General features: G+C 45.0%; 2 long non-coding RNA genes and 1 pseudogene across 2 annotated transcripts; 1 reads left to right on the top strand and 2 right to left on the bottom strand.

Moving 5' to 3' along the window:
• Positions 1-38,283: 38,283 nt before the first annotated feature.
• Positions 38,284-42,113, bottom strand: LOC150059775 (uncharacterized). Its single transcript, XR_016536408.1, has 3 exons — positions 41,863-42,113; positions 41,089-41,188; positions 38,284-38,415 (listed from the first exon to the last, which is right to left on the bottom strand). It is a non-coding gene; the product is annotated as an uncharacterized LOC150059775 (long non-coding RNA).
• Positions 42,114-42,857: 744 nt separating this feature from the next.
• Positions 42,858-45,552, bottom strand: LOC150059774 (uncharacterized). Its single transcript, XR_016536407.1, has 3 exons — positions 45,411-45,552; positions 43,640-43,687; positions 42,858-42,957 (listed from the first exon to the last, which is right to left on the bottom strand). It is a non-coding gene; the product is annotated as an uncharacterized LOC150059774 (long non-coding RNA).
• A 2,549-nt stretch (positions 45,553-48,101) lies between these two features.
• Positions 48,102-48,457, top strand: LOC150059773 (A-kinase-interacting protein 1 pseudogene; annotated as a pseudogene).
• Positions 48,458-72,089: the final 23,632 nt, after the last annotated feature.

Below are 72,089 nucleotides of genomic sequence, written 5' to 3'. Positions count from 1 at the left end.
ACTGTCCTTCATTTCTTCTGTGAGCCATCCTTGTAAGCACTGGGGATTTTTCAGGCTTTTGAATGCCTGTTATTTGGCCACACTTTCACCAATTCTCAGGAAAGAAAGAAAAAGAATAAGTCTAAAAGTAGCATCTGTGTTCCTGAGGGAAGGAGAGGCCTGCTCAGAAATGCTTAATGCTTTCCAAGTTTATTTCTAAAAGGCAGCATTTGGGCCATGGACCACTCAGCTCTGGGACTCACTTCTGGCTGCTTTCATGTTAAAAAGCTTCTTTGTCAAAACCCTTAGGCCCAGTGGTGATAACTGCTTCAGGAAATACTAGTGATAGCAAGATATATTTTCAATAACCCTTGACTTTTATTAGTTCAGCCAGTGCTGGCATAAAGGGTAAATGGACCCTTGATATTTTAAATGCTCCGTGTCCCCCTCCACATACTTCCCAGGTCAGCATTCTTTACTGATGACAATTCTGCTCTGGATCTTGTTTCACTGTCACAAGGAGAAGTGCCCACAACATTATCTAGCTTTGATTGTTATTTGGGGGGAGGGAAGCTGATGATCAGTAAGAGTTGCATGAGCTTTGTAGATGTTTCTTATTTTCATTATATCTGAAAATAAAGTAGCAGATTAATGAACCTCCAGTAGTGGATTCTGGATGGAGAATTTTTTTTTAGCCCAGCACAATTTCAAGTGATAAAAATTTAGATGCTAGAAGAATTTCAAAACACCATATAAACTTCTTAGAAGAGCTCTGCAGGGTGACTCAGTGCTGTAGATATTTCTTTGTAATTCTGTTACCTGTAAAATTTTTATGAGCCTATAACTTTTCAATACATTGGTGCTAGGGTGAAATCATTCAATGACAAATAGAACTTAGTAGATTCAGGAAAAGAACGCTATTATAAAAACTGGAAAGCGTAGGATTAAACAACAACCCTGAGTTCTAGATGAATTATTAAGATTCTGAACTGTTACTTAGTCATCTGTGAAAAAAGATATCCTGATTAGATGACCTCTGAATAACACTTACACTTGAAATTAATGCTCTTATTGATTTGTGCTGATCATAATTTTGTAAAATTCCTGAAATCCATTAAAGATGAAGTTAGTTGAAACTGTATAAAAATGAATATTTATGTGTTTCCAGATAGATTCCTTTATCTTGACATTAATGATATATATTTAATCCATTGCAAACAATTTTGAATAGTTTCTTCTGCTTTGTTTTTAGTTTTATGATAGAAGGTAATAAATAATTCAATACTGATTTTATTCTGTTGTCATTTTGATATTCTTTACCTGGCTTGATGAGAAAAATAAACCTCTTATGTGAATGGATGATGTGACCATCATCATGTTAGTTTAGAGACAAATTTGGTTGAGTGAATGATGTATTTAAGTTCTTTTTTTATTGTAATTAATAAAAGGGTTACATGATATTTGCCAGATAGAAGGTGCATTAATTCACATACATTGATACCCTTTCACATGTCTTGGTACCCATTACCCTCCCCCCACCCACCACCCACTCCCCGTATTGGTTTTCCCCCCTTGTATTTAAGTTCTTATGTGAACAAACATTGAGAGGAGAAAACTAGATCTGAGAACATCAACAGTAAAGCTTATATGAAATCAATCTCCATTGTAAAAATAGCAGTTTAATTTAGCAACAAAAGAATAAATGGCACATTATCCATGTTATCACAATTATAATAGAAGGTATTTGTTATATAAGCTTATTCTTTCTTTAAAATTTTCATAATTCAGTTGTATAATTACTCAGTCTTAGAAAATAGATTACTTTCAGTTTTTATAAAGAAAAATCAATAAATTCACACAAAAAACTTTCTGGCTAGAAGACTTCTTTTATTGCACCATTGTGTAAATGAAGTTAATGAGAACTAAGCAAATCTCTAAAAATGTACTTATTGGTCTAAACTTGCATCTAGTTATTTTTATTACTGATTTCAAAGTTTTTAAATTGGATTTACTTGAACATCAATATTATTCTGCATGACACTTTAATCCTTATGTTGCTGCAAATAGGAATATCATCTCTTGAGAGCTAATACTATTTCAATGTATATGCATACCAAAGTTTCTTTATATATTAATTTAAATATGAATAGTTAAGCTGTTGTCTTTTGTTAGTTATCATGAATGATGTTTCAGTAAAAAAACCACACACACACATTTGGAAGCAGACTTCTCTTTGACACATTAATTTTTAATCAACTTCACCAGTACAAGGGCTTGAACTCAGGATCTTTCGCTTCATTGGCTTGTTTGCCTTGCTCACCCTTCATGCTTGTCATACTGGATTGCTAATTGCTGGCATTCTACCCTCCAGATTGGCATTTTTTTCTACATAATTGGAGACAGAGTCTCTAGGAATTTTGGGTCCAGGATGGCTTTGAACCACTATGTTCCAGGTGTGAGCCTGTTGAGTAAACAGGACTACAAATGTAAGCCATTTCTTTCACAGTTATATTTTTTAATTTTTTTGACAGTTTTACACTTTCCCCCATAATGCCTGTGTTAACTTCCATTTCCTTCTCCAAGGTACAATGTTCTCTTTTCTCTACATTTTGGCCAGCACTTTCATCAGAAATTCTTACATAAGTGAGGTGATGATAACCACCTTTCCCTGATGATAAGCACCTTTCCATATACCTGTTATTTATTTGTATGATTTAACTAGAAAAAAATGTCTATTATATTACACTTCATTTCATTTTCAGGTATAAAGTCATATCAACCTGTAAAACAAGAAACATCTTTTGGACAAATATACTCCTAAAAACTGTATATAGTTATCTGAGAAAAATCTTATTTCCTCTATCATTCTCCATCTTTAATAAAATTACCCTCAAAAAAGATCAATTTGAAAATATTCACACATTATAAGAGTTAAAGTTTATGATTATTGTAGGTTTCAAAACTGATATCTGCGTTAGTGAAAGGCAAAAGATAAAGGTAAGCTAAGGTAAGATAACACACAGATCATCTTGGCAATGATGAAAGATTGTCTTATGGTTTAGTAACTCATTACTAGCCAATGACAAGCTTTGCCTAATGTGTAATTTTAAATAAGTAGGTAACTTAAACAAATTCAACAAAAATTTCCTGCTAGGTTGTCTGTGCTAAAGATACATATGAGTTAATTAACTGATAAGGCAAAATGAAAAACTATTATATTACTAGATAATAAGAATTTCACTGAGCAAATATATTGATATATTCATAAATAGCAAGAAAATGTATATGCAAGAACTCACACAGATTTCTTTTTTAATAATTTTTTATTGCATTTAATAGAAGGGTTACATTGTATTCACCAGACAGAAGTTGCATAACTTCACAAACATTGATACCCTTTTTCATGACATAGTCCCCATTTCCCTTCCACCCTCCCAACCGCTTATCTCGATTTCCCCCCTTCCCTATCCAATTTCAAATGACCAATTAAGAACATATAAAATATATCACATAACAAGGTGAAAAATTGTAACAATATGAGATAACCAAGGGATGGCAAAAGAGATGAGCAATAACATACTACATTAAGGACAACAGTCACTCGCTATATGGCTTTTGTTTCCTTATTCAGGAGTTTCATACATTTAGTGTCATACTATTTAGCCTAATGTCCCTAGATGTTGTTCTATTGTAAATCTCTGCTAGGAGAGCCTTTTTGATGAAAACTTTAAAACCCTGAAAAAGAAATTAAACCAGAACTGAGGAAATGGAAAAAACCTCCCATGCTCCTGGACTGGAAGAATCATTGTGAAAATGACGATCTTACCAAGGGCTATCTACAAAATCAATGCAATACCCATCAACATTCCAATAGCATTCTTCAAAAAAATAGAAGAGGCAATCCAAAATTTCATATGGAATAATAAAAGACCCCGTACAGCAAAAATACTTCTTAGAAGAAAGAACAGAGCAGGAGGAATTTCAATTCCAAACTTTAGACTCTATTACACGGCTATAATTCTCAAAACAGCTTGGTACTGGCACAAGAACAGGCCTGAAGACCAATGGAATAGAACTGAGGACTAGATATTAAACCACAGACCTATGGCCACCTAATATTTGACAAGGGAGCCAAAAAAATAGAATGGAAGAAAGACAGCCTCTTCAACAAGTTGTGCTGGCAGAACTGGTTAAACACCTGCAGAAAACTAAAGTTGGATCCTTCTTTGTCACCCTGCACCAGGATTAACTCCAAATGGATCAAAGACCTGGAGGTAAAAGCTGACACACTGAAAACTTTACAAGAAGGAATAGGAGATACACTAGGCCTCTTTGGCACAGGTTGAAACTTTCTCAATAAGGACAAAGAAACACAACAAATCAGAGAAAGGCTGGATAAGTAGAACTGCATTAAACTGCAGAGCTTCTGTATGGCAAAGGACATAGCTAGTAAATTAATTAGGAAGCCTACAGAACGGGAGAAGATCTTCACTAACCATACAACTGACAAAGGCCTTGTATCTAAAATATATCAACAGCTCAAAAAATTGAATCCTTCCAAAACTAATCTCCAAAGTAAGAACCATCCCATTAAAAGATGGGCCAAAGACTTAAAGAGAGTCTTCTCTGAGGAAGAAATAAGAATGGCCTATACATACATGAAGAAATGTTCAACATCTCTGGTCATAAAAGAAATGCAAATCAAAACAACTCTAAGATTCCACCTCACTCCAGTTAGAATGGCCAAATTCAAGAAAACTAATAACAATAGATGCTGGAGGGGATGTGGCCAGGAGGGATCACTACTACACTGTTGGTGGGAGTGCAAACTCATTCAACCACTATGGAAAGCAGTATGGCAGTGCCTCAAAAGACTAAACATAGAGCTCTCCTATGACCCAGCAATTCCACTACTTGGCATTTACCCAAATGTCCAGAAACAAGGACAGACTAAATCCACTAGCACAACGATGTTCATTGCAGCACTATTTACCATAGCAAAGATATGGAACCAACCCAGATGTCCCTCAGTTGATGAGGGGGTCGACAAGATGTGTTATTTATACACAATGGAATTCTATGCTGCTGTGAGAAAGAACGACATCACCCCATTTGTAACGAAATGGAAAGACTTAGAAAAATCATATTAAGTGAAGTAAGCCAGAATCAAAGGAACATAGGCCCAATAGTCTCCCTCATTTGTCATAATCAGTAGAAATCACACAGATTTCTTGAAAGTCATGGTGACTCATGCAAGTAAAAGGAGATAATTCCCACATATCTACTGGAGAAATTTTAAGAATAATTACTATCCTTTTAAAAATAAAAAAAAAACATGGTTTAAATTGTTTTCTCAACTACCCACAGTAAAAATCATAATAATTCTATATAACTTCTTCTGAAAAATAGGACTATGTTCTAAAGCATTTCAAAAAGACAGCATTTTCTTAATACCCAACTCAGAAAAAGATACCACAAAAAAGGATAATTGTAGTATACTATCTCTCAAGAATATAAACAAAAAACTGATATTACACAAGCCCTCAGTTCAATTATAACCTTCTCATTTACTTTCATAGTATGAAGCTATAACATATTGTCTCAATGTATGTTTTTTCACATTTTTATTGTAATTATTAGAAAGATTGCATTATATTCACCAGAGAGAGGGTGCATCACTTCACAAACACTGTTATCCTTTCTCATGTATTGGTCCCCATTTCCCTTCCCCGACCCATTCCCTTCATCTTGTTTTCCCCCTTCCCTATCTGATTTCAGATAACCAAATAAGCATATATACAATATATCAGATAACAAGGTAAAATACTGTAACAATATGAGATAGCCAATGGACAGCAAAAGAGATGAGAGTTAAAATAGTACATTAAGGATGACAATCATTCACTATATGGCTTTTCTTTCTATATTCTGGAGGTTGTTTCATTTAGTGCCATACTCTATGGCCTTATGTATGTAGGTTTTGCTTTGTTGTAAATCACTGCTAGCAGAGCCATAGGTTTCTACTGATTATGACAAATGAGGGAAACCATTGAGCCTATGTTCCTTTGAGTCTGGCTTACTTCAATTAATATGATTTTTTTTCTAAGTCTTTCCATTTAATTACAAATGGGGCAATGTTGTTCTTTCTGACAGCAGCATAGAATTCCATTTTGTATAAATACCACATCTTGTTGATCCACTCATCAACTGATGGGCATCTGGGTTGGTTCCATATATTTGCTATGGTTAGTCTCAAAGTATTTTAATGAATTCATTATTTAAGAGCCAGAGTTTGGTCTATTGGTAGACTGTTGGCCCAGCATGCACAAAGACCTGGGCTCGATTCCTCGGTACTACATACATAGAAAAAGCCAGAAGTGTTGCTGTGGTGCAAGTGATAGAGCTGTAGCCTTGAGAAAGCCCCAAAAGAGTGCTCAGGCTCTGTGTTCAAGCACCCAGGATATCTATCATATATATATGATAGATAGATTGTACCTATGATTAAATAAGATTTCAGTATATGTATGTGTTCAATTATACTGTAGGTCCAGAGTGATTTAAATATCACAGAGATTAGATTTTGGGTTTTTTGATCATAAAACTGTGTTCGGTGGTAGTGTTAGATTTGTCTGTAAGTGCACAAAAAGAGAGAGAGAAAGTGATAATACCAGTCTAAAATTGTGAACTTCTATTGTCTGGCCAGCTAAAGAGCTCTAGGTTGATTATATCTTAAAATTGTAATCTTGTGTGATATTAGTCTTGCTCCCATTTTCAAATGAGCAGAACAAGAAACTCAAGAAAAATGGCAAATCAAGGCATAGTATCTTCCATCCAAAACAAACAGGCAATAGAGCAGTTAATGGCAAACCGAAAGGAGAGTTCTCTAACTGCTACACGAATGCAATTGGTAAACATGATTAATTAAAAGTTTGAAAACAGGGCCAGGAGTTTGGCCTAGTGGTAGAGTGCTTGCCTAGCATGCATGAAGACCGGGTTCAATTCCTCGGTACCACCGGAAGTGGTGCTGAGTCTCAAGTGGTAGAGCGCTAGCCTCGAGAAAGTTCAAGGACAGGGTTCATGCCCTGAGCTCAAGCCCAGGACTGGCAAAAAAAAAAGTTTGAAAACATGCAAAATATACGTGAATGAGAGGAAGCCATAAAGAGGGATATACATGAACATGAGGAAGTCATAAAGGACATACGTGAATGTGAAGAAGTCAAGCAAAGAATAATGGATGAATTCATAGAATCCACAAAAAAAAAGTTACTGAATTCCAACAAATGTCCAATGAGAGTAAAGCTGCTGAGCTAAACACTCAAATGGAAATCAAGGAGTTAAAGAAGTCCATACACGATCTAAAACAAGAGAAACAAAGCATTAAAAATGACCAATAGGAAGCTAGGGAAATTAAGAACAAAGTAGAAAGTATTAATAGCAAGTTAGGCAATGCAGAAGAGAGAATCTCTGGGGTCAAAGATAACCTAGATATTATAGTGGAAGACCAGAAAATGAGTCAACCAAATCTAGGAAATATGAGAGATCTCTCAGGAACTCCAAGATACAAATAGGAAGTCTAATTTAAGGCTCTTCGGTATTCAGGAGGGTCTGGAGAGAGAGGTCAATGGAATTGACATTACTGCCAGTACAGATGGTTATCAGCACTCTTTATCATATTCAGTTGCCTCCATTCTTGTTTTTCCTGTATCATAAGGTCCACAGAATTCTACTGAGCTGAATACGTCTGCAGTCCCAGGCTCTTTCAGACCCATTCTGCTCTCTGCACTTCTCAGGAGCACATAGAGCATTTTCTAAAATAGGCCACATTTTATAGCATAAAACAAACCTGTACAGATTCAGGAACAATGAAAGTATTCCCTCCATTCTCTCAGACAACAGGGACAACAAATTGGAACTAAACACCAATCACCACCAATGCAAACCTTGTAACTGATGGAGACTGAACAACACATTGTTGAATCACCAATGGGTCATTAAAGACATCAGAACAGAAATTCAACAGTTTATGAAATTTAACAAAAGGAGCACACAAAATATCACCAGCTGCTTTGGAACAGAGCAAAGGCAGTTCTCACAGGAAAATGTATACTTCTGAGTGCCCACATTAACAAATTGGAATAATCCCAAACCAGCAAATTAATGGCACACCTTAAACTCTTGGAAAACAAGCAAAAAAACCAACCCCAATCCTAGTAGAAGGAAGAAAATTATTAAAATAAAAGCAGAATTAAATAAATTGGAGTCTAAAAAAAACTATACAAGGAATCAACAAAACAGGACTTGGTTCTTTGAAAAAATTAACCAAATTGACAGACCCTTTGAAATTATACCAAAAAAAGAAGGGAGCACACTCAAATGAACAAAAGCACGCATAACAATGGAAATAGCGCAACAGAGCATCATAAGGGAATAATTTTGAAACATTTATGCCAACAAATTTGAGAATCTAGAAGAGATGGATGAAATTCTAGTCAATATTAACATACTTAAACTGAACCAAGGAGACCTAATACAACAAAATACATCTATTTCAGGTACTGAAATAGAAATGACAATAAGAGACCTCCTAGCCAAGAAAACCCCAGGGCCAGATGGATTCACAGGTGAATTCTATAAAGTCTTCAAAGCAGAGCTCACACACTAATATGGCTTAAGCCCTTCAATGAAATTGAAAGCCAAGGATTTTTTTCCAAACTCACTCTACAAAGCCACCATAACCCTTATCCCAAAACCAGACAGGGATTCATCAAAGAAATAGGACTGTAGACGCATTTCGTTGATGAATATTGATGCAAAACTTCTCAACAAAATACTGACCACCATCTTTAGCAACTTAGCAAAAAAATTATACACTATGATCAAACAGGATTCCTCACAAGGTGCAAAGCTGGTTCAACATATGCAAGTCAATTAATATAATTCAACACATCAACAGGAACAAGGACAAGAATCACATGGTTGCCTCAACCATTTGACAAGATCCAAAATTCCTTTATGCTCAAAAATCTGGATAAACTAGGAATCCATGGAACATTCTTTACTATAATAAAAGCTGTGTATGACAAACCCATGGATAGCATTATACTTAATGATGAAAAGCTAAAGGCATTTCGCTTAAAATCAGGAATGAGAAAAGGATGCCCACTCTCTCCATTCCTCTTGAACATAGTATTAGAATTCCTAGCCAGAGCAATAAGGCAAGAAAAAAGCATAAAGGGGATCAAATAGGAAAAGAGGAAGTGAAACTGATTAAGTGAAGTAAGCCAGACTCAAAGGAACTTAGGCTCAGTGTTTCCCTCATTTGTCATAATCAGTAGTAACCTTGGGCTCTACTAGCAGAGATCTGCAATAGAGAAAAACCTTGATACATAAGGCCATATAGTATGAAGCTAATTGAAAAGACCTCCAGGATATTGAAACAAAAGCCATATAATGAATGATTGTTGTCCTTAATGTACTATGTTATCTCTCATCTCTTTTGCTGTCCCTTGGTTATCTCATATTGTTACAGTATCTCAATTTGTTATCTGATAGATTGGATTTATTTGTATTTGATTATTTGAAATTGGATAGGAAGGGGGGGAAATCAAGACGGGGGGGTGGAGGGGAGGGTAATGGGTACCAAGACATGTGAAAGGGTATCAATATATGTGAATTAATGCACCTTCTATCTGGCAAATATCATGTAACCCTTTTATTAATTAATAAAAAATATAAAAAAAAGAAACTGATGACATGATTCTGTATTCAAGGAACCCTATAGACTCCACTCCCAAGCTGCTTGAGCTGATTTGAATCTTTGGCAAGGTAGCAGGGTATAAAATTAACCCTCAAAAATCAACTGCCTTCCTATATGCCAACAGTGAGAGGAATAAGGTAACAATCAGGAAAGCAACTACTTTTGCAATAGCCTAAAAGAAAATAAAGTACCTAGGAATTAACCTAACTAAGAATGTAAAGGACGTTTTTGATGAAAACTTTAAACCCTGAAAAAGGAAATTAAAGCAGAACTCAAGAAATGGAAAAACCTCCCATGCTCCAGGACTGGAAGAATTAATATCGTGAAAATTGCAGTCTTGACAAGGGCTATCTACAAAATCAACGCAATACCCATTAATATCCCAATGTCATTCTTCAAAGAAATAGAAGAGGCAATCCAAAATTTCATATGGAAAAATAAAATACACCATATAGCAAAAACAATTCTTAGCAGAAAGAACAGAGCAGGAAGAATTTCAATACCAAACTTTAGACTCTATTACAGAGCTGTAATAAGCAAAACAACTTGGTACTGGTGCAAGAACAGGCCTGTGGACCAATGGAATAGAACTGAAGACGCAGAAATCAACCCACAGAACTATGGCCATCTAATCTTTGATAAGGTAGCCAAAAAATAGAATGGAAAAAAGACAGCCTGTTCAATAAATGGTGCTGGCAGAACTGGATAAGCACCTGCAGAAAGTTAAACTGGGATACTTCTACATCACACTCTACCAGGATTAACTCCACTTGGATCAAAGACCTTGAGGCAAAAGCAGATACACTGAAAACTTTACAAGAAGGAATAGGAGATACACTAGGTCTCCTTAGCACAGGTTGAATATTTCTTAATAAATACCCAGGAACACAGCAAATTAAAAAAGTTTGGACAAATGGGACTGCATTAAACTGCAGAGCTTCTGTATGGCAAAGGACAGACCTAGCAAGTTAAAGAGAAAGCCGACAAAATTGGAGATCTTCACTAATCACACAACAGACATAGTCCTCATATCTAAAATATATCAACAGCTAAATAAATTGAATCACTCCAAAATTAATATTCATAGAAACAAACATCCCAATAAAAGATGGGTTAATGACTTAAAGAGACTTCTCTGAAGAAGAAATAAGAATGGCCTATAGACACATGAAGAAATACTTGACATCTCTGGCAATAAAAGAAATGCAAATCAGAACAACTCTGAGATTCCACCTCACTCCAGTTAGAATGGCCAAAGTCAAGAAATCTATTAACAACAGATGCTGGAGGGGATGTGGCCAGGAGGGATCACTACTAGACTGTTGGTGGGAGTGTAAACTCGTTCAAATTCTATGGAAAGCAGTTTGGCAGTTCCTCAAAAGACTAATCATAGAGCTTTCCTATTACCCAGCAATTCCACTACTTGGCATTTAGCTAATCATCCAGAAACAAGGACATACTAAAGCTACAGCACAAAGGTGTTCAATGTAGCCCTATTTACCATAGCAAAGATATGGAACCAACCCAGATGCGCCTCAGTAGATGACTAGATTAAGAAAATGTAATATTTATACACAATGGAATTCTATGCTCCCATCAGAAAGAACAACATCACCCCATCTGTAAGGAAATGGAAAGAATTGGAAAAAATCCTATTAAGTGAAATAAGCCAGACTCAAGGGAACATAGGCTCAATGGTTTCCCTCATTTGTAATAATTAATACAAACCTTGGACTCTCCTAGCAGAGGATTACAATAACTCTAAACCTAGATACAAAAGACCATACAGGATATGGCTAAATGAAGGACGTCCAGGATACAGAAACAAGAGCAATCTGTATAAAGTATGATTGTTGTTCTCTATGTACTGTAATATTTCTTATCTCTTTTGTTGTCCCATGGTTATTCTCATATTGTCACAGTATCTTACCTTGTTATCTGGTATGTTGTATATATGTTTTACGTTTATTTGAAATAGGAAAGGGAAAGAGCGAAAACAAGATGATGGGAGGTGTTGGGGGAAGGAAAATGGGGACAAAAACATGAGAAGGGGTATCAATGTATATGAAGTAATACAACTTCTATCTGGTGAATATAACTCTAAACCTTGTATTAATTACAATAAAAAAGAACAAAAATGAAAGCAAAAAAAAGCATAGAAAGTACTAAGAAACAAAAATTATTTTCTCTTTGATTTAAAACTGTTTAAGAAATATTAAGCTAAAAAACAAAATCCCATCTATAGATGGAATCTATATAACAGCTGGAATCTACATAACAAAGCAGAAAAATATGATCCAATCACATTCACCTTTGGCATGATTTAGTAAAAGTTCTAATATGAAATATGTGGTAGAGGATTGATTGGCAATACAATAGAAATGGAAAAGATGTTTCTGAAAAATGCAAATAATCTTCTAGGAAATGAAGAGAATGTGATGTGTCATTTGGCTTTAAATTGAGAGTTCTTCCCTCTGAGGCCTGAGGCCAGAGTTTAGCCAGAAAAGAAATGGCTAGGTTCTAAGAAATCAACACTAAATGGGATATTACTCCAAGAAATCCAAGGAACAAAACAATAGGAGAAAAGAGAAAAGAACACGGTTTGACTGGAGCTCAGATGATAAACATATTGTATCTGTTTGCAAGACATAGGCAGGAACAATAGTCTGACTGTGGAACAATTGGTTTCTGTGCAGAAGAAACTAGACTTCCCAGGGTCACTCTCAGAGTCTTATGGAAGTACATTTTTCAACTGGTGAATCTTTAACATTTTTAAATGCATATATTTAATTACAAATATTTCATGGGTTCTGACCTGGTTGTAGATAGTTAATAATGACATTTTTGGAAATTGAGAAGTGATTTTACACTGAGAATTACCAGAAACAAAGTGGGAATAATGTGCCATAACATTGACCAGAAATCTGTACTTGGCTTGGGTGAGGGTTATGAGACCAGGATTTGTCTGTGGATGACATCTTTCGCACTCGTTCATATGAATGTAGACTTGAAAGCCCCAGGGAATGCTTTTTTTTCTGGGTTTTTTTTTTTGATAATACTAATTTCTCTGACAGTGAAACTTTCCTCAACTCAGGGAATGAGAAGAGTCAATGCATCAATAATTTGTATCATCAATGATTTTACAATGCTGTTTATAAAAATTCAACTTTGAAACAAAATTTTCATTTACACAAATCAAGACGCTGAGTTATATTCATTTGGGAGATAGCTTAAAGATTTGAAAATTATCTTTACTTGAGGTTACTAGGCTCATAAATAAATGTTTTAAAATCTATCCCATCTCTTGAAAAACTCAGATGGAAATCTTTCCCTTGATATTTTGAGAGAAGATGGGCAAATTACACGAAAGTATTAAAGAAAATTATTGAATTATTAAATAATATTATTGTTCAGTTTTTGCTTTGTACTTTATATGTTTATTCATTATATATTTATAGGGCATAAAAATTGTAGATAAATATTGTAATCCCCAATGAAAACACCATGAAACAAAAATCCACAAGACTAAAGCCAACATCAAGAAAAAAAGAATTAAAGTTAACACAAGCTGTTTTCTAATGAAAGGAATATCTGTCAAGAAAAAAAATAATAGAACAAAACCATGACATGAGAATAAACTTAAAGATCAATAAAATGAGTCAATAACAAAAATCCTAGCTAAGCCAAGCACAGCTTACTCAGGAGGCTGAGATCTGAGGACTGAGGTTCAAAGCCAGCCCAGGCACTAAAGACCATGAGACTCTTTTTTTTTTTTGAATAGACCATGAGACTCTTATCTCCAATTAATTTTCACTAGAAAATGGGAATTGGGGATGTGGTTAAACGGGGTAGGATGGTAGCCTTGAGGTGAAGAGCTCAGGAACAGTGCCCAGGCCCAGAGTACAAGTGCCATGACTCACAACACATAAAGAAAGAAAGGAAAAAAAATGAAAAAAACCTAGCTATTATAAAATTTAAAATGTTCCCTAAATTATTCATAATAAAGACAGTAGTCTTATGGAAAATAAAATATTACATGCATTTATTCATTTATTTATTGACAATCATAAATACATTTCCAGTGTTAATCTTTCAATCATGATTTTGAAAACATGAAGACGTATATGTCTATAACACCAAAATAAATGATACACAATTATTAGTGCATTTTACTGGGAAATTTACACTTTGACTAAAAATAAGAAGATGAAAAACCAATTATCTTATTTTCCATAATAGGAAACAGAAAGAAAAATGAAAAAACTTAGTAAAATGAGAAACAGAGCAAAACAGGAGAATAGAACATTTTGGCTTTTATGAGGTTAACAAAATAAGCAAAGATTTTTTTCATTATATCAAAGTTAAAAATAAAGATTGTGAATGACAGGAAACATACATTAGAAGTGGTCTTAGAAATGAAGAAATTAGGGATGTTAAAGGGACAAATAGTTGTAGATCCTACAGGCATTATAGACAGTAAGGCAATAACAAAAATTGTGCTCTGGTATTCAATTCAACAATTCTGACAAAATTGAAAATTAGATGAATATAATTAATGTCTCCCAAAACTACCACATTAGAAAATCTGCTGTTGCTTTAAAGAACTTAAATGCATATGAAAATATTTTTAAAGATTTTTATTAACACTGATATTTTACATTATATTTCAAATGTATAAAATATTTTAATAAAAACTTCTAAGTACAATTCATTTCCATAGAGTATTTCATTTATTCATGCATTCATTTTTTACTTTGAGTAATAATGGGGTTTGATCTCAGGGCTTGAGTGCTATTCCTAAGCATTTTTGCTCAAGAATAGCACTTTACCACTTGAGCCACAGCTATGTTTCTGACATTTCTGCATTTATATGAAGGAAAGTGTCTCACATTCCTATCCAGGCTGGCTTTGAACCACAATCCTTAGATTTCATCCCTTGAGTAGCTAGGATTACGACATTGAGCCAGTAGTGCCTGTCCTTGTAGTATGTTACTTTAAACTTCTAAAGAAATAATAATGCAAACCTCACAGACCCTTTTGAAAGAAATATGAGGAAAACTTACTTAATGTAGCCTGTTACAGACACATACTAAGATGAACAGGTCATACTCTTGATCTCCGAAAAATATATTCATAAACATTGAAATATTTAACAAAACATTACAAGTTACATGAAGCACCATACAAACTATTGTGAAAAAGAAGAACGTACTAGGAAAATGTTAGTTTAGGAAGTGATTCTTAACTTCATGAAATGAATATTAGTCCAATAATCAAATGCTATTTATTGAAAATTTAGACATCAAATATTTGACTAGATACATGGTGTGTGTGTGTGTGTGTGTGTGTGTGTGTGTGTGTGTGTGCATGTGTGTTGTATGCATGTGTTTGCAAATATATGTTGGTATTTCACTTACAATTTACAACTATGGTTAATCACTTGAGCCATGCTTGCAGTACCAATTTTTTCTGTTTAAATGGAGATAATACTATCTCAAATTCCTGAAAAGCTAAGATTACAGATATGAGCCACCAGTGCTTGGATTGCTCCTGGATGTCTTTTATTAATAAGTTTATCTATTGAATATGAATACACTTGCACAAAAGGATTGTTTCCAGTCAGGCAATGGTGGCTCACAACTATAATCCGAGATTCTCAGGAGGCTGAGATCTAAAGATCATAGTCTGAAGCCAGCCCAGGGAGGAAAGTCCTTAAGATTATTATCTCCAGTGAATCACTAAAAAACCAGAAGTAGAGCTTTTGCTCAAAATGGTAGAGAATTAGCCTTCAGCAAAAAAGCTCAGGGACAATGAGTTCAAGCCCTGTGACAAACAATGATAACAATAAAATTATTTCCGAAATTTTCTTCCATGCACATTTCAATTTGGCCTCTAAAAAGATAAAGTCACTTAAAATTATTATAAAAAAAACAATGAAATAGAAAATAATATGAATAATAATTATGGGGAGTTAGATAATTCTGAATAATATTGCTGTACAATAACAGAAAAAATATTTATGTAATGTTTTGGAAGAGAATGAACCTTAACTATGAATTTCATTTCTAAAATGATAACTCAGGAGAGTTTACATAGATGCAAGTATAAGAATAATTATTTCGAGATTTCTAATAATACTAATGGAACTAACCCTCTAATTATCTTGTAGTAGACAATGTGGAGGATCTTTGTCCATCAAAAGATTCTGTAAGGAGAAAGAAAGCCCACAGAAGATAGGAGATATTTGGAAATCATATACATGTTTTATGCCTTTGTAGAAGCTAGACATAAAGGACATACATGCTCATGGACATGCACATAAGTATCTGTATATATATATACACATATATGTGCATAGAATATGCTTCTGACAATAGAACTGTTAAGGTTGATGTGGGAGGGGGAGAAGGAAAACAATAATTACAGACCTCAGCCTACTGAGGAGAGCGAGTGATTGCGAAATACACTGCATAATATATTTCAATAATTTTTGAAATGTGTTGTATAACGATGGCATAAGGAATCTCAATGAGATCTGTTGGTCAAAAGAAGGCTGGAAGAGGAGAGAATGAAAGTTATAGTGAGGTTCATTGTGATTAAAATATTATCTATGTCTATCCGATGATATACCATAGTGAAACCTCTTTGAACAATTAATACACAGTGTAAGTGAAAAAAATGACAGGGATGAAAAATAGGCTCTGTTGGAGGCAGACAGAGGTGCCATCCAGAGTGTGGAGATAAGACAGAGGGCAATTGCGAATGAATATGGTCAGAAATTTTATTTGCATATATAAAAGTAAAACAAAAATCCTGTTGAAATTAATAGAAGAGGGAAGGCATAGGAGTGAAAGATAAGAGATGACAAAGTCAGTAACAATTTGATTGCAGAATACAATAATGCTAAGCAGAATCATTTACATCAGAAATGCCCCTGGAATTTTACAAAGGTTGCTTGGAGTAGACTCCATTTTAAGAATATAACAACCAACCCAGATGTCCCTCAATAGATGATTGGATCAACAAGATGTGGTATTTATACACAATGGAATTCTATGGTGCTGTCAGAAAGAACTTAATCGCCCCATTCGTAAGGAAATGGGAAGACTTGGAAAAAATCATATTAAGTGAAATAATCCAGATCCAAAGGAACATAGGCTCAATGGTTTCCCTCATTTGTAATAATTAATACAAACCTGGGACTCTCCTAGCAGAGGATTACAATAGCTCAAAATCTAGATACATAAGGCTATATAGGATGAGGCTAAATGAAAGGATCTTGTTTCCAGGATATGGAAACAAGAGCCATATGTGTGATTGTTGTTCTTAATCTACTATGTTATTTCTCATCTCTTTTGTTGTCACTTCATTATTCTCATACTGTTACAGTATCTTACCTTATTATCTAGTATGTTATATATATATATGTTTATTTGTTTATTTGATATCAGAAAGGGAAGGGGAGAAAACATGATGAGGGGAGGTGTTGGGGGGAGGGTAATGGGAACAAAAACATGAAAAGGGGTATCAATGTATTCACATACATTGCACCTTCTATCTGGTGAATACAACTGTAATCCTTCCATTAATTACAATTAAAAAAAGAAGTATAACAAGGGTGCAGACCTGGAGGAGCCACTTCAAGTGGCTTTGGATGAGCTGGGGCTGGAGGTGCAGTGGGTTTCATGTTCTCTGAATGATAAAAGTATAAACTGGAAAAGAATATCAACAGATCCTAATTTGCTCCATAAATACTTTGCACCATCGCATTTTCTTTTATAATATAAAAATATTCATTCTAAATCTGTTCACACCTGAAAAATAAAACCCATATGTTTTGTGGAGAAATGACGACCTAATGCATTTACATCTCAGCACTGCTTCCTCTGAGCTGAAATCATAAAGGCATCCAGGGACTCGATTTGAAGATTTCAATCAAAGCTTTCCATGTATAATGCTGAAATTCTCTTAAAACACTTTGAGTTTATGTACATGCATATCTGTATGTAATACTTAGATAGAGACCACTTATCTATGGATATTCTTTCAATGTTATGCCTATTTACATTAGATTTTTTTGGTTATACACAAGCAAAGAAAAATCAGACTGCACTTGTTATATTCATAATTAACTGAGATTTCCAGCTAGGATTTTTTAAAGTAAAAACGTGGTCAGTTTTCTAATGAAAAATAAATTAAATTATTTTTGCTGACCCTATGAGTTTTGCAGAAAAATCGCTACAAGTATTTTTTCATTTATGTTCACTAAAGTTTGCCTTAAGTTATAACCACAATTTGATTCATTAAAAGAACTACAGAAATAATTGCCTTAGTAGAAATATGACCTAGGCATATTTCTACATTTGGTATAGGAAGCCTTTAATACTGAAAGACTGATGAAGTAATTATGCAGCTTTGTAATCACAAACACTTCCAATTATTCAATAACACAAATCTTAGCTCAGAACTTCCATCACCAGTTCGTGGTAAAAAATATAAACTGGAAGGGTAATAATTGAAGGATATCTGTTTAACAGATTTTTTTCTTGTTCATACAAAAGTCAAATTATTCAATGCAAGAGTTGAACCTGACCCAAACCAGATTTCTGTTTATCTAACCGGCTTGGGAAGTCAACTAGAAGGACTCAGGAAATTTTTATTCACTTTATACTACACTTTTGACAATTTCCTAGGATCCAAACATGAAAAAACCCCAAATACCTACATTTGTGACAATAGTTCCACAGTGTTGGAATTTCAAGCAAAATAGTATTTTGACTCTGTAATATAAACATTATTATGGCATTCTTAGTAAATCAATTGAACTTGCTTAAGTTCTTTCTTAAATTAGAAAGGGCTTGTGGAAGGGGAAAAGATCCATGGAATGGAAGCTTTACCCTTGGCTTTTCATTGCTCAACCAGGAGAAAATAGCTACCAAATCCTCACATGGTTCAGAATGTCAGCCATAGATCACCCATGACAACTACTTAATGCTTTGTCTCACCAGGGACAATGTGCAACCTTCCATTGGAACTGAGGTGCTTTGTTCCATTCTAAAGCTGCCAACCATAGTTGTCTTTGTGGCCTTGCAGTAAGGTTTCTTTCCACTTTGTATTCACAGCTTCTTTCCTTTTCCACTAGTTTCCATGCTAAATCATCTCACCAGACTATTTATGACATGGTTGAATCTTCCCCAATTCTAATACCTTTCCTTGTTATGCCCAGAAAGCCACATACAGTATTTTGCCTCTGCTTTTGCCAAAAGAATACAAAGTAATGATGAAAAAGGCAAAGCAAAAAGTTGCATGTCTATCATCCAAGCTACTCATGGGGCTGAGAACTGGACTTCAGTACAAAGCTAGCTATGTTTTAGTACGATATGATATAGAAGCTGATCACAAGACTCATCCTACGACAGGGAGGATATAGGAAGAGTTTGATATTATTACAAAGAATAAATTTTATGCCACATTTTCATTTGGAGATGCATTTAAGACATTTTTAATGCACAAGTACAACAAAGCTATAGATGTTTATGTGAGAGATTCCCTCTACTAAGCCAGTGTCTTAAGAGGGAATAAAAACAGGTACTCTATAATAATATCCATCCTTTTTGTATTGTACTTTATTGTTGGGGTGATGTATAGAGGGGTTAAAATTACATATGTCAAATAATAGGTGCATTATTTTTATTGAAATTGTAATAGAAGAGTTACATTACATTCACCAGATATAAGGTGCATTACTTCACAAACATTGACACCCTTTCTCATGTCTTGGTCCCCATTTCCCTCCCCCCACCCCGTCCCTCATCTTGTTTTCCCCAAATAAACATGTATACAATATATCAGATAACAAGGTAAAATACCGAAACAATATGAGATGACCATATTCCAAATGAGAAACCATGTAGCCTATGTTCCTTTAGGTCTGCCTTACATCACTCAGTATGATCTTTTCCAAGTCTTTCCATTTTCTTATGAATGGGGTGATGTCATTTTTTATGATGGCAGCATAGAATTCCATTCTGTTTAAGTACCATATCTGGTTGATTGAATCATCTATTGAGGGGCATCTGGGTTGGTTCTATATCTTTGCTACGATAAATAGTTCTTCAATGAACATCATTGTGCTAGGGACTTTAGTATGTTCTTGTTCTGGACATTTGGGCAAATGCCAAAGAATGGGATTGCTGGGTCATAGGGGAGCTCCATGTTAATATTACTTTTTTGAGGAATACCCATACTGCTTTCCAGAATGGCTGAACAAGCTTTCACTCCCACCAACAGTGTAGTAGCGATCCCTCCTGGCTACATCCCCAACAGCATCTGTTGTTGTTAGATTTCTTGATGATGGTTATTCTAACTGGAGTGAGGTGGAATCTCAAAGTTGTTTTGATTTGCATTTCTTTTATGGCCAGAGATGTTGAGCATTTCTTCATGTGTCTATAGGACATTCTTATTTCCTCTTCAGAAAACTCTAGCCCACCTTTTAATGGGATGGATGTTTCCTTGAGAATTTGTTTTGAAGGTATTCAATTTTTTGAGCTGCAGATATATTTTAGATATGAGGACCTTGACTGTTGTATGGCTAATGAAGATCTTCTCCCACTCATTGTGCTTTCTATTCAATTTGCCACCTGTGTCCTTTGCATACAGAAGCTCTGCAATTTAATGCAGTCCCATTTATCCAATCTTTCATTAATTTGTTGTGATTCTGAATCTTTATTAATAAAGTTTTGACTTGTGCAAAGGAGACCTAGTGTACTTCCTATTTCTTCTTGTAAAGTTTTCAGGGTATCTGCTTTTACCTCAAGGTCTTTGATGCATTTGGAATTAATTCTGGTGTAGGGTGACATAGAAGGATCCAACTTTTGTTTTCTGCAGGTGTTTAACCAATTCTGCCAGGACCATTTGTTGAAAAGGCTCTTTTTCTTCCATGCTATTTTTTGGCTCACTTATCAAAGACTAGGTGGCCTTAAGATCTGTGGATTGATTTCTAAGTCTTCAGATCTAGAGCAATAAGGCAAGAAGCAAGTACAAAGGGGTTCCAAATAGAGAAAGAGAAAGTGAAACTTTTCCTCTTTGCAGATGATGTGATTCTGTATTTAAAGAACCCTATAGACTCCATTCCCAAGTTGCTAGAGCTGATTTGAAACTTTGGCAAAGAAGCAGAGCATAAAATTAACCCTCAAAAATCAATGGGTTTCCTGTATGCCAACAACAAGAAGAGAGAGGCAGAAACCAGTCGAGCACCTCTTTTGAAAATACTTAAGAATTAACTTAAGACATAAATGACCTTTATGATGACAACTTGAAAAACCTGGAAAAGGAACTTAAAGCAGAGCTGAGGAAGTGGAAAAGCCTCCCATGTTCCTAGATTGAAAGAAGTAACGTCGTGAAAATGGCAATCCTGCCATGGGCTATATACAAATTCAATGCATCTATGGAATGAGAAATTAGTGTTTTTAACTTTACCAGTTTGTATATAATAAAGTTCAAGTAATAAACTTAATTTGTTGATAGTCATACTTGCTACACTGATGGAAAAAATGATTTTCAGTCTCAAATGTTTCAAAAAAACTATAGAAAACTTTACTTTGAAAGTTATTTTTAAGAAAATATCTAAGTTATCTCATATTGTTACAGTATCTCACTCTGTTACCTGATATACCTGATATATTTGTATTTGATTATTTGAAATTGGATAGAGAAGGGGGGAAAACAAGTTGAAGGGTGGAGGTGGGGAGAGGGAAATGGGGAGCAAGACATATGAAAGGGTATCAATGTATGTGAATTAATGCACCTTCTACCTGGCAAATATCATGTAACCCTTCTATTAATTACAATAAAAAATATATGGAAAAAATCTGTGAATATAAAAGCTGGAATGGTTCCCAAACTTCTTTTTAAGTACAATCTAAGAAGAAAATAGGAAAGAAATCAATTAACCCAAATGTCTAGAATCACCTTTTTGTGAAAATATGAACTGGACTTCATTCCTTACCATAAATTATAGTAAACCATTATACAAAAGGGGGTATGACCAGTACTTTAATGAAATCACTGTACTTGCATCAGTACAAGAATTGTGGGAAAGTACAGCTGCTGCTACATTTGCTATGGACTTATCTTCTGATAAATCCATCCTAGAAGTAAAAATGCATTTCCTGCCTTTATCCTACCAAAGCCTGGACACCAGGATACTTTAGGATATCCACTGTCTCCATGGTTGACTGACCTGTGCAGCTGGCTTCCACAGCTGAGTATCAGAAGACAGTGCCATAGAACCTCACTACCCCAGGCAGAGCAATTCAGAACATGAATGATGGATGAAATTCATCTCAATACAACTTGTTTTCCCAGCATTATCAAGAAACCAAGGGAAAACATTCTAAACCAGTGTATATGTTTCCCCAGGGTTAGCTGTGTATTTGGGAATGAGAGATCAAGAGATGTTTCAAATTTCCACAACTGTAACATAGTTGGGGTTTGTATTCACAATAAACCTGCATTAAAAAGTAAACAACAAAAATAGAAAGAAAATATAAGTAAGAAACAAAAAAGGTAGAAGTTTTTGAAGTTTTGTTGAAATGCACTACTTCAGGGTGGTGCTTTTGCTGCAGCTATTTTGCAGAAATAAGTAGTTTGTGTGTGTGTGTGTGTGTGTGTGTGTGTGTGTGTGTGTGTTTCTAATCAATTATAAATGGAAAACCTAATTATCATTGAAGAAGTGTTTGGGGGAGGCGGCAAAATATTTCAAACAGTTGAATCACAAACAGAAAAAAATTAAAAGGTCTCTATGCAGGGAAGAAGTCATGGATCACTTGTATCAGACAAAGTCTGTGGTGTCTTGCAGCTTTAAAAATCAATTTGACAATGCATCATTCTAAACCTTGTGTAATTTCTGTATTAGATTGCATTTAAAAGGACATTCTGATTTTTGTTTCTGCAATTTAATAATTGCATAGTAATTCAAAATATTTATATGTTACAAAAATATTCACAAGAAAATAGGTTATCATAAAACAAAAACCAAAATTGTATACTGGTAATTCCAAATAACCTTCTTAGATTTATGCATTAACTACAGTTTTCTATAAAAGTATACAAATCACATTGCAGTAACTTCCAATTTGAGATAACATTACACATAATTTAAAAAACCTCTGAAAACCAAAGTTATTTTGAATTATGTACTGATTGTTGGAGAGAGAAAAAGAAAGGATGGGCATTTTGACATGGAAGCTCTTATCTATTACTTTGGAATGCAGAAGTATAAGCTCTGAATTTAGAAATCTGAACTATCCCTGTTATCTTCCTAACTCTATGACCCAAAGTGTTAGCAACTCAAATGTACTAGGGAATTTTAATGCATTATTCTACAGATTCTTTAAAGATTTTACAAAGACTCATGTCAGTCTATTTAAAATAGAATCAAAGAATCGTAGGAAACCTTGTTCTTTCTTTTATAAAAACATTCAGTATGAACTATTAAGAATGTTGGATTCTGTTCTTTACTCACAGAGGAATGGTAGGTTTGTAACACTGTCATTCTGGTCAAAGCAGACAAGAGCAGAGTCGACAGAAGAATTATGTCAGATTTTTGCCTCAATTTGTCTACACAATGTTACTGGTGAACTTGAGGGTTAGGCAACCGTCATCCCAGTCCTTGAATTACAAATATCTTGTATTTCATCCAGTATCGAATGCCCAATGTTTCCATGAGTATCCAAAATTCCAATCAATGTAAATGATTTCCTTATGGTCCTATAACTGTTCAGCAAAAAAATAAATAAAATTTTAATAAGCTTGGAATCCAGCTCCTAGGTCTCCTAACAAGGTACTTTACTACTACCAAAAGTTAAGAGATGGGCCTGGCATTTAGCTTATTGGTAGAGTGCTTGCCTAGCACGCACGAAGACCTGGCTTTGATTCCTTAGTATCACATACATAGGAAAAAGCCAGGAGTGCAACTGATGCTCAAGTGGAAGATCACTAGCCTTGAGAAAGTCCAAGGACAGTGCTCAGGCCCTAAGCTCAAGCCCAAAATTGGCAAAAAGAAAAAAAAGTTAAGAGCCCATTTTACTAAAAAGTGCCTCCTGCCCCCGTAACTTCCTTGTCATGTCTCCCTGTTCCCTACCCTTTGGAATTTCATTTGTTACCCTTGCAATTGGCCTCGTTTAATAAAGGGGGAGCTCATGTATCAGTCATACTATCACTCCCATCTGACATCCGAAGTTCATGAAAAGATACCCTGATTTGATAACACACATGCTTTCAACTTCCACGCAGCATTAACTCTGCCCTCTTCTTCACTTAGACTCCTAATTACCCAGTCCTTTTGGTTTAAAGTTGGTGATTCTTCCTAATCTTTCAATCCCCCCAAAATTCTGAGGAAAGTGCATGTAACACACTTAAACCTTAATGGCATGCCTGTTTGTTTTCTTGGACTTACACATTACTGAGTAGAATCTCTACTGAGGCCTCCTTGAACCAAACTTGTCTTTCTTCCCCCAAAGAGAAAGTTTCCAGGTCATGACACAGCAATGCGGGATATTCAGGCTTATGTATTCCTGAACTGTTCATAGCTTTTGCTGCCCTCTAGTAACCACTAGTAGCATGGCAGTAATTGAAGTATGAAAGTCATTATCATTGAATTGAGCTATTGGATAGGTTGTTCTGGCTTCATTCAAGTACAAGTACATGTGGTGTGACCAGTGGCACTGTTCTATGCTTTCCTGGCCAGAGATGTGCTTTAAAACTCAATTTTAAGGTTAGAGTTATAAATGTTAGCAGTGTTAACAACTACTTGTTATTACAGCATTTGGAAATCTGAGATGAGATCCACAAGTTCAAGGCAAGCCTACGCTATGTACCAGAGTGGGACACAAAGGAGACATTGTCTTAAAAACAAAGAGCTGGGGGCTGGGAGTTTTGCCTAATGGTAAGAGTGTTTGTCTAGCATACAAGAAGACCTGGGTTCGATTCTTAGTACCCCATACATAGAAAAAGCTAGACGTGATGATGTAGCTCAAGTGATACAGCTAGCCTTGAGTAAGCCCAAGGACCATGGTGAGTTCATGCTCCAGGACTGGAAAAAAAGAAAACGGAGGGAGGGGCTGATAAAGGGGTGTAACAATGCAGTCCTCACATGCAGTTTTTAATGTCTGAAATTCTAATTTTTCTAGGACAATTCTAATGACCATCAGTTCTTTTTTGGAGGGCGGGGGTCATGGAGCTTGAACTCTAGGCCTGGGCTCTGTTCCTGAGCTCTTCAGGTCAAAGCCACCACCTTACCCTGGTACTGGGTGTTGTCCCTGAGAGCTTCAGCTCAAGGCTACTGCCCTACCACAAGGCTATTGCTTTGAGCCACAGCCCCACTTCCATTTTCTAGTGGTTAATTGGAAATAAGGGTCTCATGGACTTGAGTGCATAGGATAGATTTGAACCAAGATCCTCAGATCTCAGCCTCCTGTGTAGCTAGGATTATAGGTGAGAGACATGTGCCCAGCTGACCATCAATTCTTTAAATCACCTATCTTCAAACTTAAAACTCAGGCAAAGACCAATTCGAAGGGAAGAGGGACCAAGCAAGCTAGTTTTTCCCAAATCAGAAATTAATTGAATATCTAGCAAACTGCCATTCAATACTAGATTCTGAAAACTCTTGAAAATTCCATTTTTGTGCAGATGCTGGAAACTCATGTGATGGGGCTGAAACCCTGAAGATCAGAGATGAACGTGACTCTAGGCAACTTTTGAGTGCTGAAGATCAAACACAGGACCTTGCACATACTTGGTACATATTCTATCGCTGAACTATATCTCCAACTCTGAAAAAATTATTTTCATTAAAGAATACTTTCAAAAAGATATTTTAATGGAATGCATGCTTCCAATTAGAACGCATTTTGTTATTAAGAACTTTATTGGGGAATCTTCTGAAATTGAATGAGTTGGAAGGAAGCAATCAATACTCACATGCTAATTGTGATGGTGTTCTAATGTCACATGGGAAAAAGTCCTTGTTTGGTGAAAAAAAATATGAAAGGCCTTCATCAATTTAACAAAATAAATCATGAAATCAAAAGTTTCTTATAATAACTTTGCATTTTGTTATGGAGACTAGAAACTACATGTTTAATAAGTAAATAAAAGAAAGCACAGGTCTACTGTCTTCTTTATTCTCTTCTCCATTTCTTGCAGATATTTATGTGCATTTGGTATATTGGCACTCTCTTTACCTGTTAGTGATCACAGTGTTTACAGATTTATATATTACTTTTATTGCAAAATTCTACCATTTGCAGCACTGTGTGTGATGCTCAATAACTCGGACCAATGGATCAACTCTGTATTCAGCTGAAGAAGGGCTATCAACAGAGGATCAAGCAGAGGTTGCCCTGTCAACAGGCAAGATAGCAGGGACAGGTGAAAAAATAATGCACTTAGCATAAAAATAGCATATATTGTTAAGCACATAAACATTAGATTTTTAAATATCTAATTCAACTTTAATAAGAAACAATGTATATGCCTGTAGAATATTTTTCCAAGTAGCCATTTTGTAATTTTACACATGTAACTTCATTGTCAACAACTACCATTAGAGTACAGTTGGAAACTAATGTTGACTTATATACCATATTGTTGGTATGAGATAGTCTCATACCAAATCTGAAGATGTGGCTTAGAATTCGCATTGCTATTATTTACAGGAAATTCATTCATATATACAAATTATATTATTTCTGTCTAAATTTGATTTGTACCAAAAAACATTTTATTTGCGTTTGCACACATTTTCTCTCACTAATTAAATAATTTCCCAACTCAACTTGAATTTGTCATCTCTGTTCCTAGATGAGAGAAACAACAAAATTGCATTATACTAATTTACATAGTAAGAATATGGGAATTATATTGCATATAAAGGACCAAATGTAAATATCAGTTTCAAGGAATGAAAAAGAATTTTGCAACAAAAGTAACCTAATGAATCCATATACCTTTATATTTAAAGCCCATTAATTATTGAAATAAATAAAAATGTTACATGGTTTGCTTTTGTTTTGAGTTAAAACAAAGATATCCTATTCTAGGCCTCTTCTAAACCCAGTATTATAAAACTGATGGTAGGTAAAACTAATTTTCTTACTTAAAGTTAGATGGAAAATGTTTGCAATTGTCTCAGATCTTCTTATTCAAACCCACTTGAGACAGGAAACCATACACTGAGGGCTGAGATGTGCAATGTCAGCTAATTATTCTGAAAAAAATATCCAAGAGGTTCAAACTGTGTCTAAAGTATCAACTATAGTATGTATGATAAATATAGCATATATTTATTTTTTTCAGGCAGGATCTCATTTTTGTTGCTTGGACTGGCCTCTAGCACATGATTTTCCTCCCTCTGTCTCATGAATAATGACATTATGGGCATGGGTGGCCAAGCCCTGTGAGTATAAAAAAATTTGCGTAAGTAGTTGTATTTGTAATAAGGATGAAACAAATATTGACATAGTCAAGACTGGGGTCTGAGATGAAGATCAGTAGAAGCGCACTTATGAAGCATGTGTAAAAATCTAAGTTCAAGTTGGCTTATGCCTGTAATCTGAGGATCATGATTCAAACCAGCCAGGACAGTAAACTCTGAGAGACTATTATGTTCAATTAACCACCAGAAAACCAGAAGTGACAATGTGGCAATGTGAGGCAGTAGCCTTAACTGAAGAGCTCAAGGACAGCACCCAAACCTGGAGTTCAAATCCCACAACCAAAATAAAAAAGTTCAGAGAGTACAGGAAAAAACTTCTGGTAGAAGGATTTCAAAGAAATACAAAATTTAGAACTGTTATATCAGGACAGGTGAGTGATACAGAAAGAGCTGTACTCTTTTACTACAAATTATACCAGATCAGTTGGGGTTGTTGTCCTATACATACAAGCTAGAAAAGTCTCCCTAAAGAAGGGAGAGTAGTAGCTTACAAACTACCTCTCTTAAATTTTTCTCACAAATTATATCCTACACTCACGCTAGATTAATCAAGTCCTAAATAAATGCAAAGGTATCATAAAATGTAATCTAATTATATATCGAAAAGAAAGACTCCATAGAAAAATTTCATGAAGTGTATTAATGACTACTATATTATACTCTAGCTTCACTACATGTCTAGCATTATAACTCAAAGCCATCCCACAGAGACAATTCAAAAGGAATATCATGAAAAATGGAGTACCTGGTCTTTACGTAATCTGACCATATCTTATATGTGATCACTACCAATCTAGGAGTCTAAGAATTTAAAAATAATCTTGTAAATATTTGTTGAGACAATCCAGTTGCCATCTTTCTAACAAATGCCAAGCAGGCATAGAGATGTCCTTGCCTACTATCTTTATGAGAAAGGCTGAGCAAGCCTGAAAATTATCCATCTTTCTATGTCCGATGTCCTGAATGACCTTAACATAAGAATATCCAAATATAGGCAAGGTGTGGTGGCTAACGCCTGTAATCCTACCTCAGGAGACTGAGATCTGAGTATCATTGTTCAAAGCCTGCCTAGATACTAAAGAAAGTGGGCACTAAAGTAAATTAGAGTCTTATCTCCAATTAATGACTAGAATATGGGAAGTAAGGCTATGGATTCAGAAGTGGGGCGGTAACCTTGAGCTGAAGAGCTCAGGTTCAGCACCCAAGCCCATAGTTCAAGCCCCATGGAACACACACACACACACACACACACACACACACACACACACAAATGAAAGAAAGAAAGACAAAAGAATGCCTGAACATGCTTCTCCCATAATTGCTTCTTAAACTATACAGTTAAAAGATAAATGTATTCATTATTGGGTGCTGGTAGCTCACACCTGTAACCCTAGCTACTCAGGAGGCTGAGATCTGAGGATTGCAGTTCAAAGCCAATCTAGGCACAAAAGTCCTTCAGATTCTTATGTCTAATTAACTACCAGAAAACCCATATGTTGCTGTGGTCAAAGTGTTAGAGTGCTACCCTTGACCTGAAGAGCTCAGGGACAGTGCCCAGGCCCAGAGTTTAAGTCCCACAGCAATCACTACCACCACCAATAATAACAACAAAAAACAGATAAATGTCCTCCTAAATTGAACATGCTTATGTAACCTATCCTAAAGTGCTTTCATATATGAGTTTACACAGATTCATCAAATAAAATTGCTGTACTTTTGTTCAAGGAAAATATTACCTTGAAAATAACTCATGTTGTCCTTTACTCTTGTAGGTGATAAATGTTGATCCACTCATTTATATCCTAGCCATTTTCACTTGATGTACATTTCCCTACAGCAAAATGCAAAGCTACTTACCCTTGGTTACCCTATTCTAGCTAATACCTCAGAAAGTCAAACAAGCAGCTTTGGAAGTTACAATCTAAAAATCTACTCTCATAAATAATAATCATGACTAACTTTCATTTTCAGTATTCAACAATATAACAACCAGAAGACATGCCCACCCCACTCCTTGCCCTTGTATGAATTTAAATACTTATTCTGGCAGTAGAATATTTGGCTGATATATATGATACCCTGATTTCATTCCATAGGTTCAAAAGGAAGTAAGTACTGCTTGCTTGCTATGAAAACATTAAGTGTTAATCTCCTTTCATAATAGTTAGACCAAGAAGTAGTGTAAGTGTCTGAATACAAATATTTCTATATAAAAATACCCTCTTTTCATTCATCTCAAATTTTTCTTATCATTGCATTTGCCAATGACCAATTTTTAAAGATATTTGGGGAAAAGCACTTTCAAACTGATTTCAATTTTTGTAAAATAAGTCATCCAAAAGAATTTCCTTTAAAATTTTCTTACATGAATATATAAGTAATGTTTAACATTATAATTATGACTGATGTTTTAAATGTACTATAAGTTAACTCTTTTTAATCAGGAATTCATATGGAAATTCCAAAGAAAAAAAAGGAATCAATCATGAGCGTAAGGTAGGCAAGTAAAATACTTATCTTCCAAGTGCTAGGCATTTAATTCAAAACCTTATAATACAAAATAAATGGATTGAAGGATTATGAAAATAAAATTAAAATTTTAATGAATTCAGCAATGTTCTACAAAGCCACTGAAGGAACCTGTCTACAAATGGAACGCTCTAATACTATAACCTTGAATGTCTACCTATAGGACTGTGAGGGAAAATCACTGTGTTCAAATGGCCTGGACACCATGGCAGCAGAGGCTTGCCAACACACCACACAAGAGAAGTTCCACAGTATAAAGATAGTTTGTATGTCTTCAAAGTAATCATTCCACCTATAGAAGGGAGGATACCTAAATGAACACAATCATGAACTAGAATGGAAATATCACAAGTTGCCAGTATCCAGAGATTCATAGGGAATACTTTTCAAAGTTTTATGCCAACACATTTTAGAATCTAGGTGAGATGTATGAATTTCTAGCCAATATTCACATATACAAACTGAACCATAAGATCTAATCCAACTAAACAGACCTATTTCAAGTAGAGAAATAGAAATGGCAGTAAGAGACCTCCCATCCTAACATAGCCCGGGTCTTGATGGACTCACTGTGGGATTCTATAAGGACTTCAAAGCAAAGCTCACACCAATACTCCTCAAACTCTACAATGAAATTGGAAGTGAAAGCTCCTTATCAAACTCATTCTATAAAACCAGCATAACCTTTATCCCAAAACCAGACAAGGACTAATAAAAGAAAGAAAACTATAGATCATTTCCTTGATGAACATTGGTGCAAAACTTCTCAACAAAATACTGGCCAATCGAATTCAACAACTCATCAAAAAATTATCTACTATGAACAAACAGGATTCATCACAGGGATGCAAAGCCGGTTTAATATACAAAAGTCAATCGATACAATTCATCACATTAACAGGAAAAAGGACAAAAACTGCAAGTCAAACAACATAATTCATCACATCAACTGGAACAAGGACAATAACCACATGATCATCTCAATAGATGGCGAAAAAATAAGCATTTGACAAGATCAAACACCCCTTTATGCTAAAAGCTCTGGAAAAACTAGGAATCTGTGGAGCTTTCCTCAGTATAATAAAGGCTGTATATGGCAAACCCACAGCTAGCATTATAGTTAATGGTAAAAAGCTAAAGCCATTTCCTCTAAAATCAGGAACAAGACAAGGATGCCCACTCTTTCCGCTCCTCTTCAAGATATTATTAACATTCCTAGCCACTGCAATAATAGAAGAAACAAACATAAAGGGGATCTAAATAGAGAAAGAGGCAGTGAAACTTGCCCTCTGTGCAGATGACATGATTCTATATTAAAAGAAGCATGTAGATTCCATTCCCACATTGCTTGACCCGATTTGAAACTTTGGCAAGCAGCAGGGTGTAAAATTAACCCTAAAAATCATACTAGGCACAGTGACCCACACCTCTGATCCTCCATACTCAGGAGGGTGAGATCTGAGGATCACAATTAAAAGCCAGCTGGGGCACTCAAAAACCTGAGACACTTATCACCAATTAATCACTAGAAAATGGGAAGTGGGGCTGTGTCTCCAGGGTTAGGACAGTAACCTTCAACTGAAAAGCTTAGGGACGGTGACCAGGCCAAGAGTTCAAGCCTCAAGAATGACAAAAAGAAAAAAATCAATGTCTTTCCATATGCCAACCAAAAGTGACAGGCAAAAATCAGGAAAGCAACTCCTTTTGCAATAGCATCAAAAAATGTAAATACTTAGGAATAAACTAAGGATGCAAAGGAACTTCATGATGAAAACTTTAAAAATCTGAAAAAAGAACTTAAAGCATGGCTGAGAAAGTGGAAAAGCTTCCCATACTCCTGAATTGGAATAATTAAAATTGTGAAAATGACATTCCTGCCAAGGACTATCTACAAATTCAATGCAATACTCAGCGCTGGAGGAATATCAATACCAAACTTTAGGCTCTATTACAGAGCTATAGTAATCAAAACACCTTGGTACTGGCACAAGAACAGGCCTAAGAACCAATGGAATGGAACTGAAGACCCAGAAACCAACCCGCAGACCTATGGTCTCCTAGTCTTTGCTAAGGGAGCCAAAATAATAGGATAGAAGAAAGAGAGCTTCCTCAAAAAATAGTGCTGGCAGAATTGGTTAAGCACCAGCAGAAAACTAAGGTTGGATCCTTCCATGTCACCCTACACCAGAATTAATTCCAAATACATCAAAGACTAAGATCAAAGCCCCAAAACGTGACAAGATGGAATAGGAGACACATTAGGCCTCCTTGGCACAGGTCAAAATATTTTAATGAAGACCTAGAAATACACCAAATTAAAGAAAGTTTGGATAAATGCAGAGCTTCTGTATGCAAAGGACATAGATAGCAAATTAAATAGAAAGCCCACTGAGTGGGAGAATGTCTTTACTAGCCATATAAAAAACAAAGGCCTTATATCTAAAATATACCTGCTGCTCAAAAATTGAATATCTCCAAAACAATCAAGGAAACAACCATGCTATTAAAAGTTGGGCTAAAGAGTTCAAGAGAGACCTCACTGAAGAGGAAATAAGAATGTCTATAGACACATGAAGAAATGCACAACATATCTGGATATAAAAAAATGCAAATCAAAACAACTTTGAGATTCTACCTCACTCCAGTTAGAATGGCCATGATCAAGAAATCTAATTACAACAGATGCTGTTGGGGATGTAGCCAGGAGTGATCATTACTACCCTGTTGGTGGGAGTGAAAAGTTGTTCAACCACTCTGGAAAGCAGTATGGGTATTCCTCAAAAGACTAAAAACCTATGACCCAGCAAGTCCTCTCCTTAGTATTTACCCAAATGTCAAGAGACAGGACATACTAAAATTATTAGCACAAGGATATTCATTGCAGCCAATAAATATGGAACTAACCCAGATCCTCCTCAGTAGAAGAACGGATCAAGATGATGTGGTACTCAGGCACAAGGGAATTCTATGCTGCCATCAGAAGGAAAGATATATTCCCATTTGTAAAGAAATGGAAAGACTTACTAAAAATCATATTAAGTGAAGTAAGCCAGATGCAAAAGAACAAGGCTCAATCAAGGATTCTCCTAGAAGAGGATCACAATAGCTTAAAAGCTATGTACATATACTCATATAGGATAAGCCTATACAAAATGAACTCCAGGATATGGAAACGAGAGGCTTGACTTTGTGACTGTTGTTCTTAATGTACTATATGCCATTATTTCTTTTCTCATTTATTCCCTTATGGTTAATCTTATGTGATTATTGTTACGTGGTGTACTGTATATACGTTTATTTGAAATAAGGAAGGGAAGAGAGAAACAATCTGATTGGGAGGGGTGGGAGGAGGGATAATGGGACAAAAACATGAATAAATGTATCAATGTCCAAGAAGTAATGCACCCACTACCTAAGGAATGTAACTGTAACCCCTCCATACATTATCTGACAATAAAAAAAAATGTTCATCTAAAGAATTTTCAACTCCCTCTTCAGCAATTGGCTCTATAGCCAAGAAAATCACCCTTTCTTCTGCTGGGGCAATCACATTGGCTTCTTATACTTACTTTCACCTCCCATTTTGGAGTTTCATGTTCACTACCTTCTCCTGCTAATAATTTCGATCTAGAGATAAGTAATGCAATTATGAATTGGCAAATTTTCTATTTACTCTAGTATATGAAGTTTAAATTTGATTATGTTACCAGTACTTATAAATATGATAAGCTTATGTATAAAATTTACTACCTGTACTTGCTTAATTCATTTTCATATTCTTCACTCTGCAACCCAAACCAGAGAGTGTTGTCCCCATGATGTGTCACCTTCTCTTTAGCAATATTCCCATTCATCAAGAAAGCCATAACTCTCGGCTGTGTGTTTGGCCTAATGGTAAGAGTGCTTGCCTAGCATGCACGAAGATGCAGATTCAATTTCTTAGTATCACATAGAGAAATCTGGAAGTGGTACTGTGGCTCTTGTGGTAGAGTTCTATTCTAGGGAAAGCCCAAGGATAGTGCTCATGCCCTGAGTTCAACCCCTGCACTGGCAAAAAAAAGAAAGCCATAATTTTCCTCTATGACTATATTATATTAAAATAATCTTCTGTGAAGTGGGTTACATCATGCCATCATTTTTCAATAAGTCTCTTCTCAGTCTCCTAGTTACTTTCTCTACAAACATTTCTACCTGTGGGAACTCATCACTCCTATCTGGGATTTTCTTCTTTGAAGTTTCTGCGCTCTAACCCCAAGTCATCTCAAATACCATTCTACCATATTATACATAATATATTGATATTTTTTCATTATTTCTGCACTCAAATCTTGAATGCAGGGTGCCAGGCACCTGTACAATACCATGTGCATAATGTGATAGTCTAATATGAATACTTAATAAATATAGCAAACTACCTATGAAGAATTTTTGCGTTTTCTTATTTTGTCTTTCTATGCCTTTATGATAAGAGTTGTTCTTTACCACTTCCATCTATTAAGTCTGACTTTTTTTTTATTTTTCAATGTATCTAAAGATCCACCTTTAGATTTATCACCATGTTCATTACCACCACCCCAGAACAGTTGACATGGTCTCAACAGAATTAGTGAAGTGATTAATTTTTGGCTTTAAATCTTGCTCTCTTTAATATACTCTCCAAAGTAACAATCTGATCATTTCGAAAGAACAAAAGGGGATGACATTTATTCCTTAATGACCATCTTTAAATTGTCACAGCAAAGTGCAACCTACAACACTAACATACCTGGCTCTTCCTTTTTCTCCCATTTCTTTTTTTACTATATTTCCTCATGATTATTCTAACCAGGTAGTCTTCACTGGGTTCCCCTTTTACTGTGCCCTTGGAATTGCTGACACTAAATGTTGGATAGGTAAAATAAATGCTCTTCTCTTGGCCAGCTCACAAGTATCCTCTTAACATTGAAATAAATTCAAGTACATATTACTCCATTCTTCCTTAAACATTTTTTGCATTTGTGAATCAGTTATTATTGAAATAGTTTGAAAAAAGGAAAATACTCTTTCAGACATAAGACTATAAAATCTCCCATGCATAATCTTCCATTCTCTATACGTAATTACCAAATAAATGCAAAGAACTCTAAAACCCCATACAAAGGTAAACTTATACAATAGACAGTCCCATGAATGACTCATTTTGGAAATTGTCAACCAAGGAAACCTATTTCATCCTTTATTTTTTATACATTAGGATGAGATGAAGTCTCCAAAGTGAAGCTATTCTAATGGAATTCCTGTTCTTTTAAGAAATGAAATCGGAGTGTTTTGTCTCGTCTCTCTCCCACTTCCCCATCATACTCTTTCTTCCAAAGAATTACAGTGAGTGTAGCCATCTGTGAGAAAGTTATCAGTCCTCCTAAAAAAAAATCACGATACCTACTCCTGAACTCAACCTTCAAAAATCAATGTGAAAATGTTCATTATTCAAAACATATAATCAGTGGTAGTTTCATGGCAGCACGACCTGATGACGACAGAGGAAGTTATCTTTAAAAAATAAAAATTTCCCTAATAAATGAAATGCAAGTTATTTTCCAACTTAACTGGGCTTTCTAGAATCAGTTGATCTTTTGTTTACCATTTACACTGAATTACCAAATAAAAACACATAAAATATCCAACAGCTGCCATTGTGAATATTCTTCATCTGCTACATGTAATCCATTTCTTACATTTTTTTGCTTTGTTTCATTTGAACTTACTACACAACTACTATTCCATGTCTTCCAAAAATGTTTCTAAAACTTTACTAATCACCATGCAATTAATAGGTCTTGTGTTCCTATTAATTACTTCTTAAATGAATCATTCATTTAGGAAGAAAGTTCTTCTTTGCATAACATAAACAAAAAGTGTAGGTGGGCAATGAAGCATGAAGATGAGTAAAAAATTAGGTAGTGGAATTTGTGTTACCTTCCCTCCAAGCTCATACCTCTACAACATATCTAAAAGTACATAAATCATGAGGAGATAAAATCTGAATGAGGAATTATTTTATTTCTTCCTCTATGATGCCTGACATTTTAGCATATCAGTTACATGAGTGAAATAATATGGAATTATCCTCCTGGATCCAAATTTCAGTTCTGCAATTTCTGTCTTAGGTAAGCAAGGGTAATTTATATAGCCTAATAGTTCGATTGTTTCCAAGTGTTAAAATAAGGAATGAAAACAGCCTACAGTTAATAAGAGGAAATCATAATACAGCATGTCATAGCAAATTAATAAAACCATAATAACATCCTAGCAAAAACATTAAGGCTCAAAATAGCTGACAAGCCTACGTGGAATACTCCAGCAAGAAAATCTTATGAATCACCCCAGGGAAGAAATAGAATGGAGGTAAGACAGTATTGGTTTGGATTCAATTATCTGTACTTTTCAGTACTTGAAATGATTATGGATAATATTTTTATATAGAAATAAATACAAGAGAATGAAGGTGGGGGAAATGTACAATAGGATTGGACTATATGAAACCATACTCTCTTCATCCAATCTATTAAAGAAACAAGAGGAAAACACATATTGGTTTTCCTTAAAATTCATTTGTCATAACTAGAATAATGGGTATTCAAGTTTCCTCATTTTCATTGCTTTCTAATCATCTATTCCCTTCTGCTGTATCAGGTTGTTTGTGTTTTAAAGAAAGAAATACTACAATTTCCCACTTGTTAAAAATGTGTAATTTCATTAATCATTTTCATAATTTCATTGTTATTTTCACACATACATATGCATTATAATTCAACATGTCTCATCACCCTCACTTTTCCCCTCCCTCTTCCCACTGGTTCCTTCAAACAGTCCTCTTTTATATTTATGTCACATTACTATGACTACTACACTGCTGGTGGGAATGTAAACAAGTTCAGCCACGCTGGAAAGCAGTGTGGAGTTTTCTTAAAGAACTGAAAATAGACCTTCCCTACGATCCCGCCATACCACTTCTGAGCATCTACCCTGAACATCATAACCCAAGATATGATAAGGACACCTTCTCAGCTATGTTCATCTCCACAATATTCATAATAGCTAGGCGATGGAAACAATCCAGATGCCCTACTGCAGATGAATGGATACAGAAAACGTGGTATATATACACAATGGAATTCTACATAGCCAACAGACAAGATAAAAAAATGGCATTTGCAGGGAAGTAGATGAATCTAGAGTGAATCATGCTGAGTGAGACAAGTCAACACCTAAAGAACAAAAGGTGCATGGTATCCTTAATATGTGCCTATTAAATCCAAAGAGTACAAGAGCGAGGACTCAATATCTGCATACCCAATGCTAAGGACATGGTAATGGAAATATAAACATAACTATATAGATAGAAAAACCTATGAAGCTATAGACATAATGTTTTATTTTCTAAAATTAATGTTTCTATAACATACAAACCCTTAGCCTAATTTTGATTTAGTTCTAAATACTAAGTCTCAGTGATTGTAAATAGAGATTCCCTTCTTCAACACTAGTTTGTTAAACCTGTCATTTAAAATATTATGTAAAAATCAACGTTAATAAAGTAAAAAAAGGATTTTCATTATTTCCTCAGATTTAATTAATTGCTACAACAAATCATAGAAAACCATAACAAGGTCCGATCAGCAAACACTGATATCTTTTATTATATAACCATGCAGGGAATATTTTAATTTCAAATCATATTGGATACAAACCCTGATACTTACTGGTATATATACATGTATAGTAATGATTTTCTTGTTATTCAAAACTTCTGTTGCAGTTACAACTATTCTCAAAATCATCATAAGCCTAACACTTAAGTGTTTACAAGACCTAAGTATAATAAGCACTGTTTCTTTTCTTAGCCTTTGTGCCCAAGGTGAGTGTTGTACAACTTTGTTTTCCAGTCCAATTTTGACTTTTGATATTTAATTTGTGACAAAAAGCTCAAGGACTTTTCTTCTTCCCAAGCTGGCTTTAAACCACTCAAAACTTAATCCTCAGACCGAAATCCCCTGAGCAGCTACTGTTATAGTCATGAGCCAATAATGTCTACCTCCAAACGTGAATCTAACTTTTAATCAACATCTCAAAGTGACTGCTGATGGGCTGGGAATTTGGATTAATGGTAGAGTGTTTGCCTACCACGCATGAAGGCCCAGGTTCGATTACTTGATACAAAGGAAAGAATCATAAAGTGGTGCTGAGGCTCAAGTGGTAGAGCTCTAGCCTTGAGAAAGTCCAAGGACAGTGCATAGGCCCTGAGCTCAACCTCAGGACTGGCAAAAAAAACCAAACAAACAGATTTCAAAGTGACTTTTAAACATGAACTGTATTTTAAAAGAGCAAAATAACAATATTGTGATTCTCAATATCTCGGGAAAAATTAAATACACAAAATTATGTTAAGAGCAATTTATTGATTCAAACATAACATGAAAATTCAAAAAGATTCTCAGTAACCAAGTGATATGGGGTTACATACATTGGATAAGTACATATGGGGACGAGAGAAAAGAAAGATGCTAGAAGATGGAGGGACAGAATATGGGCTGAAACTTCTTCCGTGCTGGCTCCTAGCAGATGCTCCTTTTGCTGCTTTTGGAAGTTCTGCTTTTTGGTCATCTGGAACCTAGTCAAGTGTTAAAGAACAATAAGAACAATTAGGAAGACAACTGACTGATAGAATTTTTTTTAAATCAGGTAATATGCACAGAATTGAACCCATCTACAATTCTATCTGAGAATGGGAGACTGATCTTAAGTTGGATTAAGGATGGGAACCATCTGGGGAAAAAGGTCAGAAGGACCCAACTCAGTACAAAAAGTGGCACAAGTACATATCAATCACTACAATTTATGTGAAAATTTTAATGGAAAAGGTATTGAGCATGCCATCCTAGACTAAACATGAGATCCTCAAAGACAGTTAAAGGGTGTGAAGAGGGGGAGGAGAGGGGGAAGGAAGAGGAAAAATATCCCTTTTATATCTAACTTTTTTGCTTTAAATAAGACTTGAAAAAGTACATTACATTTTAAAACCAAGTTCATTTGGGGATAAAAATACAATAAGAGATACCAACTAGAATGAATACAAACAAATACCTTAGACAGGAGATGGGAACATATAACTGGAGTCCAGAAATCTATCATGTCAACACTGAAAGTTGACAAATTCCTCTCTCCACAGGGGACCTAAAGGACATATGAAAATATGCAGAAGAGATTTTCAAAATGGCTTTGAAAGATAAGACATACAAAATATTCATGAGATATCACAGATATTGCATTGGGGCAGCAAAACAAAATTATGAAGAAATGGGGCCTAAACCCTTGGAAAGACCAGTTTAAGAATGACCTATTTTTATCTAATAAAATATAAACAATGAAATATAAAATGCTCAAAAATTGTATAATTTACAGCAAGGTGAAGGAGAATAGGTGGAGGAAAGAAAATGGCAATACAGCCATGTGTAGATAGGGACTGGCTCAAATATATCCAAAGGAATCCCCACACCCTAACTTTAACATACTGCTTCTATTTAGATTTGAGTTCCAAAGCAGAGTCGTTCTGTACGTATTTTATTCTAAAATCATTCTTCAAGATGACTTTAATATCAAATTGAAATGATCTGTAAGGAGAGAAGCACTATCTGTTACAATGAAACTAGCCAATTCAGGAAGAAAGTACTGCACACTACAGCACTAGCCAATTTTTCCCAAAATCAGGAGGCAATAAAAAGTGGTAGATCAGGAATTTTCATGGTAAAAGCAAAGACAAATCAAAGCCCAGCACTGGCAAGTGACATCCCCACCACTATCTTTTACAATACAGCCTCTGATCATCATCAACAACTCCAGGACAGCTGAGAAATTAAAAAATAATCGTTATCAAGAGATACTGGATTGCAGTAAAGCAAAAGCATTTGACATTCTGGTTTCTCTGAATCTATGGACTAGCTAAAGAACAAGAGACTAGTCACACATCAACTACCATAGTGCCAAAATATCCCTAACTGAAGGCAGATGTCTCCTTCACAGTCAAAATCTCATTCTGAAATCCCACACAAATAATACCCTGGGTAACATGTTGGCACACTCAAACCACTTTCCCAGTAACCTAGTAACCTACTACTTTCCAAAAGCTTGTTAATTTCAGGATATTCATTATTAACCTCAACAAACTAAAGTTTGAGGAAAAGAAATAAGTCTTCCTTATTTTTAAATTCTGCACTCTAATATGCAGTTTGATATGTTCAATGGTTGAATGTCTATTTGAAGGAACCATTAGTGATATACAATTACATGCATCTCTGTCCTCACAGCATTCACTGTGGAACACAATAGTTTTCTGTTGATATCAACTGTAAACAAGTTGTGCAGACTACATTCAAAATTACAATCCACTAGACTCAACCCGTATGTGCTATTCCCTAACCATTGCATTGGGTGTGTAATGTACTTAAGAATATGTGCATCGTAGAATATGTGCAATGCCCAGTACATTGCAATATTGAGTAGTGACATCCCCGTGAAGTAATCACTGCAGCCATCTTTTTCTAAGTGTGGCATTGTGACAATACCTATAAGACAGGAAAATTGGGCTAAAATAAGTAAATCATGAGATTGAAGCCAAAGTAAACTGCATAGTGAGATACTACAAATATCTATGACAGTTCATCTTCAGAATACAATGAATGATGCTCAGGTTCCTTTTTTTGAGGAAATAATTTACAAGAGAGCTCTAGCCTATCAAATTAAATATTTCTAGTTTTCATTATGTTTCCATAATTAAAGGGAGGAGTATGTATCTTACAAGGTAGATGGTCAGGACAATTATCAAATCACTTATCCTCTCCTAAATGGAAACAAAAGTAAGGGATATGCAGAAATGAATGAAAGTAAGAAAATGAAGATCAAAATTATATGAATAGTGAAAAAGATATAACCCCAAATAATTCCTATTAAACAAGTGTTCCAAGTCGAACTTACATGTTTCTCATCAAAGGATACGAATACACCCTTAGAAAATTAGAATACTGTTCACATGTCTCACTGTTATATTACACCACACCTGGCTATAAAAATACTTTTCATTGGGAATCAGCTCAATCCTACTCAAATCTTACTAGGTACAAATTCTCCACTGTTACTGTCTTCACTTATGAATCTAGAAAATATCCACATGAAAATCTAGCAGTATGATGCTGAATTATCCTAGAGTTAAACATATCATTTCTATGAAGAATGGGACATGCTTATTATCCCAAAATGCCTGAAAGAAGATTCCCAGGTAACATCTTACCATTTCTTTCTTTAGCAAAGAATGCTACCACATTGAGGATGCTGTCACATACGTATTTCCAAATCCTTTCCCTCCTTTATGCGCCTTTCTGACTGCTCATCTGCAAAAAGTAATAGAACATGTTTCTTTCAACCTGGAGCAAACAAGCAGGACATTTCCCCTATGCTATCAAAACTGGAATACAGCAAACATGTCAAGTAGCAATCTAGATCTCCCCAGGCCCAACAGACATCAAGGAGCAACACAAGCCTCTCACAACTCATTGAACCACACTGCTCATATTCAAGAATGATTTATTGTTACCTTCCACTTAACTTCGGTAATAGCAAGGAAATTTATTGACAAATTCAGGGATCCTCCTCAAATCCCTCTATCACACCTATATACAATTAAACAGTAAACAACACCAAAACAAACATATACATGATAGCAGTTACACACAGGAGAAAAAGATTTGAGAAAAGAAACTGACACATGCAGAAAATAAATTTATTTCTGAGTACTCAAATTTATCAAACTGCTACACACTTACTTATTCATTTACATATGCACACAATTAAGAGTCTGTAAGTACACATCGCTAACGTATTTAAAGTACATACACATATATGGTTTATATGTATTCATGAGCAACTTATCACAGTGAATTCTCATCTCTAATTTGAGGATGGCTGAGCTTTTCTGATAAAAGTCAATCTAAAAAATACCCATCCTCCCTAGAATTCCAATGATTAGCATGCAAAAATTCACTCTTAAATGTGTTATTTTCCTTACAACTAAAATAGGAAAGAGGGAGGCAACTAGCTCCAAAAGACAGGGCAAAGGATCAGGTGCTAGGTAATCCAGACTTGGAATTCTGGTTCTGGAAGCAAAATGAAAAGTATATAATCCTTACATTATGCAGAAATGTAGCCCGAGTTCTAAGTACATCCTATTCTGCATTCTTCCTTTCTTAAACAGTTTCCTGGACAATCCTCGGAAGGATGCAAAGTATCATTCTTTTCAATTGTCTCCAAACAATTCGATTATGCACCCAAATTGGAAAATAAAGATAGGCATCATAACAATTTCCATAAATATAGAGCAAAAAATTTATGCCTCATTTCTAAATACTACCTCATTGCCTGAACCTCCATTCGCTAGATGATTCTAACACCTCTGCATATGTGGAAATCCTCTCTTAAACTAACACAGTATTCAGCCTGTTTGAGAATATATTAAATACTATATTTTATAAGTAAGTAGCAAATGGTATCATACCACCTTTTAATCATGGATGACTAATGAAATGTTCATCAATCAAATTTTAACTACCAAGTTTGTACACATAAACAAATAAATAAACATAGAAGAAAATGGAAAAGGGGTTTAAACAGTTGTATATACAAAAGAAACATATCACAGGCCATTTACTACCTCTTTTTAAAAGGCTGGAACATCACAGGGATTAATTTTCTCAGAAACAGCCTCAATCAAGAATGTGCTATTTGTCTTGAATATCTAGTGAGTAGATTTGATGACACAGAGACTAGATGGTATGTAAAGCAAGCCATTTCTTAATTTAAGAGAAATCATTGCAGCTGTAACATGGTACATTTACTTAAGTCTTCTAGAAATACTAGGTCAACATCTCCCACCCTGACTGGGGATCCATAACCTTGGTGAATCTGATTACACAGATATTACAAACCTCATTGTGCATAAACAAGGGACTTTAAGCATACCCTAATTTCTAATGTAAACAAATGTTACTTCCCTGCTGTCACATGTTAAGCATTTCTGTGTCCTGGTTTTGCAGAATCTTCAGGGCTCCTCAGGGCAGAAACATCTTCCTTGTGACAGCAACATTCAATCTACATGCGCAATTACCTATGAAAGGAGCAGGAATTCCACAATAAGTAACTGTTAAAACAGATCTTTGGGGGTGTGGCTCAAGTAATAGGGGATTTTCCCATGAACTAAACATTCAACTCTAATGACCAGTAACAGAAAGGGAGAGTGGGAAGGAAAGAAAAACAAAATTCCCTAGAAAGAACACAACAGGAAATAAGGAAATATACAACTTACTTACACTGAGGGGAGTAATGGCAGAAGAGAAGACAGGGGGGAAATATTTCTGTGTACCTTTGAAGTTTAAAGCGTTAGGACAAAATGAATAGACATCCAATGAAAAGCAAGTAGACATCAACTGCATACCTCATACAAGCACACAAGCTTCCCAGGCAGAGGATATTTAATCTCTGCAGGAAGCAGGAAGATGCAGTAAGGTAATATTTGTCAGGCCAAATAGCATTTGCTGTCCCTTGGTTATCTCATATTGTTACAATATTTCACCTTGTTATCTGATATATTTTATATATGCTTAATTGGTTATTTGAAATTGGACAGGGAAATCAAAACGAGTGGAGGAAGGGGGAGAGGGAAATGGGGACCATGTCATGAGAAAGGGTATCAATGTTTGTGAAGTAATGCACCTTCCTATCCAGTGAATATAATGTAACCTTTCTATTATTACAATAAAAAATATATGGAAAAAAAGAACAAAACTAACCAGTCCATGGATCTCACAACAGCTCAGTAGTCATAAGCAGTGATGAATCTGAGAAAAACCACATACAATGTTTATGCAATGAGTTTCTACAAGGAAACAATTTGAAAACATATTAAATTCTACTTTGGTTTTCTATTAGTGAGTAGACATAAAGTACGGTTAGTAGAGTAAGAACAAATAAGGAGTGTATAAAGTTTATAAATCTCACATTTTAATTTTTTAATAATTTTTATTGTGATTAATAGAAGGGTTACATTATATTCACCAGATAGAAGGTGCATTACTTCACAAACATTGATACCCTTTCTCATAACATGGTCCCCATTTCCATCCAACCCTCCCCCCACTTGTCTTGATTTTCCCCCTTCCCTATCCAATTTCAAATAACCAATAAAGCACATATAAAACATATCAGATAACAGGGTGAAATATTGTAACAATATGAGATAACCAAAGGATTGCAAAAGAGATGAGCGATAACATAATACATTAAGGACAACAATCACTCATTATATGGCTTTTGTTTCCTTATCCAGGAGGTCTTACATTTAGTGTCATACTATTTGGCCTAATGTCTCTAGATTTTGTTCTACTGTAAATCTTTGCTAGGAGACCCCAAGATTTGTACTGATTATGACAAATGAGGGAGACTATTGGGCCTATGTTCCATTGAGTCTGGATTACTTCACTTAATATGATTTTCTCTAAGGTTTTCCATTTCCTTATAAATAGGGTGATGTCATTCTTTCTGACCGCAGCATAGAATTCCATTGTGTATAAATACCACATCTTGTTGATCCACTCATCAACTGAGGGACATAGGGTTGTTTCCATATCTTTGCTATGGTAAATAGTGCTGCAATGAACATCATTGTGCTAGTGGATTTAGTATGCCCTTCTTTCTGGATGGTTGGATAAATGCCAAGTAGTGGAATTGCTGGGTCATAGGGGAGCTCTATGTTTAGTCTTTTGAGGAACTGCCATACTGCTTTCCATAGTGGTTGAATGAGTTTGGACTCCCATGAAAAGTATAGTAGTGATCCCTCCTGGCCACATCCCCTCCAGCATCTGTTGTTATTAGTTTTCTTCATCCTGGCCATTTGAACTGGAGTGAGGTGGAATCTTAGGAATAGGAGACACACTAGGCCTCCTTGGCACAGGTCGAAACTTTCTCAATTAGGAAAACACAAAAAATCAGAGAAAGGCTCGATAACTGGGACTGCATTAAACTGCAGAGCTTCTGTATGGCAAATGACATAGATAGGAAGCCTACAGAATGGGAGAAGATCCTCACTAACCATACAATGAACAAAGGCCTCATACCTAAAATATATCAACAGCTTAAAAATTGAATCACTCCAAAACTCATCTCCAAAGAAACAACCATCCCATTAAAAGATGGACCAAAGACTTAAAGAGAGTCTTCTCTGAAGAAGAAACAAAAATGGCCTATAGACACATGAAAAATGCTCAACATCTCTGGTCATAAAAGAAATGCAAATCAAATCTCACATTTTTAATATCATAATTTTAAATACATACCATTTGTAGATTTCAAAATTTCCATACAAATCACAATTAAGTTTTTTAATGTTAGGACACCCATCACTTTATCACTAAATATACTGACAAAAATATACTATTGAAGAAAAGGAAGATTCAAATGTTGCATTAATTACACTGAAGTAAAATAAAATAAAATTCCTTTCAAATAAATTCATTGAATCTGAAAAAAAAACAATTTGTCCAGTAATTCCCTAAAAAAACATACCTCAGCAGGTCTGCCTCCTTTCGGGAATGAAATGTTTACTTATGAAGCTCAGGGATCAAAGACAGATATCCATCAGGATCTATTTATTGTGGTTGAGAGGAGGAAAGTTATGATAAAGAACTAGATATAACAGGAAGATGGAAAAACGAAGAAACTGAGCTTGTCAGCCCACTAACAAATTCAGAACAGGATACAGACATCTGCAGACACTCAAAGATATCTTTTGCTGTCTTCTAAAGTACCCCAGCATTATACAAACAACCAGGTATTAGAACCATGCAGGGAATGGGTCCTAGTGCTTCAAATATACTACAGGGTTAGGGAGGTAGAGAAGTCCAGTCTTCTAAATTATAATGAGGAATAAATAAGCAAAACGAAACATCAACAAGGACATAAGGTAGAATCCTTAAAAGGGGATCTAGTGGTTACCTTCTTATTTCCCAAGATCTCTGACAAGTCAAGAGTAAAATGGGTACAGTAAGATAAACACAGGTGGGAATCAAAAAATCAGGAAACTTAGCATCTAATCATACCACTGGAAAATAGGAGGGTCTTGATTACTACAAAAAAAAAACAGAGAAGTATACGTGAAATTTTAGAACAATCAAAACAACTTCGTCAAATAGCCTGCAAGAAAATTACTTTTATGGCAAACCATATTTATATACAAACTCGTATGGGCACTACATGATCTGCGAGGAATTCTGCTCAGGAAGTAGAATAACATAAACACACACCATCTAAGATAAAATTCACTTTAGAACTATACAAATTACAAAATGACTGAAGAGATGGTGCAATAACCTCCTTAAGTTACTTCTCCTTCCACAAGCAAAGGTCTATTGAGCTTTATTACATGGTGTCGTTAAAACTTGGGCATGGACACACAACAGTATACTATAGACTGACTTGACACTTTGAAGAATTACTTTCATTCAAATACACATATCATTTCAGTAAGGGGAAAACACCACAGGACTTGGAAACATGCTATGACATTGACAAGGAATGCAACTGATCATTAACAATTAGTAGTATTTTTTTAAACATTTTCTGCCCAATTACACATAGTCCACCAAAGTCAAAAAAGTTTCATGTACTTACAAACAAACTTATAAAAAATACTCCCCAAAATTTTCCAGGAATACCATTCTAGATACTCTTCATTGGCTTCAATTGTATTAGTCTAATGAAGATAACAAATTAAAATATTTAACATAACAATGAAAGAAAATATTTTTAAAATCATTCCTGTTGAAGAAATTATAACAGGCAAAACAACAAGGAGAGTACTCAGGTCACATGAAAAAGATAGATGCTACAAAATTTTCATTTGGTAGGATGGGACACTCACTTGAAGAGAGGTCAGGAGTTACAGAATCAATACTAAGTAAAAAATTTTCCTGCTTGAAAAATATGCTGGCAGCAGAACTGTCAATGACATATACAATACACACAACACAAAATGTACAAACCTTGTAAAATAAAAAGGAATCTTAATAAAAATATTAACGCTATTAGTCCCATTCAGTTTTGTCCAAAAATCATTTGTTCATAGAAAAATGTTAGAATTCAAAAGCAGGTTTTTAAATACAAACACCCACTTAAAATGAAGCCATCAGTGACTCTGTATAATATATTTCCATTATACTCAAAAACAGCAAAAAAAACCACTTGTGCAGAATACATCAATAATTAAATTAGCTTTAACATGACACTCAACTGAGTCAGCAATATGGTAATATAAGAATGATGTAAATATCTTCATTAGGTATAAAATTAAATAAAGGAAATATGAAAGAAGAAGCTTTTCATAAATTGAGCCATGCTAATGAGGTTTAAAAAAAATAACAGTATGACATGACATACACAAAATACTTAATAGATGTGAGGAATTAAGACAGCAAGTCCAACTGCAAGCTTCAAAGATGAATAAAAGAACTGCAGTAGTTTCCAGGCTAGGAGTTGTTTATAGAATCTAAAAACTGTTGGCGATCACATCACCATTAATAACTTTTACTTCAACAATACATCTTTCTTCAGATTCAATTGATAATATACATCATCAAGGTAAAAATTACATAATTCCAAAATGTGTGTGTGTGTGGAGGGGAAATTGTTACCCTCACAAAATCCTCATTTTTTAGGGATGAAAATATAGAAACTAATGGCCCAAATCCCAGGTACTATTCAAGAAGTCTGTATCTATTCCATGGCTTAGCAGCATCCTAAGAATATGACAGATAAAGTCACCAACAGCCTGCAAGGAAACAGTCGACATTATACTATATGAGTAACACTACATCAGACCAGAAAGAATTTAGCAATGTACTTTAAAGCAATACAGAAGAAAACAAAATCAGGAACAGAAAAGGATTTTTACAAAAAATGAATAAACAAAGCCAGTGCAGGTCACAGAGAGGTCAAGATTTAGGAATTCGTTTTTTTAATTTTTAAGGTGATCCAGAGCTTGTTATTACAAGATTATGGACCATGAAATTACAAAGGCCAGGATATTAGGTCCAGAAATTGAATACCATGTATATGAGGCTGATTCACGAGTACTCAATATATGAGATAAAGGTATGTCTGTAAGAAAAAATGAAATGGTGTTTGGGGAAATCAGGTATAGATAAAGTGGGATACTGAGGACGCCGGAGGCATTCGCGAAGCGGAGCTGGCCGAAGAGAAGAAAGGCAACCATCCCTTAGTGCTTCCTTCAGAACAATGGCTGAATTCATGGACTATGCTTCACGTCAGTGTGGGAAATATTATTCATCTAAGACAGAGGAAGGAGGGGCAACACATGTTTTCCGTTATCACAGAGGGAAGTTGGAGCTGCACCTGTGCACAGATTTACACCATGGTCAGGCTGAGGACATCTCTAAGGACCTCTACATAGAAGTATATCCAGGTATCTATTCTGTCACTGTGGGCTCAAATGCCTTAACCAAGAAGACTCATGTGGTAGCAGTTGATTCAGGACAAAGTGTGGACTTGATCCTCCCTGTGTGATGCTGCCATCCACATCATACTTTTTTTTTAAACAAAACAACAAGAGTAAATCCACCATATGATTCTCATCATGATGACATATGAGGCCTGCTTTTAGGGCTGACTGTGGAGGGTCAGCCTTCCTGGGACTTGGAGTCTGTTTTGGTGCCCATTTTCACCTGAGAGTGTAGGGTTCCCCTATCCACATTTGCCTGGAAGCAATAATGTAATAATGCTGTCTGAAGACTTTTTACTGCTGGCTTTCCAAGTAAAGGCTAATTATGATAATAAAAGGACAAATTTGGAAACAGAATTTATTTTTATTAGTATATAAAACAAAACACAGAAGTTGGGAATGTGTCCTAGTGGTAGACCTTGCCTAGCATGCATTAAGCCCTGAGTTTGACTCCTCAGTACCACATACACAGAAAAAGCAAGAAGTGGTACTATGGCTTAAATGGTGGAGCACTAGCCTGAGAGAGCTCAAGGACAGTACCCAGGCCTTGAGTTCAAGCCCCAGGACTGAAAAAAAAGTGACCCAGCTGTTTCTGAAAGATTACCGAGAGGCTAAAGACACATGTGCCAAAGCCTCATCAGGCCACCTGCTCCTGGGCCCCTCCTCTGCTCCATCTTCCAGGAGGCCTTAATGGAGTGAAGACACTGCTGCTTCCTGTGACCTGTGCTCTATGCTCTGCTTCCCTCCACTAAAGGTCTTGTCAGCCTCTCTTTGTAATCCCTCCTCAGGTATTTACCATTATTATCATTTAACTTCTTGTAATAAAAATAATGCAGAAATTCTTTAAAAAAGTGGGATTCTTCCAATTAATAAAACTATAGTAAAATGAGAAGATGAGTAAATTACACACAAAAGCAGGAAAACCAGTGTTTTCAAAGACTAACAGATGGAGGTTAAACACTTATTTCTTCAATAGTATAATGACCTTTAAAGAGGGACAAGAAAACCCTTAAAAGAGGGAACAAACAAGTATAGTCAAAACTTCAATCTCTCTTGTGTTCAGTAGTGGGCATAGGCCATAAAACAAGGACAGGACAGGAAGAACAAATGCATTTTTATGAAATAGTACAACTTTAGCTCAATAGTAAGAAAATACTAAACTCAATACTAAACAAAGGAACTCAGTGGGATTTGAGGAAATAGGTGCAAAAAGGTGGAAATTCACATAGAGACAATGATGGAACAGGATGCAAAAAAAAAGGCCAAAGAGAGAGGAACAGAAACAGTGTAAGGAAATACATCCAGCAATTTTAAAACAAAAAAGCTTTTAGAAATATGGGAAGACATATGGAGGAATGGGCAGTCAAAGAAATCAAGGCCTAATTATACCAACCTACAAGGTAGACATAACTTCATACCAAAGATAGGGAGATGCTGTCAAAAGAGATGAGAAGAAGGGACAAGCAAACACATTTCAGAGTCCAGTAAAACAAAGTATATGAAGGAGTACACTGGAAAAAAGGTGAATACAATAAAAGCACTTAAATTAAGCAACTTGGAAGGAAAGAACCCTGATGGGAATAAAAATCAGCAACGAGGCAAAAGACAGAGAAAGAGCAGAGGAAAAGAAAGAAGTCTACGTAACAGGGATACCAGATGAATCTATGGTAATGCAAATAAAGGCCAACAGAAAGAGAAAACAAACCAGAAACACAAAAAATGAAAACCAACAAAACAAAAAAACAGAAGTAAAAATTATAAAGTAAGCAAAAAACATAGAACGGAATAGACCAAAAGCCACATACAAAAGCACTCAAAGAGGAAGAAGATGAACCAAAGAGAATAAGCAAGGAAAAACCTAAGTGTAAGAGAAAAAAGACAACGAAAGGATGTAGCATGCAATATAGACATATTCTATGACAGAATAAGGACCCAAACAAATAAGGCAAGACTGATCATAGTTTAAGGAGAAAAGTAGACACAACAATAAAGTAGGGTCAAAAAACTGAAAATACATTGAAAAAAGTGACCATTGAAAGGGATAAAAAGAAACATAAGGCATGCTTTAGTCCCAATGCAAAAAGGAAGGGGTAGAGAAGAAGAAATATGCCAGTTAAAAGTGAACATAGAACAACAACAGGAAACAGAAAAGGGATGTTTAACATAGGGAAAAATACAGGAGAGTAAAAAGTATACAGACTACAGAAAGAAGTGAGAAAGAGATCAGAGTTTGGCCAATGATAGGAATTACATAGAATGAACAAAGACCCAGGTTGAATTTCTCAGTAAAGTACAGATAGAAAAGGATGATATGGTAATATGCCACACAGGTAGAATACAGGTGCTGTGGAAAGCCCAAGTACAGAGATCAGACTGTGAGGTGAAGACACAAAATACATTAAAAAAAAACAACAACACTAACAACAACAAAGAAATAAATAAAACAGGAAGAACAGCAAAATGCAAAGGTGAAGTACATAAATACGTTGATGGAGAAATTAAGGCAATAAAAAAGTGGTCATGTTGCAGAGCTAGAGAAGACATCTAAATGGCCAGATGGATGAGGACACAATTTACAGAAAAAATGAAGGAGCACAGAGGGGCAAGAAGGGGGATGAGGAGAGCCCACAAAAGGAGGTGATGCAAGAAGCAGGAAAGAGTCATGATGGAAGGAAAAGAGGACAGACCAGGGGGCAAGGAAGCTGCCCACAAAAAACGCACAACTCCACGAAGACCAGGCCAGGCTGTCTGGCCAAGGACAAACATTCAGGATGGGGTATTGGCCTGACTCAGAGTAAGGTGATGGAAGAAGGCATCAACTGGGTCAAGCGATTGATGTTGGGTGGCAAGATGGCCAATGGACACGAGTGAGCTTCGGCAGTCACAGAGCAGGCCATGAAGACCTGGCACAAGATTGTGACCTAAAAGCCCGAAACAGGAATGGGGGTTGGAGCCAGTCCCGCCATTGAGAGGCAGGGAGGGGACACGGGGGATGAGCAGAGGGAGGAAGGATGTCAGGGGAAGGACAGCAGGTAGGAGGGGATACAAGAAGGGGCAGGGGGTGGAGGGACAGTACGACACAGGAGAGCAGGAGGCAGGAATGGGACAGAGGATGTTGGCACAAGCAGAGTTCCCCGGAAGGCTAATGGCCAGCAACAAAGGGCAGGCAGGGTGACCGAGGCCAGGACAGCCCTTCGGGATGGGGTCCTTGCGTGGGGCAGGAGGGAAACTGGATAGAACCCAGGCAAAGAGGCGACAAAAGAAGAAATAGAGAGGCAAGAGGGAAGGAAGAGAGGACGGCACAAGGAGCCAGGTGGGCGGGCCAGCCACAGCCAAGGCCCTGAAGGGCGGGCAGCGCTTTCTGACCGAGGACACCCTTTCGGGACAGGGTCCTGGCCTGTCCCAGGGTTGGGTGCCAAGGTGGGGCCGCAGGGGAGGGGCAGGAGTGGAAAGGACGGCCCAAGAAATGACAGCAGAGACAGACGGGTTTGGTGCAAGCGGGGTACACTGGAAGGCCACCCAGCAGGTGACAAAGGCAACCAGGGTGACCTGGGGCAGGACATCCCGTCAGGACAGGGATCAGGCCCTTGTGTGGGGCAGGAGGGACACTGAGGAGGACCCAAGCAAGAGGACGCAAAAAGCAGGTACGAGGCGTTAGGAAGAGAGGAAGGCGCTAGGACGCAGGGAAGTGGCCCGAGCACTGCCCCCAGGCCGGGAATGCCATGCCAGGATGTCTGGCCAAGGACATCCTTTGAGACGGGGTCCAGGCCTTTACGTGGGACAGGAGAGACAGTGGAAAGAACCTTCGTGAGGAGGCAATGCAACGGTCAGGAGAGAGGCAAGAGGGAAGGAAGAGAGGAGGATGCAAGGAGGGAGGGTGGCTGCCAGGCCCGAGCCTAAGTGCTGAAGGATGGGACAGGCTGTCTGGGCCAGGCCAGGACAGCCCTTCAGAATGGGGTCCTGGCCCACCCATGGGGCAGGAGGGACAGCGGGGAAAACCCGCGCAAGGAGGCGACGCAAGAAGAAGATGCGAGAATTCAAGGAAAGAAGACAGGACGGCGCAAGGATGCAAGGAGGACACCCGGGCACTGCCCACGGCCAAAAAGTCCAGGCCGGGCTGTCTGGCCAAGGACACCCTTTCGGGATGGGGTCCTGGACTGACTCAGGATAAGGGGATGTGTTCGGCACAACTGTGGGGTCAGTGACCGCCTGTGAGGTTAGTGACTGTGACTGTGGGGTCAGTGACCTTGGACCCACACAATTGTGTACACAAGGAAGTAGTTCTTATCATGATTGCTTTAAGCAATGTCAATCAGTTATTCTCATGATAACTTTAAGCAATGTCAATCACATCTTATCAAGATGACTTTGGGCAATGTTTATAGCTTCTCATTTATCCTATTTCTGACATGATTAGTATTTTGTATGAATGTAGCCTTTGGCAGTTCCCTAGTTTTAAGAAGAGTATTTAAGGTGGGAACTTGAGCTCACAACCTACTTGGGCTGTAGTTCTCCTGAACCCCATCTGTTTGTCTCTCTTATATTTGTGCCAACTCCCAGCCCCCTATTTGAGGAATCCGAATCTGCGAAACCTGGTTTCCTGCCGGCTGGCTCCAGCAGGGATGGAAGAGGGCATTACCTGGATCAAACTGTTAATGTGCGGGTGGCAAGACAGGCAATGGAGGTGAGTGAGTTTCCACAACCACAGAGCTCGCCATGAAGACCTGGCACAAGGCTGTGACCAAAGGGCCCCAAGCCGGGATGGGGATATTGGCGAGCCCCGCCATTGAGTGGCAGGGAGGGGGAGCGAGGGACTGGGCAGGGGGAGGAAGGAGGTCAGGGGAAAGAGAAGGAAGGGAGGAAAAGCAGGGGAGGGGTAGGGGGTCGGAGGGACGGCAGGACACAGAAGAGCAGGAGGCAGGTTTGGGGGGGAGGATGTCGGCACAAAGAGAGGTCCCAGGAAGGCCAAGGGCAGGCCACAGAGGACGGGCAGGGTGACCTGGGCCAAGACAGCCCTTCGGGACAGGGTCCTGGCCTTTGCGTGAGGCAGGAGGGACAATAGAGAGAACCGGTGCAAGGAGGCGACTCAAGGACTCACGAGAGAGCAAGAGGGAAGGAAGAGAAGACAGCACAAGGAGGGAGGGTGGATGCCAGGCCTGAGTCGAGGCACTGAAGGCTGGGCCAGGCTGTCTGGTCCAGGCTAGGCCAGGACACCCCTTCAGAATAGGGTCCTGGCCTCTCACGGGATTGGGGGCCTGGTGGGAAGCACCAGGGGAGGGAGCAGGAGAAAGGGATGGGGCACAAGATGTCCACGCAAGCAGAGTTCCCCAGAGGGCCTCAGGGCCAGGCACAGGGACCTGGGGCAGGACAACCCTTCGGGATGGGGTCCTGGCCCTTGCCTGGGGCAGGAGGAACAGTGCAGAGAACCCGCGCAAGGAGGCGACGAAAAGATGCAGTAGAGAGGCAAGAGGGAAGGAGGAGAGGAAGGCGCAAGGACGCAGGGGGGTCGCCAGGGGACTGTCCACGGCCATGAAGGCCAGGGGGACTCTCTGGGCCAGGCCAGGCCAGGACACCCTTTCGGGATGGGGTCCTGGCCTCTCATGGAACTGGGGGGCTAGGGGGGAAGCACGGAGGGGGGCGGAGGGAGCAGGAGGCAGGGTTGTGGCAGAGGATGTCGCTGGAAGCAGAGTCTGGCCAAGCACGACCTTTCGTGATGGGGTCCTGGACTAACTCAAGCCAAGGAGAAGGAAGAGGGCATCACCGGGGTCAAGATGTTGATGTGCGGGTGGCAAGATGGCCAGTGGAGGCGAGTGAGCCTCCGCAGCCACAGAGCAGGCCATGAAGACCTGGCACAAGGCTGTGACCAAAAGCCCCAAACCGGGATGGGGGTCCTGGCCAGGCCCGCCTTTGGGTAACAGGGAGGGGGTGCGAGGGACTGGGCAGGGAAAGGAAGGATGTCAGGGAAAGGGCAGCAGGTAGGGAGGGAAGGCAGGGGAAGGCCAGGGGTTAGGAGGGAGGGAAGGACACAAGAGAGCGGGAGGCAGGGTCAGCGGAAGCAGAGTTCAACGGAAGGCCACCGGGCCGCCCACAGAGGCAAGGCATGGGGACCTGGGCCAGAAAAGCCCTTCGGGACGGGGTCATGGGCCTTGCGTGGGCAGGAGGGACAGTGCAGGGAACCCGCACAAGGAGACGACACAAAGACGCACAAGAGAGGCAAGAGGAAGGAAGACAGGACAGCGCGAGGACGCAGGGGGGTCGCCCGGGCACTGCCCTCGGCCATGAAGGCCGGGACGGGATGGCTGGGCCAGGCCAGGCCAGGACACCCTTTCGGGATGGGGTCCTGGCCTCTCACAGGATTGGGAGCCTGGGGGGAAGCATGGGGGGGCGGAGGGAGCAGGAGGCAGGGTTGGGGTAGAGGATTTCGGTGCGAGAGGAGTTCCCCTGAAGGCCACCGGGACAGCTACAGAGGCCGGGGATGTGGACTTGGGCCAGGACAGCCCTTCGGGAGGGGGTCCTGGCCCTTGCGTGGGGCAGGAGGGACAGTGCAGAGAACCCGCGCAAGTAGGCGACGCAAAGACGCACGAGAGAGGCATGAGGAAAGGGAGGACAGCAGAAGGACGCAGGGGGGTTCACCCGGGCATTGCCCACGGCCTTGAAGGCCGGGACGGGATGTCTGGGACAGGCCAGGCCAGGAACCCCTTTCAGGACGGGGTCCTGGCCTCTCACGGGATTGAAGGGTTGGAGGGAAACACGGGTGGGGGGGCAGAGGGAGCAGGAGGCAGAGCTGTGGTAGAGGATGTCAGCGCAAGCAGAGTCTGGCCAAGGATGCCCTTTCGGGATGGGGTCCTGGAGTGACTCAAGCCAAGGGGACGGACGAGTGCATCACCGGGGTCAATCTGTTGATGTGCGGGTGGCAAGATGGCCAGTGGAGGCGAGTGAGCCTCCGCAGCCACAGAGCAGGCCATAAAGACCTGGCACAAGGCTGTGACCAAAAGCCCCAAACCGGGATGGAGGTCCTGGATAGTCCCGCCTTTGGGGGGCAGGGAGGGGGTGCGAGGGACTGGGCAGGGACAGGAAGGATGTCAGGGAAGGGCAGCAGGTAGGGAGGGGAGGCCGGGGAGGGGCAGGGGGTTAGGAGGGAGGGCAGGACCCAAGAGAGCAGGAGGCAGGGTCAGCACAAGCAGAGTTCCCCGGATTGCCACCGGGCCGGTCACAGAGGCCGGGCACGGGGACCTGGGCCAGGACAGCCCTTCGGGACGGGGTCCTGGCCCTTGCGTGGGGCAGGAGGGACAGTGCAGAGAACCCGCGCAAGGAGGCGATGCAAAGATGCACGTGAGAGGCAAGAGGGAAGGAAGCGAGGACGGCGCAAGGACTCAGGGGGGAGGCCTGGGCGCTGCCCTCGGCGATGAAGGCCGGGCCGGGCTTTCCGGGCCAGGACAGGCCTGGACACCCTTTCGGGACGGGGTCCTGGACTCTCACTGGATTCAGGTTGGGGGGATACACGGGGAGAGGCGGAGGGAGCAGTAGGCAGGGCTGGGGTAGAGGATGTGAGCGTGAGAGGAGTTCCCCTGGAGGCCACCGGGCGGCCACAGAGGCCGGGCACGGGGACCTGGGCCAGGACAGCCCTTCGGGACGGGGTCCTGGCCCTTGCGTGGGGCAGGAGGGACAGTGCAGAGAACCCGCGCGAGGAGGCGACGCAAAGACGCACGAGAGAGGCAAGAGGGAAGGAAGAGAGGACGGCGCAAGGACGCAGGGGGGTGGCCCGGGCACGGCCCTCGGCCATGAAGGCCGGGCCGGGCTGTTTGGGCCAGCCCAGGCCAGGACACCCTTTCGGGACGGGGTCCTGGCCTCTCACTGGATTGGGGGGTTGCGGGGAAACACAGGGGGAGGCGGAGGGAGCAGGAGGCAGGGCAGGGCAGGGCAGGGCAGGGCAGGGCAGGGGTAGGGCAGGGCAGGGCAGGGCAGGGCAGGGGTAGGGCAGGGCAGGGCAGGGCAGGGTTAGAGGATGTCGGCGCGAGAGGAGTTCCCCTGGAGGCCACCGGCCGGCCACACAGGCCGGGCACCGGGACCTGGGCCAGGACAGCCCTTCGGGACGGGGTCCTGGCCCTTGCGTGGGGCAGGAGGGACAGTGCAGAGAACCCGCGCAAGGAGGCGACGCAAAGACGCACGAGAGAGGCAAGAGGGAAGGAAGAGAGGACGGCGCAAGGACGCAGGGGGGTGGCCCGGGCACGGCCCTCGGCCATGAAGGCCGGGCCGGGCTGTTTGGGCCAGCCCAGGCCAGGACACCCTTTCGGGACGGGGTCCTGGCCTCTCACTGGATTGGGCGGTTGCGTGGAAACACAAGGGGAGGCGGAGGGAGCAGGAGGCAGGGAAGGGCAGGGCAGGGCAGGGCAGGGCAGGGGTAGGGCAGGGCAGGGCAGGGCAGGGCAGGGGTAGAGGATGTCGGCGCGAGAGGAGTTCCCCTGGAGGCCACCGGCCGGCCACACAGGCCGGGCACCGGGACCTGGGCCAGGACAGCCCTTCGGGACGGGGTCCTGGCCCTTGCGTGGGGCAGGAGGGACAGTGCAGAGAACCCGCGCAAGGAGGCGACGCAAAGACGCACGAGAGAGGCAAGAGGGAAGGAAGAGAGGACGGCGCAAGGACGCAGGGGGGTGGCCCGGGCACGGCCCTCGGCCATGAAGGCCGGGCCGGGCTGTTTGGGCCAGCCCAGGCCAGGACACCCTTTCGGGACGGGGTCCTGGCCTCTCACTGGATTGGGGGGTTGCGGGGAAGCACAGGGGGAGGCGGAGGGTAGGGCAGGGCAGGGCAGGGCAGGGGTAGGGGTAGAGGATGTCGGCACAAGCAGAGTCTGGCCAAGGACGCCCTTTCGGGATGGGGTCCTGGACTGACTCAAGCCAAGGGGACAGACGAGGGCATCACCGGGGTCAAGCTTTTGATGTGCGGGTGGCAAGATGGCCAGTGGAGGCGAGTGAGCCTCCGCAGCCACAGAGCAGGCCATGAAGACCTGGCACAAGGCTGTGACCAAAAGCCCCAAACCGGGATCGGGGTCCTGGCCAGTCCCGCCTTTGGGTGGAAGGGAGGGGGTGCGAGGGACTGGGCAGGGACAGGAAGGATGTCAGGGGAAGGGCAGCAGGTAGTGAGGGGAGGCCGGGGAGGGGCAGGGGGTTAGGAGGGAGGGAAGGACACAAGAGAGCGGGAGGCAGGGTCAGCGCAAGCAGAGTTCCCAGGAAGGCCACCGGTCGGGCCACAGAGGCCGGGCACGGGGACCTGGGCCAGGACAGCCCTTCGGGACGGGGTCCTGGCCTCTCACTGGATTGGGGGGTTGCGGGGAAACACAGGGGGAGGCGGAGAGTAGGGCAGGGCAGGGCAGGGCAGGGGTAGGGCAGGGTAGGGCAGGGCAGGGCAGGGGTAGAGGATGTCGGCGCGAGAGGAGTTCCCCTGGAGGCCACCGGCCGGCCACAGAGGCCGGGCACGGGGACCTGGGCCAGGACAGCCCTTCGGGACGGGGTCCTGGCCCTTGCGTGGGGCAGGAGGGACAGTGCAGAGAACCCGCGCGAGGAGGCGACGCAAAGACGCACGAGAGAGGCAAGAGGGAAGGAAGAGAGGACGGCGCAAGGACGCAGGGGGGTGGCCCGGGCACGGCCCTCGGCCATGAAGGCCGGGCCGGGCTGTTTGGGCCAGCCCAGGCCAGGACACCCTTTCGGGACGGGGTCCTGGCCTCTCACTGGATTGGGGGGTTGCGGGGAAACACAGGGGGAGGCGGAGGGAGCAGGAGGCAGGGCAGGGCAGGGCAGGGCAGGGCAGGGCAGGGCAGGGCAGGGGTAGGGCAGGGCAGGGCAGGGCAGGGCAGGGGTAGGGCAGGGCAGGGCAGGGCAGGGTTAGAGGATGTCGGCGCGAGAGGAGTTCCCCTGGAGGCCACCGGCCGGCCACACAGGCCGGGCACCGGGACCTGGGCCAGGACAGCCCTTCGGGACGGGGTCCTGGCCCTTGCGTGGGGCAGGAGGGACAGTGCAGAGAACCCGCGCAAGGAGGCGACGCAAAGACGCACGAGAGAGGCAAGAGGGAAGGAAGAGAGGACGGCGCAAGGACGCAGGGGGGTGGCCCGGGCACGGCCCTCGGCCATGAAGGCCGGGCCGGGCTGTTTGGGCCAGCCCAGGCCAGGACACCCTTTCGGGACGGGGTCCTGGCCTCTCACTGGATTGGGCGGTTGCGTGGAAACACAAGGGGAGGCGGAGGGAGCAGGAGGCAGGGAAGGGCAGGGCAGGGCAGGGCAGGGCAGGGGTAGGGCAGGGTAGGGCAGGGCAGGGCAGGGGTAGAGGATGTCGGCGCGAGAGGAGTTCCCCTGGAGGCCACCGGCCGGCCACAGAGGCCGGGCACCGGGACCTGGGCCAGGACAGCCCTTCGGGACGGGGTCCTGGCCCTTGCGTGGGGCAGGAGGGACAGTGCAGAGAACCCGCGCAAGGAGGCGACGCAAAGACGCACGAGAGAGGCAAGAGGGAAGGAAGAGAGGACGGCGCAAGGACGCAGGGGGGTGGCCCGGGCACGGCCCTCGGCCATGAAGGCCGGGCCGGGCTGTTTGGGCCAGCCCAGGCCAGGACACCCTTTCGGGACGGGGTCCTGGCCTCTCACTGGATTGGGGGGTTGCGGGGAAGCACAGGGGGAGGCGGAGGGTAGGGCAGGGCAGGGCAGGGCAGGGGTAGGGGTAGAGGATGTCGGCACAAGCAGAGTCTGGCCAAGGACGCCCTTTCGGGATGGGGTCCTGGACTGACTCAAGCCAAGGGGACAGACGAGGGCATCACCGGGGTCAAGCTTTTGATGTGCGGGTGGCAAGATGGCCAGTGGAGGCGAGTGAGCCTCCGCAGCCACAGAGCAGGCCATGAAGACCTGGCACAAGGCTGTGACCAAAAGCCCCAAACCGGGATCGGGGTCCTGGCCAGTCCCGCCTTTGGGTGGAAGGGAGGGGGTGCGAGGGACTGGGCAGGGACAGGAAGGATGTCAGGGGAAGGGCAGCAGGTAGTGAGGGGAGGCCGGGGAGGGGCAGGGGGTTAGGAGGGAGGGAAGGACACAAGAGAGCGGGAGGCAGGGTCAGCGCAAGCAGAGTTCCCAGGAAGGCCACCGGTCGGGCCACAGAGGCCGGGCACGGGGACCTGGGCCAGGACAGCCCTTCGGGACGGGGTCCTGGCCTCTCACTGGATTGGGGGGTTGGGGGGAAACACAGGGGGAGGCGGAGAGTAGGGCAGGGCAGGGCAGGGCAGGGGTAGGGCAGGGCAGGGCAGGGCAGGGCAGGGGTAGAGGATGTCGGCGCGAGAGGAGTTCCCCTGGAGGCCACCGGCCGGCCACAGAGGCCGGGCACGGGGACCTGGGCCAGGACAGCCCTTCGGGACGGGGTCCTGGCCCTTGCGTGGGGCAGGAGGGACAGTGCAGAGAACCCGCGCGAGGAGGCGACGCAAAGACGCACGAGAAAGGCAAGAGGGAAGGAAGAGAGGACGGCGCAAGGACGCAGGGGGGTGGCCCGGGCACGGCCCTCGGCCATGAAGGCCGGGCCGGGCTGTTTGGGCCAGCCCAGGCCAGGACACCCTTTCGGGACGGGGTCCTGGCCTCTCACTGGATTGGGGGGTTGCGGGGAAACACAGGGGGAGGCGGAGGGAGCAGGAGGCAGGGCAGGGCAGGGCAGGGCAGGGCAGGGCAGGGGTAGGGCAGGGCAGGGCAGGGCAGGGCAGGGGTAGGGCAGGGCAGGGCAGGGCAGGGTTAGAGGATGTCGGCGCGAGAGGAGTTCCCCTGGAGGCCACCGGCCGGCCACACAGGCCGGGCACCGGGACCTGGGCCAGGACAGCCCTTCGGGACGGGGTCCTGGCCCTTGCGTGGGGCAGGAGGGACAGTGCAGAGAACCCGCGCAAGGAGGCGACGCAAAGACGCACGAGAGAGGCAAGAGGGAAGGAAGAGAGGACGGCGCAAGGACGCAGGGGGGTGGCCCGGGCACGGCCCTCGGCCATGAAGGCCGGGCCGGGCTGTTTGGGCCAGCCCAGGCCAGGACACCCTTTCGGGACGGGGTCCTGGCCTCTCACTGGATTGGGCGGTTGCGTGGAAACACAAGGGGAGGCGGAGGGAGCAGGAGGCAGGGAAGGGCAGGGCAGGGCAGGGCAGGGCAGGGGTAGGGCAGGGCAGGGCAGGGCAGGGCAGGGGTAGAGGATGTCGGCGCGAGAGGAGTTCCCCTGGAGGCCACCGGCCGGCCACAGAGGCCGGGCACCGGGACCTGGGCCAGGACAGCCCTTCGGGACGGGGTCCTGGCCCTTGCGTGGGGCAGGAGGGACAGTGCAGAGAACCCGCGCAAGGAGGCGACGCAAAGACGCACGAGAGAGGCAAGAGGGAAGGAAGAGAGGACGGCGCAAGGACGCAGGGGGGTGGCCCGGGCACGGCCCTCGGCCATGAAGGCCGGGCCGGGCTGTTTGGGCCAGCCCAGGCCAGGACACCCTTTCGGGACGGGGTCCTGGCCTCTCACTGGATTGGGGGGTTGCGGGGAAGCACAGGGGGAGGCGGAGGGTAGGGCAGGGCAGGGCAGGGCAGGGGTAGGGGTAGAGGATGTCGGCACAAGCAGAGTCTGGCCAAGGACGCCCTTTCGGGATGGGGTCCTGGACTGACTCAAGCCAAGGGGACAGACGAGGGCATCACCGGGGACAAGCTTTTGATGTGCGGGTGGCAAGATGGCCAGTGGAGGCGAGTGAGCCTCCGCAGCCACAGAGCAGGCCATGAAGACCTGGCACAAGGCTGTGACCAAAAGCCCCAAACCGGGATCGGGGTCCTGGCCAGTCCCGCCTTTGGGTGGAAGGGAGGGGGTGCGAGGGACTGGGCAGGGACAGGAAGGATGTCAGGGGAAGGGCAGCAGGTAGTGAGGGGAGGCCGGGGAGGGGCAGGGGGTTAGGAGGGAGGGAAGGACACAAGAGAGCGGGAGGCAGGGTCAGCGCAAGCAGAGTTCCCAGGAAGGCCACCGGTCGGGCCACAGAGGCCGGGCACGGGGACCTGGGCCAGGACAGCCCTTCGGGACGAGGTCCTGGCCTCTCACTGGATTGGGGGGTTGCGGGGAAACACAGGGGGAGGCGGAGAGTAGGGCAGGGCAGGGCAGGGCAGGGGTAGGGCAGGGCAGGGCAGGGCAGGGCAGGGGTAGAGGATGTCGGCGCGAGAGGAGTTCCCCTGGAGGCCACCGGCCGGCCACAGAGGCCGGGCACGGGGACCTGGGCCAGGACAGCCCTTCGGGACGGGGTCCTGGCCCTTGCGTGGGGCAGGAGGGACAGTGCAGAGAACCCGCGCGAGGAGGCGACGCAAAGACGCACGAGAGAGGCAAGAGGGAAGGAAGAGAGGACGGCGCAAGGACGCAGGGGGGTGGCCCGGGCACGGCCCTCGGCCATGAAGGCCGGGCCGGGCTGTTTGGGCCAGCCCAGGCCAGGACACCCTTTCGGGACGGGGTCCTGGCCTCTCACTGGATTGGGGGGTTGCGGGGAAACACAGGGGGAGGCGGAGGGAGCAGGAGGCAGGGCAGGGCAGGGCAGGGCAGGGCAGGGCAGGGCAGGGGTAGGGCAGGGCAGGGCAGGGCAGGGCAGGGCAGGGGTAGAGGATGTCGGCGCGAGAGGAGTTCCCCTGGAGGCCACCGGCCGGCCACAGAGGCCGGGCACCGGGACCTGGGCCAGGACAGCCCTTCGGGACGGGGTCCTGGCCCTTGCGTGGGGCAGGAGGGACAGTGCAGAGAACCCGCGCAAGGAGGCGACGCAAAGACACACGACAGATGCAAGAGGGAAGGAAGAGAGGACGGCGCAAGGACGCAGGGGGGTGGCCCGGGCACGGCCCTCGGCCATGAAGGCCGGGCCGGGCTGTTTTGGCCAGCCCAGGCCAGGACACCCTTTCGGGACGGGGTCCTGGCCTCTCACTGGATTGGGGGGTTGCGGGGAAGCACAGGGGGAGGCGGAGGGTAGGGCAGGGCAGGGCAGGGCAGGGGTAGGGGTAGAGGATGTCGGCACAAGCAGAGTCTGGCCAAGGACGCCCTTTCGGGATGGGGTCCTGGACTGACTCAAGCCAAGGGGACAGACGAGGGCATCACCGGGGTCAAGCTTTTGATGTGCGGGTGGCAAGATGGCCAGTGGAGGCGAGTGAGCCTCCGCAGCCACAGAGCAGGCCATGAAGACCTGGCACAAGGCTGTGACCAAAAGCCCCAAACCGGGATCGGGGTCCTGGCCAGTCCCGCCTTTGGGTGGAAGGGAGGGGGTGCGAGGGACTGGGCAGGGACAGGAAGGATGTCAGGGGAAGGGCAGCAGGTAGTGAGGGGAGGCCGGGGAGGGGCAGGGGGTTAGGAGGGAGGGAAGGACACAAGAGAGCGGGAGGCAGGGTCAGCGCAAGCAGAGTTCCCCTGGAGGCCACCGGCCGGCCACAGAGGCCGGGCACGGGGACCTGGGCCAGGACAGCCCTTCGGGACGGGGTCCTGGCCCTTGCGTGGGGCAGGAGGGACAGTGCAGAGAACCCGTGCAAGGAGGCGACGCAAAGACGCACGAGAGATGCAAGAGGGAAGGAAGAGAGGACGGCGCAAGGACGCAGGGGGGTGGCCCGGGCACGGCCCTCGGCCATGAAGGCCGGGCCGGGCTGTTTGGGCCAGCCCAGGCCAGGACACCCTTTCGGGACGGGGTCCTGGCCTCTCACTGGATTGGGGGGTTGCGGGGAAACACAGGGGGAGGCGGAGGGAGCACGAGGCAGGGCAGGGCAGGGCAGGGCAGGGGTAGGGCAGGGCAGGGCAGGGCAGGGGTAGAGGATGTCGGCGCGAGAGGAGTTCCCCTGGAGGCCACCGGCCGGCCACAGAGGCCGGGCACCGGGACCTGGGCCAGGACAGCCCTTCGGGACGGGGTCCTGGCCCTTGCGTGGGGCAGGAGGGACAGTGCAGAGAACCCGCGCAAGGAGGCGACGCAAAGACGCACGAGAGAGGCAAGAGGGAAGGAAGAGAGGACGGCGCAAGGACGCAGGGTGGTGGCCCGGGCACGGCCCTCGGCCATGAAGGCCGGGCCGGGCTGTTTGGTCCAGCCCAGGCCAGGACACCCTTTCGGGACGGGGTCCTGGCCTCTCACTGGATTGGGCGGTTGCGTGGAAACACAAGGGGAGGCGGAGGGAGCAGGAGGCAGGGAAGGGCAGGGCAGGGCAGGGCAGGGCAGGGGTAGGGCAGGGCAGGGCAGGGCAGGGCAGGGGTAGAGGATGTCGGCGCGAGAGGAGTTCCCCTGGAGGCCACCGGCCGGCCACAGAGGCTGGGCACGGGGACCTGGGCCAGGACAGCCCTTCGGGACGGGGTCCTGGCCCTTGCGTGGGGCAGGAGGGACAGTGCAGAGAACCCGCGCGAGGAGGCGACGCAAAGACGCACGAGAGAGGCAAGAGGGAAGGAAGAGAGGACGGCGCAAGGACGCAGGGGGGTGGCCCGGGCACGGCCCTCGGCCATGAAGGCCGGGCCGGGCTGTTTGGGCCAGCCCAGGCCAGGACACCCTTTCGGGACGGGGTCCTGGCCTCTCACTGGATTGGGGGGTTGCGGGGAAACACAGGGGGAGGCGGAGGGAGCAGGAGGCAGGGCAGGGCAGGGCAGGGCAGGGCAGGGCAGGGGTAGGGCAGGGCAGGGCAGGGCAGGGCAGGGGTAGGGCAAGGCAGGGCAGGGCAGGGTTAGAGGATGTCGGCGCGAGAGGAGTTCCCATGGAGGCCACCGGCCGGCCACACAGGCCGGGCACCGGGACCTGGGCCAGGACAGCCCTTCGGGACGGGGTCCTGGCCCTTGCGTGGGGCAGGAGGGACAGTGCAGAGAACCCGCGCAAGGAGGCGACGCAAAGACGCACGAGAGAGGCAAGAGGGAAGGAAGAGAGGACGGCGCAAGGACGCAGGGGGGTGGCCCGGGCACGGCCCTCGGCCATGAAGGCCGGGCCGGGCTGTTTGGGCCAGCCCAGGCCAGGACACCCTTTCGGGACGGGGTCCTGGCCTCTCACTGGATTGGGCGGTTGCGGGGAAACACAGGGGGAGGCGGAGGGAGCACGAGGCAGGGCAGGGCAGGGCAGGGCAGGGCAGGGCAGGGGTAGGGCAGGGCAGGGCAGGGCAGGGGTAGAGGATGTCGGCGCAAGAGGAGTTCCCCTGGAGGCCACCGGCCGGCCACAGAGGCCGGGCACGGGGACCTGGGCCAGGACAGCCCTTCGGGACGGGGTCCTGGCCCTTGCGTGGGGCAGGAGGGACAGTGCAGAGAACCCGTGCAAGGAGGCGACGCAAAGACGCACGAGAGATGCAAGAGGGAAGGAAGAGAGGACGGCGCAAGGACGCAGGGGGGTGGCCCGGGCACGGCCCTCGGCCATGAAGGCCGGGCCGGGCTGTTTGGGCCAGCCCAGGCCAGGACACCCTTTCGGGACGGGGTCCTGGCCTCTCACTGGATTGGGGGGTTGCGGGGAAACACAGGGGGAGGCGGAGGGAGCAGGAGGTAGGGAAGGGCAGGGCAGGGCAGGGCTGGGCAGGGGTAGGGCAGGGCAGGGCAGGGCAGGGGTAGAGGATGTCGGCGCGAGAGGAGTTCCCCTGGAGGCCACCGGCCGGCCACAGAGGCCGGGCACGGGGACCTGGGCCAGGACAGCCCTTTGGCACGGGGTCCTGGCCCTTGCGTGGGGCAGGAGGGACAGTGCAGAGAACCCGCGCAAGGAGGCGACGCAAAGACGCACGAGAGAGGCAAGAGGGAAGGAAGAGAGGACGGCGCAAGGACGCAGGGGGGTGGCCCGGGCACGGCCCTCGGCCATGAAGGCCGGGCCGGGCTGTTGGGCCAGCCCAGGCCAGGACACCCTTTCGGGACGGGGTCCTGGCCTCTCACTGGATTGAGGGGTTGCGGGGAAACACAGGGGGAGGCGGAGGGAGCACGAGGCAGGGCAGGGCAGGGCAGGGCAGGGGTAGGGCAGGGCAGGGCAGGGCAGGGGTAGAGGATGTCGGCGCGAGAGGAGTTCCCCTGGAGGCCACCGGCCGGCCACAGAGGACGGGCACCGGGACCTGGGCCAGGACAGCCCTTCGGGACGGGGTCCTGGCCCTTGCGTGGGGCAGGAGGGACAGTGCAGAGAACCCGCGCAAGGAGGCGACGCAAAGACGCACGAGAGAGGCAAGAGGGAAGGAAGAGAGGACGGCGCAAGGACGCAGGGTGGTGGCCCGGGCACGGCCCTCGGCCATGAAGGCCGGGCCGGGCTGTTTGGTCCAGCCCAGGCCAGGACACCCTTTCGGGACGGGGTCCTGGCCTCTCACTGGATTGGGCGGTTGCGTGGAAACACAAGGGGAGGCGGAGGGAGCAGGAGGCAGGGAAGGGCAGGGCAGGGCAGGGCAGGGCAGGGGTAGGGCAGGGCAGGGCAGGGCAGGGCAGGGGTAGAGGATGTCGGCGCGAGAGGAGTTCCCCTGGAGGCCACCGGCCGGCCACAGAGGCTGGGCACGGGGACCTGGGCCAGGACAGCCCTTCGGGACGGGGTCCTGGCCCTTGCGTGGGGCAGGAGGGACAGTGCAGAGAACCCGCGCAAGGAGGCGACGCAAAGACGCACGAGAGAGGCAAGAGGGAAGGAAGAGAGGACGGCGCAAGGACGCAGGGTGGTGGCCCGGGCACGGCCCTCGGCCATGAAGGCCGGGCCGGGCTGTTTGGTCCAGCCCAGGCCAGGACACCCTTTCGGGACGGGGTCCTGGCCTCTCACTGGATTGGGCGGTTGCGTGGAAACACAAGGGGAGGCGGAGGGAGCAGGAGGCAGGGAAGGGCAGGGCAGGGCAGGGCAGGGCAGGGGTAGGGCAGGGCAGGGCAGGGCAGGGCAGGGGTAGAGGATGTCGGCGCGAGAGGAGTTCCCCTGGAGGCCACCGGCCGGCCACAGAGGCTGGGCACGGGGACCTGGGCCAGGACAGCCCTTCGGGACGGGGTCCTGGCCCTTGCGTGGGGCAGGAGGGACAGTGCAGAGAACCCGCGCAAGGAGGCGACGCAAAGACGCACGAGAGAGGCAAGAGGGAAGGAAGAGAGGACGGCGCAAGGACGCAGGGTGGTGGCCCGGGCACGGCCCTCGGCCATGAAGGCCGGGCCGGGCTGTTTGGTCCAGCCCAGGCCAGGACACCCTTTCGGGACGGGGTCCTGGCCTCTCACTGGATTGGGCGGTTGCGTGGAAACACAAGGGGAGGCGGAGGGAGCAGGAGGCAGGGAAGGGCAGGGCAGGGCAGGGCAGGGCAGGGGTAGGGCAGGGCAGGGCAGGGCAGGGCAGGGGTAGAGGATGTCGGCGCGAGAGGAGTTCCCCTGGAGGCCACCGGCCGGCCACAGAGGCTGGGCACGGGGACCTGGGCCAGGACAGCCCTTCGGGACGGGGTCCTGGCCCTTGCGTGGGGCAGGAGGGACAGTGCAGAGAACCCGCGCGAGGAGGCGACGCAAAGACGCACGAGAGAGGCAAGAGGGAAGGAAGAGAGGACGGCGCAAGGACGCAGGGGGGTGGCCCGGGCACGGCCCTCGGCCATGAAGGCCGGGCCGGGCTGTTTGGGCCAGCCCAGGCCAGGACACCCTTTCGGGACGGGGTCCTGGCCTCTCACTGGATTGGGGGGTTGCGGGGAAACACAGGGGGAGGCGGAGGGAGCAGGAGGCAGGGCAGGGCAGGGCAGGGCAGGGCAGGGCAGGGGTAGGGCAGGGCAGGGCAGGGCAGGGCAGGGGTAGGGCAGGGCAGGGCAGGGCAGGGTTAGAGGATGTCGGCGCGAGAGGAGTTCCCCTGGAGGCCACCGGCCGGCCACACAGGCCGGGCACCGGGACCTGGGCCAGGACAGCCCTTCGGGACGGGGTCCTGGCCCTTGCGTGGGGCAGGAGGGACAGTGCAGAGAACCCGCGCAAGGAGGCGACGCAAAGACGCACGAGAGAGGCAAGAGGGAAGGAAGAGAGGACGGCGCAAGGACGCAGGGGGGTGGCCCGGGCACGGCCCTCGGCCATGAAGGCCGGGCCGGCTGTTTGGGCCAGCCCAGGCCAGGACACCCTTTCGGGACGGGGTCCTGGCCTCTCACTGGATTGGGGGGTTGCGGGGAAGCACAGGGGGAGGCGGAGGGTAGGGCAGGGCAGGGCAGGGCAGGGGTAGGGGTAGAGGATGTCGGCACAAGCAGAGTCTGGCCAAGGACGCCCTTTCGGGATGGGGTCCTGGACTGACTCAAGCCAAGGGGGACAGACGAGGGCATCACCGGGGGTCAAGCTTTTGATGTGCGGGTGGCAAGATGGCCAGTGGAGGCGAGTGAGCCTCCGCAGCCACAGAGCAGGCCATGAAGACCTGGCACAAGGCTGTGACCAAAAGCCCCAAACCGGGATCGGGGTCCTGGCCAGTCCCGCCTTTGGGTGGAAGGGAGGGGGTGCGAGGGACTGGGCAGGGACAGGAAGGATGTCAGGGGAAGGGCAGCAGGTAGTGAGGGGAGGCCGGGGAGGGGCAGGGGGTTAGGAGGGAGGGAAGGACACAAGAGAGCGGGAGGCAGGGTCAGCGCAAGCAGAGTTCCCAGGAAGGCCACCGGTCGGGCCACAGAGGCCGGCACGGGGACCTGGGCCAGGACAGCCCTTCGGGACGGGGGTCCTGGCCTCTCACTGGATTGGGGGGTTGCGGGGAAACACAGGGGGAGGCGGAGAGTAGGGCAGGGCAGGGCAGGGCAGGGCAGGGCAGGGCAGGGGTAGGGCAGGGCAGGGCAGGGCAGGGCAGGGGGTAGAGGATGTCGGCGCGAGAGGAGTTCCCCTGGAGGCCACCGGCCGGCCACAGAGGCCGGGCACGGGGACCTGGGCCAGGACAGCCCTTCGGGACGGGGTCCTGGCCCTTGCGTGGGGCAGGAGGGACAGTGCAGAGAACCCGCGCGAGGGAGGCGACGCAAAGACGCACGAGAGAGGCAAGAGGGAAGGAAGAGAGGACGGCGCAAGGACGCAGGGGGGGTGGCCCGGGCACGGCCCTCGGCCATGAAGGCCGGGCCGGGCTGTTTGGGCCAGCCCAGGCCAGGACACCCTTTCGGGACGGGGTCCTGGCCTCTCACTGGATTGGGGGGTTGCGGGGAAACACAGGGGGAGGCGGAGGGAGCAGGAGGCAGGGCAGGGCAGGGCAGGGCAGGGCAGGGGCAGGGCAGGGGTAGGGCAGGGCAGGGCAGGGCAGGGCAGGGCAGGGGTAGAGGATGTCGGCGCGAGAGGAGTTCCCCTGGAGGCCACCGCGCGGCCACAGAGGCCGGGCACCGGGACCTGGGCCAGGACAGCCCTTCGGGACGGGGGTCCTGGCCCTTGCGTGGGGCAGGAGGGACAGTGCAGAGAACCCGCGCAAGGAGGCGACGCAAAGACGCACGAGAGAGGCAAGAGGGAAGGAAGAGAGGACGGCGCAAGGACGCAGAGGGGTGGCCCGGGCACGGCCCTCGGCCATGAAGGCCGGGCCGGGCTGTTTGGGCCAGCCCAGGCCAGGACACCCTTTCGGGACGGGGTCCTGGCCTCTCACTGGATTGGGGGGTTGCGGGGAAACACAGGGGGAGGCGGAGGAAGCAGGAGGCAGGGAAGGGCAGGGCAGGGCAGGGCAGGGCAGGGGTAGGGCAGGGCAGGGCAGGGCAGGGGTAGAGGATGTCGGCGCGAGAGGAGTTCCCCTGGAGGCCACCGGCCGGCCACAGAGGCCGGGCACGGGGACCTGGGCCAGGACAGCCCTTCGGGACGGGGTCCTGGCCCTTGCGTGGGGCAGGAGGGACAGTGCAGAGAACCCGCGCAAGGAGGCGACGCAAAGACGCACGAGAGAGGCAAGAGGGAAGGAAGAGAGGACGGCGCAAGGACGCAGGGGGGTGGCCCGGGCACGGCCCTCGGCCATGAAGGCCGGGCCGGGCTGTTTGGGCCAGCCCAGGCCAGGACACCCTTTCGGGACGGGGTCCTGGCCTCTCACTGGATTGGGGGGTTGCGGGGAAACACAGGGGGAGGCGGAGGGAGCAGGAGGCAGGGAAGGGCAGGGCAGGGCAGGGCAGGGCAGGGGTAGGGCAGGGCAGGGCAGGGCAGGGGTAGAGGATGTCGGCGCGAGAGGAGTTCCCCTGGAGGCCACCGGCCGGCCACAGAGGCCGGGCACGGGGACCTGGGCCAGGACAGCCCTTCGGGACGGGGGTCCTGGCCCTTGCGTGGGGCAGGAGGGACAGTGCAGAGAACCCGCGCAAGGAGGCGACGCAAAGACGCACGAGAGAGGCAAGAGGGAAGGAAGAGAGGACGGCGCAAGGACGCAGGGGGGTGGCCCGGGCACGGCCCTCGGCCATGAAGGCCGGGCCGGGCTGTTTGGGCCAGCCCAGGCCAGGACACCCTTTCGGGACGGGGGTCCTGGCCTCTCACTGGATTGGGGGGTTGCGGGGAAACACAGGGGGAGGCGGAGGGAGCAGGAGGCAGGGCAGGGCAGGGCAGGGCAGGGCAGGGCAGGGGTAGGGCAGGGCAGGGCAGGGCAGGGCAGGGGTAGGGCAGGGCAGGGCAGGGCAGGGTTAGAGGATGTCGGCGCGAGAGGAGTTCCCCTGGAGGCCACCGGCCGGCCACACAGGCCGGGCACCGGGACCTGGGCCAGGACAGCCCTTCGGGACGGGGTCCTGGCCCTTGCGTGGGGCAGGAGGGACAGTGCAGAGAACCCGCGCAAGGAGGCGACGCAAAGACGCACGAGAGAGGCAAGAGGGAAGGAAGAGAGGACGGCGCAAGGGACGCAGGGGGGTGGGCCCGGGCACGGCCCTCGGCCATGAAGGCCGGGCCGGGCTGTTTGGGCCAGCCCAGGCCAGGACACCCTTTCGGGACGGGGTCCTGGCCTCTCACTGGATTGGGGGGGTTGCGGGGAAGCACAGGGGGAGGCGGAGGGTAGGGCAGGGCAGGGCAGGGCAGGGGTAGGGGTAGAGGATGTCGGCACAAGCAGAGTCTGGCCAAGGACGCCCCTTTCGGGATGGGGGTCCTGGACTGACTCAAGCCAAGGGGACAGACGAGGGCATCACCGGGGTCAAGCTTTTGATGTGCGGGTGGCAAGATGGCCAGTGGAGGCGAGTGAGCCTCCGCAGCCACAGAGCAGGCCATGAAGACCTGGCACAAGGCTGTGACCAAAAGCCCCAAACCGGGATCGGGGTCCTGGCCAGTCCCGCCTTTGGGTGGAAGGGAGGGGGTGCGAGGGACTGGGCAGGGACAGGAAGGATGTCAGGGGAAGGGCAGCAGGTAGTGAGGGGAGGCCGGGGAGGGGCAGGGGGTTAGGAGGGAGGGAAGGACACAAGAGAGCGGGAGGCAGGGTCAGCGCAAGCAGAGTTCCCAGGAAGGCCACCGGTCGGGCCACAGAGGCCGGGCACGGGGACCTGGGCCAGGACAGCCCTTCGGGACGGGGTCCTGGCCTCTCACTGGATTGGGGGGTTGGGGGGAAACACAGGGGGAGGCGGAGAGTAGGGGCAGGGCAGGGCAGGGCAGGGGTAGGGCAGGGCAGGGCAGGGCAGGGCAGGGCAGGGGTAGAGGATGTCGGCGCGAGAGGAGTTCCCCTGGAGGCCACCGGCCGGCCACAGAGGCCGGGCACGGGGACCTGGGCCAGGACAGCCCTTCGGGACGGGGGTCCTGGCCCTTGCGTGGGGCAGGAGGGACAGTGCAGAGAACCCGCGCAAGGAGGCGACGCAAAGACGCACGAGAGAGGCAAGAGGGAAGGAAGAGAGGACGGCGCAAGGACGCAGGGGGGTGGCCCGGGCACGGCCCTCGGCCATGAAGGCCGGGCCGGGCTGTTTGGGCCAGCCCAGGCCAGGACACCCTTTCGGGACGGGGTCCTGGCCTCTCACTGGATTGGGGGGTTGCGGGGGAAACACAGGGGGAGGCGGAGGGAGCAGGAGGCAGGGCAGGGCAGGGCAGGGCAGGGCAGGGCAGGGCAGGGGTAGGGCAGGGCAGGGCAGGGGCAGGGCAGGGCAGGGGTAGAGGATGTCGGCGCGAGGAGGAGTTCCCCTGGAGGCCACCGGCCGGCCACAGAGGCCGGGCACCGGACCTGGGCCAGGACAGCCCTTCGGGACGGGGTCCTGGCCCTTGCGTGGGGCAGGAGGGACAGTGCAGAGAACCCGCGCAAGGAGGCGACGCAAAGACGCACGAGAGAGGCAAGAGGGAAGGAAGAGAGGACGGCGCAAGGACGCAGGGGGGTGGCCCGGGCACGGCCCTCGGCCATGAAGGCCGGGCCGGGCTGTTTGGGCCAGCCCAGGCCAGGACACCCTTTCGGGACGGGGTCCTGGCCTCTCACTGGATTGGGGGGTTGCGGGGAAACACAGGGGGAGGCGGAGGAAGCAGGAGGCAGGGAAGGGCAGGGCAGGGCAGGGCAGGGCAGGGGTAGGGCAGGGCAGGGCAGGGCAGGGGTAGAGGATGTCGGCGCGAGAGGAGTTCCCCTGGAGGCCACCGGCCGGCCACAGAGGCCGGGCACGGGGACCTGGGCCAGGACAGCCCTTCGGGACGGGGTCCTGGCCCTTGCGTGGGGCAGGAGGGGACAGTGCAGAGAACCCGCGCAAGGAGGCGACGCAAAGACGCACGAGAGAGGCAAGAGGGAAGGAAGAGAGGACAGCGCAAGGACGCAGGGGGGTGGCCCGGGCACGGCCCTCGGCCATGAAGGCCGGGCCGGGCTGTTTGGGCCAGCCCAGGCCAGGACACCCTTTCGGGACGGGGTCCTGGCCTCTCACTGGATTGGGCGGTTGCGGGGAAACACAGGGGGAGGCGGAGGGAGCACGAGGCAGGGCAGGGCAGGGCAGGG

This window comes from Megascapheus bottae, chromosome 8 (genome assembly GCF_031878675.1).
Source record: "Megascapheus bottae isolate mThoBot1 chromosome 8, mThoBot2.hap1, whole genome shotgun sequence".
Classification (NCBI taxonomy): Eukaryota; Metazoa; Chordata; class Mammalia; order Rodentia; family Geomyidae; genus Megascapheus; species Megascapheus bottae.
This window is presented reverse-complemented; position numbering and strand designations above follow the sequence as displayed.